The sequence below is a fragment of the Temnothorax americanus genome, unplaced genomic scaffold (genome assembly GCF_048541705.1).
Source record: "Temnothorax americanus isolate GAGA-0224 unplaced genomic scaffold, ASM4854170v1 Scaffold66, whole genome shotgun sequence".
NCBI lineage: Eukaryota > Metazoa > Arthropoda > Insecta > Hymenoptera > Formicidae > Temnothorax > Temnothorax americanus.
The window spans coordinates 568506-640594 of NW_027509788.1; the positions used below are offsets into that span (position 1 = coordinate 568506).

The window sequence follows — 72089 nt, forward strand, 5'->3', positions numbered from 1 at the left end:
TATATCGTTTATGTGGAATTAATACCAACATTTCGATTAGACCTCTTTGTAGAGTCTCAGAATCGTATCTTCCAATTTTCAACTCTTTACCTCCTTGCTAATATCCGTGCCCATCTCATCCTACTCTTCCTCCTTCCAAAAATGTTTTCTTACCCTCTCTCTTTCCTTCATTCTTTCTAACAGCATGCCTCCGCTGCTTTTTACACTTACTTTAAAACAATAGATCGACACACATGTCTGTCACCAATTTTCTTTAAGATTGATTTAACGTTTGATCAGGTAAAAATATCATTTTTCTTTACGGCTCTACTTGCTTCTTTTCTCATGTTACAATACGACCAGTACACAGAGAAAAAGATTTCTTTACATTTAGTATTCCTATTTATTTAATTAAAATTTGTTTGAGAAACCCATTTAGTTGACTGAATTAAAATTTGGTTGAATCAACTAAATCTCTTGTTTGTATATAGGCAAACAAGAATTGTGGTTGGTGCAACACAAAAATGTAGTTGGAAAATTTAGTAATACCAATACATAAATATAGTTCACTGAACAAAAATATGGTTTGTATGGAACAAAATTTGTGATTGACTTATTACTCAAATTTTGTCCTCTGAACCAAAAGTATGTGTTGATATTACTAAAATTTTCAACCGAATTTTTTTGTTGCGTCAATCGATTATTTTTGCACGGAAAAAACGATTTTGCTGAAGTATTTAAAAATTTTGACTAGCTAGATACAGATCTGAAAATAATTTTGTTGTATCATTAAAATAATTATAGTAGGTTACTGAAGTATGATGATAATGCTGTAAAAAATTTTGACATTTTAGCAATCAGTTCTACATATAATTATTTTAAATCACATTGCGTGAATCTATAATTATTTTAATTATGTAGAACTGATTGCTAAAATGTCAAAATTTTTTACAGCATTATCATCATACTTCAGCGACCTACTATAATTATTTTGATGGTGCAACAAAATTATTTTCAGATCTGTATTATATCTAGCTAAATTTTTAAATACTTCAACAAAACCGTTCTTTCCGTGTGTAGCCATCAATGTATAGCACATAAAAAAATGCATAAACAGTTAAAGTCGTTTAAGTATTTTTATTTATCACATTAACGAAAACATACAAAATTATCGTTAGTATTGCCGTAGCGCAAAATACCTGAAGTAGGAAAAACGTCTATCAAAGAACTAAAATCCATCTCAAAACTGTTGTGTGTCGCATTTTGTATGACTTGATAAGCATCAATATGTGAGTAATATCCAATAGTAAATAATTTTTGTAAATTAAATACAATCCTCTTGTCTCCATAAGAAAGTATAGACGAAATAAGACTAAATTCTGGCAAAGGTTCATCAACAGAGGTAAGTAAAACTGTACGATTAGCTAAATATTTTATTCCATTAATTTCTATCCATAAATAATGTGTAGGATCAGCAGTTTCGTCAAGATGTGGACCAAAAGTAATTTTATCCGATAAGCCTCTTTTACTAAGAAATCTTTCGCATAACTGCAACTGGTTCTTTTTTGCTAAAGTTAACGTGATGTTTACGCGAGAATTTACTACAGTTGCATTTTTCTTAAAGTCTAAATTATCACCTAAAATTAGAGCTAATGTGAAATATATTTTGTATCTTTTATTATTGGATACTATTTCAATACCGTTTGTTTCCAAAAGTTTTAATTCTTCAATTAAAATATTAAATGTAGCACGATTCCCATGAATTATTCTATCAGACGCATGACAAAAAATATATTATCTAATGTAGAATGATACTTTATCGGTGTACCAGCAAGTAATATATAAACAGCACCTAATTTATGAATACCGGCATGAGATCCTAATGGATTATTGATTTCAAAATCGTCATAGAAAAGAAAAATTGGTATCACAATGCTGTTGCCATAATTTTTCGAAATATCACGCCATAAGAGTGATCCAAGAAAATCAAAATGTACACTTCTGAAACATCTTTACTACACTGATCTGATGCTTTCGAATTAGGTGCTGTTTAAAACAACTAAAACTGTCAAATTTTCTACGACAAAACTTGTCTTGTTGACACTGAATTACGTCCCCTACTGTCAGGCAATGAGATACCTTAAAATGTAGTATAATAGTTTGTATAGACCTAAATTCTTTAGAGCATAGAAAACATATGATTGGAGCAGTCATTATTTATACTTAGTTTATGAATAGTGCAACCAAAATATATTAATTTAAAAGAGAAATAAAAATAACTTTATAAGTAACCTAAAAGTAGGACAACTCTTTAATATTATAATTTTATAATATTGATTCTCTTTTAACTACTTTCTTTAAAAACAAAAAGGAAAAATTACTGAAGAAGCAGCTCTATATCTATATTGATAGATCGTAATAAAATGATAAATGCGAAGAACCAGTATGACGACGCCAATATTTTTTAAAAATAACGCATATCAAAATTGCAGTCATAAATCGTTTTATAAATTTTACACGCAAACTTATAATAAAACTAAAAAATATTTTATGAATATGTAACTGAAGGTAACTGTAAGTACCATCAATAAAATCAACGTATTACGCAAAAAATAAATGAAAATTTTAATCAGGAACAATCTTCATAATATCAATCTTTTTCTATTGAAATTGAATACAAAATAAAGTATTTTATGAAAAATGTCAGTCAGAAAACTATTTATGTAATAACTTAATCAGAGATTTAAATCTCAATTTCAATTAAGAAAAAAACCTAATAATGTTAGTCTTTGTTGTGTGTGATGGTCTTTATACCATTTAAAATAGTCAAAACTGATGGATTTTTACAATCAAACTCAGTTTCAAATCCATATACGGCGCGTTGTAAAAAATACCATATTTTTTCGCATTCTACTGGATACTTTGCATTAAAAACCTGAAAACTCTTGAAGCATATATCCACTGCTTTACGCACGGTTGCAACTTCGTACTTTAAATCATCAATAATAACATATGAAGTAATGTCATTGTCATTTTCATCAGAAACCAGAAGTACAAATGGCTGAAGTTTAATTCCTTTATGTGTACAAAATTTTCTCCGTTCTTCAATGAGATTCTCAATTTCTCCGGGAATCTACAGAAAGATAAAGAAATAAGAAAATACACAAAACTAAAGAATAATAACATTAAAGGAGTTGTAGTATAAGTAAGTATTATATTTTACATTATATTTATTGTGATAGAATTACATCCTTATTGTATACTGTATAGTACAAATCAATTTTTTTTAAGTCCAAATAAGTAGTACGTAATGTAATTAAGCATGGAAAGAAAATGCTTGAATGAAAGATATACAAAGATAGTATGATATTAGAAAAGCTTACCTTCAAAAAGCGGAATTAAGCTCTCGCACCGCAATGCAACTAATGCGTCTCGTACAACATGATCCGCCATAGCATATATTTTACAATAACCGTAAGAGTACAAAGTGTTGAAAACAGAGGTCCTGTGTGTTAAAAAAAGTCCTTGTTAAAATTTTTGTGTAATATACAGACTTATACGAGGAATATTGAATGGGCAGTATCGAGCCCGTTAAGTAATAATGCGTGGTACTTATCGTAGCTGACCTTATCTCCGCTGTCGGAAATGGCTGGCGGACGAGTCTCGATGCTTCGCTGAGATCAGCAGAGATCCGTCTTTTGCCCGACGTGCGCAGACGTCGATGTATCCTGAGGGATTTCCGGATGTCGAGTCGATTTCCTTTTCTTCGCTTGCTAATTGCCAGCACGCACCTCTCGCACGTTATCACGAGCACGCGCATTCGCGGCCACGAGGCGTGGAACGCGAGGACGCCTCGCAAACACGTGTACAAGATTGTTGTTCGTTTCGAAACTATTGTCGTCGTCCGTTGTAAACCATTAATCACCCGCGAGGAGGTGCGGGCGGCGATGGAAGACGACGACGACGACGACGGCGACGTTCGTCGCGCATAGCAAGTACACACGCGGGGCAACCTCCCGGTAAACCTTCCGGTTTACATGCACCGGGAAACGCAGATCCGTTGGCGATTATCTCTCAGGCCGGCCCGTCGGCCCGTCGGCCGATCACCGCCGTCACGGTCAACTAAACCGGGTCCACTAAACTTCGCAACGAATTCCGAATTGACTTTCCGAAACTGTGGTATCAGTACCGCGGACCGTGATCGAATGACGAATGACACTGTGATGGTGTAGCGCTCTCTCTCTCTTTTTCGCATTGTCGCGACTCTAGCGCGGACCGGCAAACAGAAGACGATCGGCAGCGCGCCCTTTTCTTCCGTCGCCGCGGTCGCCGCGTCGTTGTCGATATTGCGCGCTTATTTTCAACCTATGATTTTCAAGTGAACGATTTTGTTCACGCAACAAACACAATTATTTAAGATACGATGAGATGGGCAAGTTTGTTACCGTAACAATCAAATTTTATTGTAACTAGTAAATCGATTCAAACATAAAATTTGGTTCGTGTAACATTTCACTTGCTTCCCGTAATATGGTTTTTTAAGTGCATATACAAAAATTACATATTTAGTTAACAAAATGGTTTAACCAAAGAATTTTGTTTTATTCAACCAAATGGGTTTCTCAGTTCATTGAGACATGTGCTTATACGAAATATTGTTTTTTAAATAAAATTTTTTGTTTTATTCAAGAAAACTCTTATTTAATGGAAAAACACATTATTATTTAAAGTAATAACCTTTTAATCAAATAATATATTATTTGGTTACAATAAATATGTAAAATAAAAAAAATAATTTCTTTATGTGAAAATGGCCAAATATGTTGAAAAGCGTTGTTTCATGCAAATATTTGCTTATTTATAACAACTATTGCCATTTTTGGCCAGAATTCTAGAATCATCGCGAGTGCGCTTTCACCACTAAACAGCCTATTTAAATGCGAAATTCAACCAGAGACCGGATATAAGGTGAAAGAGCTTATATCAGTCGCAATCGCAATTCAACACATCATTGGAATTTATAGAAAAAATGAATAGATAAATTGCTTATTACTTGGGTCACTCGCATGCATCGACCGAGCGCCATATATATAATTAAATAAATAAATAATTGTTTAAGTAAAATAAGCTAATTATTTGTGTGAAGCAAATACATTTTTTTCGGACATTTTCTATGAAGCATTGATATTGTTTAAATAAACATCAAAGTATTATTGAAGCCAAAGAGAATGTGTCTTTTGTTTCAAACAATTTTTTATTTAAGACAATAATATATATTCTTTGAAAAATCTAATAAACATACTTATATTTATCGAAACATTACCCAGGTAGCAAAGTGACGTCAAATGACGTCTTAATAACGTCTATGACGTCAATTTTGCTACCTGGGTAGTTTGTTTGGACCATTTCAATGATCAAATTTGTTTGAATGCAATAAAATTTATTAAATCCAAAGAAATCCTTTTCTCTGTGTGCCAGTATTTCAACTTTAATATTCTCTTTTTTTGTTCTTAACAAAATGCCCGATCTAATCCAGAACTTTGGTAACGCACTGAAGATGATCTTATTAGAGATCGAAACATTTGTCATATATTATTTATTTAAATTTGTAACATTCTTAGCCTGGCTTGGTTTGTTAGCCCCTTTTATCTCCTTCGTGCTTAAATTACATTTCAAGAATTTTATGACAGGCCAGCCATCGCGAAGATCGAAGTTTAATAAACAAAAAATGTAAACCGAAGGAAATCGTAACTGTTAGGTAATATTCTACAGTTCATTTACGCATGTTATTTCATCCTCAATCAGTTTTCCACTCGAGTTCAATCAAGTTCCTCAAGTTTCTCACTCTCGTCGTGGATGCATCGCGCGGGCGAGGAGAAAAATCAATGATCCACTATCGCAGCCGTATTCCATCACATCTCTCGATGTCATATTTTTATTACCGTTCCCATCAGGAGCAATGGCGGTGGTGGCGGTGGTTGTGGCGGCGAACGGGGAGAGGAAATCAGAAAGACGGAAGCGGCAAAGTTGCGTGGGCGAAGGATGCTGCGCGCGGCCACCTCTCAAATCGCATCTGTCTTCTCTCGCGGACCTCTCGATCATCCGTCGTATTTGCCTTCTCGAGAGCTCGCCCATGCGTTTTTCGAGACGGGAAATCTATAAGCTTCGAGAGTGACCCTAACGAGAAGAAGAATACCGGAAAGACGGACGCGGCACGGTGCTATAAAAAGCCGTGAAGATGTTAAGACAAACAAAACGGTAACGTCCGAAATTGGGGAGAGACCTCATCTCTCGATATGAGCGAATATTACGACGCTTCGCTATATTTACTTTTGTCATTCTATAGCTTTAATTAGCAATCACCAAAATAGCCTGAGTTGTACCCGCGTGCATCATAATACACTTAGCGTTGTTATAAAGAATAATCTTAAATAATGCCAATTTTTGTAAATTATTTTATAGCTATAATTCAATCGCTCGATTCTTATATTTTTCAATGAACTGAATCTCGCCGGAAACCAACCTGCCATGCCCAATGACCACGATGGAATTATGTAAAACGAGAATATTCAGGATCCACCATGCTCGCCATTGAACGAGGCAAGAATATTTCTGCCTCGCATAATACAAGCGGGGAACTCGAATGTGACGGATATACGGATGGGAAAGAGAGGCACGCATATGCCGCTTTACACGACGCGATATTCCGTAACGCTAAATCGCGTTGGGACAGCGAGACTCGCTTCGTTATTGCGATCTATTGATCTATAATTTGCAACTTTTATGTAAGCCAGAAATACGCGATGTTCCATTCATCAAAATGCTAAAAGGGTAAGTGATACGTTCCCGATACACGTAACGTTTATAAAAGCAATTGAGTTGCAGAGTCTGGACTGTTATCATCGCCCGACGTCGAAAATATCTCGCGATGCGCTCTCTCATCATCCTCTCGTCGGCGAAACGTATAATTATGCGAGTCCTTAATTTACTTGGGCGCGATCGCGAGACGCAGCTGCTCTCGGAGCGGGATAATAAATCCACGTGCCCCGGTAATTAATTTGGCATAGATACACGTGGAACATTTAATTAATTAAATTTTATAGCTCGTTTCGCATGCGCTTTACGTAATAACGCTCATCGCAAACCAGGCTGAGCTCGAATGGAACTTTATATCTTTCCAGTTATTACTTATATTAAAAACAGGTACAAAGTGATTTCAAGACTCCGTCGCAATTACAGAATTAATTACATGCAGGAACTTATGCAGACTTTCCTCACTGCAAAGGCGACTGTGTTGCAGCTTGCATATCATCGTAAACACTACAGTTGTTGGCCTCTACAATAATTAGCCAAATAAAAAATTAAAGATTATAAAAAAATATACTATTAATATATTTTTAATTATAAATATAAAAATATTTAAAAAAGTGTATTATAAATATTTATGTATTTATAATTAAAAACATTTTAATAGTATTTCTTTATAATCTTTAACTTTTTAAGACGTGGCCAATCAGCCACTGCGGAGGTAAAATATTACTTATCGCGCGTCTAAGAATAATGAGATCACGCAGGATCGTGAATTACGTGTGTAAAAAAAAAACCGTGTCCGCACGCGCCATTTCACGGCGCTGCGCTGTGCAACCGGGCAGGGAAACTGTAAAAGCGAGTATCACGATCGGAGGTAAAAGAGGATAAAAGAGACATGTGCCGCCTGTTGCTGTCAGCCATGTCGCGGTGTAAGTGCCGTGAAAAGGAAGAGACGATATCATCGGCGGCGAAGGCGGCAGGGGTGGAAAGATGTTTACGAGAGCGTTATAGCTTCGATCCTTGCCGGTAGTTTATCACGAGCAACTGACTCCGTACTGGATGCGTATCCGTGACGACATATAAAGCCACTCTCGTTCGTCTACCTCGATATACAAACAATTTCTCCTTCAATAACTTGTTCACACACGAACGAAGACTAACGCGACACACACAGTGTGAGTAAAACTGTACTTTAAAACAACCAGATCCATGCGCGCTTTTTACATCCTCAAATGAATTCTATTTAAATAGAAGTGGTTTTAAATTGAATGTCACTGAATTTCAGGGAATATAAGACTAATTATCGCAATACGCCATAAATAATTTTCCGAGTGACGTGAAATCGTTCTTAATGAACTTCAGAAGCATATTCCACTCTTTGGAGATCCGGCTGTCTTAGGAGTCTACCGCGTCCCGATAATAGGGCCTAGCGCACGCGTAAAACTATTAAAGACTTTTCCTTTCTGCTACCGAAAACTCTGAAGGCCCACCCATACGGCCGATGTATAAATCAAAACGGCCCCGCGGTATGATTTCCACGGTAGAAGGAAAGCATCTGTTCAAGGGGTTCATTCTTTTTAATAACTGTCACCGAATGAACCCAAATGTGGACTTTTACATAGTTAATTTGATTTATGCGCGCAGTGACATTTCCTTTGAATCCGGCAAAAGTTTTACAAGAGGTCTACCCTAAGATGAATATATCTTCCGACACTACACCGTCGTCCATGCATTATTATGAAAGAATGCATAAATTCACATTATCTCAAACACGATAAATATTAATATTATCGTAATATCGCAACACCGTATATATTAAAATGAGCGATTTTACTTTCTTATTTACAGAATTTTTATTCCGGCTGCAATTAAAACTTATCAAATCTCAATCATTAGCCGAAGATGGAACTCTTTGGAACGTGCCATAAAGTAAATTCTATTGGATGACAAAAAAAGATTCGTTGGAGATCCACCATCTGAATGACGATAAAAATGACCGTGGCGATGTTTTCAGCACGCGCGCGGAAAAACGGCTGCAGTTGCGCTGCGAGGTGGAAGCGTGATGACGTGAAAAAATTTGGTTGAATAATTTAAATCGTCTTAGCCGCGATTTCTTTTTTGTTGAAAGGGCGGAGGGATATCGGCAGATGCAACCTGGACCACGCTTCGACGATTATCTTGCTCCGCTCTATAGTGGACGCGTGCTGTTTCGGATTAATTTTTTTTCTCTCTCGTGATCTCTTCTTGCCTCGCTAAAGGTGACGTGGACACGTATTGAAAAATCAGAAAGATAGTAAAATCTCTCGTTCCAATATATGTTCTTACAACGTTTGCGTCTCATGACTTTTTTGCAGAGAAAATAAATCTCCCTCAAAGTTTCCGTCCTCCAATCAGGATGCAGAGTAATATAACCCTTCTCTCAATGCGCTGCGTAACCACACCCCGTAATGGAGGATGCGGACAATTAATCAATGGGATTAGCTGTGGAAATATTATCTTGCCTAGAGGTACTGTGTAATCGTGTAATCACACTTGCAAAAGTTTAATAAAAATAAACTTTATATTGTTACTCTACAATTAGAAAATTCTAATTAGCTCAAAACCAGACTTAATATTAATGATACATTTATAATTAATAAATAACCCATAATAAAGATAAGTTTATGAGGTACAAAATGGAATTTGTAATAGAAATTGTAACGCGGTAGTTGATAGCGAGTGAGCAAGAGAGAGAGTGAAAGTGAGAGAGAGAGAGAGAGAGAGAGAGAGAGAGAGAGAGAGAGAGAGAGAGAGAGAGAGAGAGAGAAGCCGGCAAAGTATGAAGTTGATCAAATTACACTCGGATGACATCGTCTCATCTCCGACCCTCTCGTAGCTTCCTACGGGAGTGGAGGCTAATGAAAGAATAAATACTTGATGCCGTGTGCCTAATTATGTCGCGGCTCTTGAGTTAAGGCGTAGGTAACTACGGGAGATGAATCAGAGGAGAGTCTACGGGAGAGGATTTTAGAAAGAAAGTTGCAACGAGGCGCGGCAGCGAAAGAGGGATCCAAGATTGGTGGCTTGATCTTGAATAATTGATAACGGCTCCTCGCGTGCGCTTAAAAGCCTTTGACTGCTTAATCTTTCACGTTCAAAAGTGCTGGCGCTGCTGCTGCTGCCTCGATTCTTGTAATTCGACAACTGAAAAAGCGCTTTTCAAATAAATTATTGCTCAAATAGATAAGAAAAATATGTCATATGTAATGATTTTTGTTGAAAAAAATCTTCAATTATAGCAATAGAATATTCTTTCAGTTTTTTTAGCCTGAGAAAATTGTGTTTAAGCTGATTTCTTTTCTACAGTTGATTTTCTTACAGAGCTCTTTGAGTCTCACGTTTTTGTAAGAGACCACCCCCCTCTCAATATATAAATTGTTAAGTGTTGCCAACAAAATTTCGACAAAACTGGAATGATAAACTTCAAACTAATTTTCCTGCAAACTAATTTACAGAACTCCCGATTCTTTTTTCGTATGATCAAAAGGAATATTAGCCTTTGACGGACAAAAGCAATGGCTGCCGAAGGCAGAACACGGCCGTTCGCGCCCTTCAACGTTCCACCATAATTTCCGAGAATGAGATAAGCTACATCTCTCCCCCGGATCGTCGGACGATGCCATGGGGTTTGCAACCCTCTCCTTGTCTCAACCCCTCTCGGTTCTTTGCGCGTTGGGGTTGTATCTGGGGAGCCTTCGTGCAACTGACCAATGCGCCATTGGCTAGCCGTACTAATCAATAAATCGTTCTGTGCAGCGGCCGAACCGACGTTCAGACGCCCTTCGTATCAAAGGGGCGACCTTCCGGTTCACCATCGTCGCGCGAAATGGACGCCACGATGCACTCTCTTCATTTTCATCGACCGGCTCTTGATGCCCGCTCGGTTGTTTGCTCGTAAGATGGAAATAGCGATCACGATGACTTGCGATAAAGTCTCATTCTTGCCTTCGAATCGCTTCATCTCGGTACTATGACAAATGTTCCCATACAGAATGTTCCTGTACGCAGATAAATTTCTTATAAAACGCTAAAACTTTTTTTTCGTGTTTCTTAAAATGTCTAAATATGAAATTATTTTATATTGAGCATTAATAAGTTCGCGAGTTAAATCTCAGAAGTATAGAATTAGTACAGAAAAGAGATAATATATAACGAGTGCATTATGTTTGAATTTAATTCTCTAATAAAGCTAAAATTGTGTATTAACAAGAATGTATCAAGAGACACGGTAGTGTCTCGCGCCAAGTACGCGCGAAGCGAGACGCACCGTGACTCTTTTACGCGAACGCATGAGTTGCGAGTATCCGAGATTTTGAGATCTCAATAACGAGTGAACGGATCAACTTCTAAGTAGGTTCGATCGATAGCTTGGGGTTTGATTTATAAATAAGAGTCTTTTTTTTTCGTTACGTGCCCTACGAGCAAAGATATTGCAATGCAAAGACCAAATGTGGAAAATTTTTTTTTAAGAAACGTTCACGTCGGACAAAAATGGCGGCTGGTGTGTCACTTTCCCATTTTTGACACGAGAGTGCACTCGTGCACTGTCGCAGTGCGTGACAGTTTTTTACAACCTAGAAAAGGATAAGTGTAAGTGTGTGATAGTCGTGACCGTTGCCGCGTCGTGACAGATAGTGAAATATATATAAGTATTGACCGTAAAGAGCTGATGCCGAGAGATCTTTAAGAAGGAAGGTGTATCTACATAATCGTACAAACACGTACGTATATGCTGCCTTGTAAAAGTTGTCAAACTGTATGTTTACGCGAGCGTTACTTCTGTAGTAACTTACGATAATTTATGCCGGGATTACGATGAATTTAACGTAACGGGACGCGACGGACGCGAAGTAACGTAACGTGAACTTAAGAAATTACGATCGCCGTAATTTAAAGATAACCTTAATCTTAACCTTCTATTCATACCAAGCTGTCAAATCATTTCTGAAATGCACGCTGCTTCACGTTACGGCGATCGTAATTTCTTAAGTTTACGTTACGTTACTTCGCGTCCGTCGCGTCCCGTTACGTTAAATTCATCGTATCCCGGCAATTACTCGTTTATGAGTGATGAAATATCATAAGATACTCCAGAATCTCCATTTAAGTGGAGGAATTATAGTATATGTTACTACGGAAGTAAAACGCTCGCTGAGTGAGAGTGTGTGTGTGTGTGTGTGTGTGTGTGTGTGTGTGTGTACCACGTTTACGCGAGTGTTAATTCTGTAGTAACTTACGATAATTCACTCGTTTACGCGGAGTAAATTATCGTAAGTTACTACAAAATTCCGTTTACGCGAAGGAATTATCGTAAGTACTACAGAAGTAACGTTCGCGTAAACGTAGTGTGTGTGTGTGTGGTGTGTGTGTGTGTGTGTGTGTGTGTGTGTGTGTAATTAAAATTATTTATATTTATATTCTACATGTATATATTTATTAGTATTTATAGGATGATCTCTCTCTCGGCAGCAGGACGAGAAAAAGCGGAAAAGCGACAACAATATTTCGACAGATTCGATAGATCGTATAGATGACATGCCCTCTTTAGAAGAGGATGCGTAACACTACAAAACGCATGATATCAGTACCAAAATTACCTTTTTCAAAAAAGGTAAAAAAGGGCGCCAAGTACACGCGTGGTTGTTATCTCGAAAAAAAACCCAAGTATAAGTAGTATCATTAATTTTATTCAAAAATAAATAAATCTATTCTAACCTAGGTGGTAGTAGCTTTATTAATTTTTAAACAAAATTATTAAATAATAAAATAAAAATATTTAATTAAAATAAAATAAATAAATTTTTCTTGTAAAAAACTTGGCGCTGCTTTTTTAGAACCTTAAAAAAGCAGCGCCAAGTTTTTTACAAAAAAAAATTTATTTATTTTATTTTAATTAAATATTTTTATTTTATAATTTAATAATTTTGTTTAAAAATTAATAAAGCTACTACCACCTAGGTTAGAATAGATTTTATTTATTTTTGAATAAAATTAATGATACTACCACTTGGGTTTTTTTTCGAGATAACAACCACGCGTGTACTTGGCGCCCTTTTTTTACCTTTTTTGAAAAAGGTAATTGTAATAAACGCAATTCTCAATACTGATTGTGCTGAAAATAATAACACGTTTATTGATAACGGGCGTTTGCGGAGGACTACTCGACTTTGATATTAAGGGACTTCATAGCATCCCCTTTTATTTCTTACGTCTTTACGCGAAAAGTCCGCGGTGGCCATTGATCGATGGAGACGGAGATGCGAATAAACAAAAGTTCGCGCCGGAGAGAGGGTGCCTCGCGTCATCAGTCATCGGTTTTGTCATGTGTGTGTGCTTCTGATGCAGACGGTAGAAACGCTACATCCTACAGATCGTAGCTCCGCGGAAGCCACGAGGAAGAAAAGACGAGGATGGGCCATAACGTATACGATCTGGGCGGAACTTTTCTTTTTATTTCCTTGCTTTCGTCGGGAACAGTAGGATCGCCAGTGTGTTAAGATTACGGCAAAATTTACGTCGCTGTAAATGTAGAGTTTGAATAAGCGGTCGAAATACATCATATTATGTATAAAAAAGGTAATTTTGCTTTGTTAAAAATAATTGCAAAAATTAAAAAATGTGAAAAGGAGCGTATAAGAGATATTAATGCAGTCACACCTGTTGGACTTAATCAAAAATCGAGGCGAAAATTTATCGTAACGATAACATGAGCGTGCGACCGCGCGTTTGCAGTTTTCCGAATATTTCTGAATTTAATATTCTCGCGGGATCGCGCGCGCGCGGTAAGAGGGAGGGTCGCGGCGAGAGAGGTAGATCCATCAACATCCGCTTTACGGTTACACACGTGAGCCGGGCTTGCACAATCGGCTGCGTTTTGGAGGAAAGCGAAGGGTCAACAATAGCCGGGGCTCCTGGCTACACCCTACCCTGGCAGGACCATTTTGAATACGCATAACGATCGTTCATTGTGATCTTCGCTACGGTCCTACGGTGCTCCTTTGAAGTTTCTGGAAAATTGCGGGAACATTACGCGATTCGGATTTTAGGCTCGATCGAGAGAAAAGAACGAAGAGTGAGGGTGAACCTAAAGAAATATCCCATAGCGATAGCAATCGATCTGTATATCGGAGCTGATAAATAATATCTGTTGGCTGTTAACACGTATAAAACGTATAGCTTTAAATATATGTAAATATAGCTTTTTGCATAGCCAGGCATAAGAAAGAGATTTTAAAGACGCTTTAATTTATGTTTTCGCCCAGTTTACACTCACTCCAGCCGATCCTTTAATTAAATCTTTTCATTTCGCGTTAACGCCGAGAGAGACGTGCTACAGGAATTTAATTTGCCGAGAAATTAAATCGCGCGTTCTCTGTATTAATTAACAGAAACAAAAGGATCGTCGGCGCCTTTCGACGCGCAAGAGGTGAGTTAAATTACTCGTTGCACAGAGGCACGGAAGATGACCCGGGGCGAAACAGTAATCCCGTGCTGTAAGTAAATTTCTTCTTTGCCTGTTTTTCCTTTCGACAGCGCTCCCGCTTCCCTCTGGGCATTACACGTTGTTCTACCAAGTCGAAGTTTGTTCCGGCAACTTAAGAAGACATCTAGAAACGCTCTCAGGACCGCGGAGGATGAGATAGGGTCCGGTTGCCCTGGATACGGGCTCTCGCGTCTTCTTCCCGCGTTTACTTATCCGTTTACCATCCTGTCGAATATGAAAGTATCACGTTATCATGCGGTTATAATGAACGCCTGCTCACTCAAATATAAGTATAATAGTCTTGTACTCTGAATTGACGTTTTCTTAACTTTGTAAACAGAATGTTAACGCTTTTGCACCCCAAAAATTTCCCGCTTTAACTAATGCTCTTCTTATTTTACATATTAAATTGACAAACGTAAAATAATCTCATTCACAAAAATAACGTAACGTGTTTTTTTTTTTTAAGAATTATTGTATATAAGTGGCGAGATTAAATATGTACGCATGCGAGCGAATGGTAATAGCGAGAAATTGTTATGGATAACTGGCTTGACAGGATATTACTTACGCAAATTAAATTAGAAGAAGCCAGAAGCCCGTGACCTACATATGCGCGTCGAATATCACACGCTGTGTTAATTCCGATAACGATCAAAACGTTACACTTTTACGATTTCCGGACGTACGCGAACGTGGTCCCTTCGAGAATGATCTATTAATATTAGAGGAGCATGCGTCATCAAGAAGATTTGATATAAAAGTTTCAAGAGGAACATCCCGAAAACTGCGTATATTATATATATATATATATTACGATGCGTTTATTTCAATGAAGCAATTGGGATTTTTCGTAGAGAGACAGCATTATGCATATTAAAAACAAACTATAATAACATCGTAGTGGAAATATGAATTTTTCGTGAAGAGAGTTGTCGTATAAAATTAATGTAATAATTTGGAAACTCCCTGTATGTACAGACCGTTGATTACAAAATTGTTTTTGTCAACCGAGCACTCAGGTCGAGCTTGATAGGAATTTAATGAAAAAATAACAAAAGTAATTACAGTGGTTGACTTACGCGAATACGCAATCGCACCCCAGCGAGATCTGCTTACCCGCGAGATCGCTTATCTCACTTGATGTCTCTTCCTCCCCCCCTGACGCATATTGAATTTACGCCGCGGTATCACGCGCTGTATACGTCGTACTTAACGCTGTTGAACTTCATCGAAGATTTAAGTGGTTACATTCGAACTCGGACGTAATGGTACTTTCGCTTGACAGACCGGCCTTACACTTGTACGAGAGCCCGACTAGAAACTACGCCCCAGAAAATATCGTTAAACTCAAATTAAAACTTTGCCGGACGATCAGGCAATCGCAGATTGCGGACGACGATCTTCACTATGCCCGAGAATTTTCCCCCTGATGCACTTTGCGATAGGAACGACCGCGCTGTACTTATATCCTAATTACACTCGGACTTCTCGAGAAGAAATTTTCACGAGAAGGATTTAAGTAAACTTTTATAATTTGCGTATTATTAAATGTTAATATAAATTCTTTTTACAAGCGCTACGTACATTCTCCGTAAATATAAGTAGATTCAGGAAAAAAATTATTTTTTCTTAACGTTTTTTTGGTCAAAATTCTCCAAATTATTTCTTTACTGTTATATCCAACGTCAAACTGTTTGAAAGCTCGATTTTCCGATTATTATCCAAACGAATTCACGTCGTGTGTAGTTCGAAGGCATTCTATACATCTGCCCGATCTTTTACTCCGAATACGTGCGATTATAAAGGGCACGCAACTAATCGGTCACTCCGCTAATTCTGGTCCAGTCGGTCAGTGAGCAACGTACTTTTCTCTTTTTTTTTTATATACATCCGGCGACTATATCGAGATCTATAGATCGGACTACCGTGAGCATTGTGAGCTTCGGGAGCGCGCAACTGCGGAGGTCACCGGTTTAACAGCTGCAGCAGGAGGAAAAAGCTTTTATCCGGCGCTGACCGGTCAAGACTCGTTTGGGGTTCTCTCGGCAAGGGGAGAGAGAGAGGGGTCATAGAGAGAGAGAGTCGCAACCCCTACTTGAACGCATCAGGGGGTTGAGCGCTACATGAAGGGTAACGCGACCGGAATTATCGCACGTGCAATGGCTGACTGACGCCATTGCGGTTGTGTCCTGACGTGTCAATCCTACACTATCTGATCTCAGTTGGACACACGGGCGAGACTAGAATCGAATAAGATGGGACCGAATGCCTCATGATACAGTTTGATCGATCGAGGGGGATGATATAAGCCGATACAAATATTTCGCGGTCAGGCCGTTCCTGTATAAAATAATTCATTATATAATAAACGTGTGTTTTGAATACAGTGCTATTTAATACAAAGGACATTTTCCTCTCAACGACATTTCGAGACTCAAAATAAGATAGGTGACAAGAATGAAATCTCCCACTGTTAAAAGGTATCTGAAAATATAAATCAATCTGAAACGGAACAAGACTATTTTCTCTTTTTCCATTTGTTTCGTATATTATAAGTACTCGCTGTGACCGATTGCGACCCTCCTAACACGCATTCAACAAAAAAAATGAAGACGTTTCCCCGTCGTCGCTACTACCCTAGTATTCCCGCTTCTTTCCTGTATCTTTAATCGACTTTTTCAACGCTATATTGTATGGATTACTCGTGCGGAGATAATATTTATGGCGATTGCGACGACCCCTAGAGAAGAGATAGTAGAGATACTGTCCCGAAGAAAGACGTACACATTTTCTATATATGTGGAATAGACATGATATGTTTGTGTAACGATACGTTTTCCCCATGGATGTCACGCGAATGATACGCCGCGTGTAATTATCACTATTTTAGTCATAAAAATTATATATGTGCAAGGCTATACGTATACTATCGATTACCACTCGATCGCCCATTCATCCCGATTGTCGTTTCTCACGCAAATGTGCAATGTGAATCATTCCGAGATGCGTATAGCGCTCTCACGCGTCTCTCACGCGATACATTTTTAATGGTCAATCGCACAATTTAGATACGTCCGACTACGCCAGCATGCGATGCACAATAAGGCACAGATGCGAGCTCGAGTGCAGTGCGGCACGATAACGCTAACGTTGTTTTCAGGTACCATTACTGGCGATCGAACGTTGCAGATATGAAATCGCAAGCGGCATTTTCTTGACGAGCTGATACACGTGCGGGAAAATCGTAACAAACTTTCACAAGCGGGAGTGTGGGAAAGACGCTGCCCGCCCCACGATCGTGCGGTATTTTTCCGATGTGTTGTTCTTGGGGCCCCCTTGGCATTGACCACTCGATCCCTCGGCCACCGGACTTCCGCCTACAAATGCCATCGTAATTCGGAAGGACGAGCTATTTAGTTTAACGAGAGAACGCTGGAGTCAGATTACGTGGAGAGTTTCGTGATATACGGGCAATCGCTTCTTATTTACATGGATAAAATTAAGTTATGTGAATAAAAGAACGTCTTCGTTGTCTTATCTCTATGTAATGAAATTTCTGCATTTCGTCTCTTTTTCTCTTTATTATATGTGTATAAATTGTCTGTTTTATATTCTTTAAGGAAATATTTACGAAATTGGCTCAGAAATGAGATTTCAAAGCGACATCTCATGTTCGAAAATCATGTGTATACGCTTAAATTAATTAACTTTCGCAGTCTCGACGGGCTGCGTCTCAGATCTTGAGAAAAAAAAAAAATCCAATTACATATTATAATGAACGTATAATTGATGTTCCGTCGTGTAGAACAGATTCTAAGCTCGCGCCCTCCCTGCTATCGTTCTCTCAGGAAGTTCACCGCGATCGCCGGGTGATTGACGATCGAAGGGTTACTCCTCCCGACACTTGCGGCACAGAAGACGAGCTCAACATGTGATTCCGCTCGTCCGTGGAACCACCTGCGGTCTGAAAATAGATCGTAGAAGTCGGTTACGTGCAGACACGGGCGAAAACTAGCAATATATGTTATAGTCTACATAATGTTGCATTCAGTTTTTAAGTGCATTCTTGACGACTATTGCTATTCGCAAGAGGAAGACTAATCACCGATGGTTGACTAATCCATTTTAATCCGCTTGAGCATGATGAATTTGTATCTCCAGATTCTCCAGAGATCATGTTGCCTCTGACAAAGGGTTAAAGACTAAACAGAGGAGTTTAGATAATAATTTACAACTTAAATAGTTAAAGAAGAAATAAAAATTTCAAAAATTGGACAGCGTAAGTATTGATCTTCGTTATTCTTGCGCTTATTTTTTATATATATTCATCGTGCGCGCAAACAGATCAAAGTCGGTAATTAATCAATCATGTTCTTTTCTTGTCAGACAGTTAAGATGATTAATAATCGATATGGTTAACATAACAAAAAGTTAAGGCATTTTCACGCGTATTTTTACAGCGAATGCTATTAACATACGAGCCGAGCTTGTTAGAGGAAATTTCATGTTCCCAAGAAATCCTAATGGACTTCATTGAGCGCGCAGCGTACGCGGAACCTGCTGCGTCCAAAGTAGAACGAAACTTGTCACGAAATCCCATTTTACACTCCAATGTCGGCGTGACAAAGAGATTGGTACATCCCGACCGCAAAATTACGCGCCGTAGATGAATGCCGGCTCCCGCATTCAAGGACGGCATTGTCCTTGTGTCATCAGAAGCGCATTACGATGACAGTAAGAAGCATTAAGGAACGCGACACAAGCATAAGCACACGCGCGCATACCCGATCCCTTCCTATTTGGCTGTGCGTGTTCCTGATTGCCGCCGCATTTGCAGCGAGTGCGAGACCGGCCGTGAATGACCAAGGTGGACGGCGTAATCCGTGATGACGCCACCTTTCTTCCTTGGCAAATCCTTGTTTGGGGAAACACCGGTATTCTTAGGAGGCACTGGGGCTGCTTCGCTACCGGGCGTTGCGATTGTTCTTCCATTATTGTCGGCCGCCAAGGCATATACTCTTCTTACACCTAATCCTTTAATCCTTGGGAAATGGAGCTGTTTGCAGACAAACGGATTGTGCGCGGCTGTCATTGTCCGCCTACGTGTAACAGATGCAAAATCTTGAATACTTGAATGTCGGCTAAAACTAGCACGGTCGTTATAGTTTTAGCTACCGGTTGTAGTTTTAGCTACCGTCTTACCCTTAGAGAAAGAACAACGTGAGAGAAGTGAGATATAAGTTGCCAAAGAATGAAGATTGTATATATCAAACTATTTTATTTAATGTAACAAATTATAACAAGTAATAAAGGCTCACAAAATTAAAAATCAATCAAAAAATATGGAGCGAGCCGTAACTGAGTGTTGGTGTTAAAATATTCTATATTTAACTACAAACGTTTCTCGGACCTTTATAGAACTGCCTTAGTGTCGCATTACAAATAAGTCAATTGGGGTTAAAAAGTTAATATATATTACATAAAAATTAAATTAACGCAACAGAGAGTAATGATTTTGTCTATTTACAACAATTCTGTGGGGTTTTAAAGAAAGTAAAAAATAATAAGTATCAAAATTTGTTTTACTCTGTAAATTATGTTGTATAGGGTCGAAATTTCTGTTACAATGTGTTCTGTTAACAATAAACTAACAAAATACAAATTACGTTGACTACAAGTGAACTCGTAGTTGACGATCTATAAATGAACGTCAACTATTTGTCAATCCAATATTTTGAACGACGAAATAAAAATTTTATTGTAAGCTTTGATAAAGACAAAAAATATAATTAAATAGCATAAAAATAGCACATTATTTTGATATAAACATAATGTTAGAGACAAAATTATCTGATTGTACAGTGAAAGTTAATGTACTACAATAAAATTATTTATACTTTTATTTATTTATTTATTTTATGTTTTAAAATGGTATAAAATTGTACCATAAAATTTCAAACAATCACGATACAAAAGATATTTCAATTGCAATATTCTGCAGAAATTTTTACTGCTGTTTAAAATTGTAAATCTCTGATGTTCACCATTCTTTTGCTACTGTATTTACATCGAGAATGAAGTTAACTTGTTTAAAACTGTTGTATTGATTTAATCATTTAATGGAAATAAGAGCAAGCAGAAAACACACATAATGTTCACTAAAAGTCCGTGCAAGTCGCTTCATCTCTCGTTCTCATCCGAATAGTCTGTCCGATCGTTGCCCGATCGGCCAGTGAGCCGTTCGAAGACCGAAAAAATAGAATTTGATCCCGGCTTAGGTCAGTGTCGAGCATCCTGGATCTGTCAATGCGTTTTTACGTAACGCGCGGAGGTAGGCGAGTGAGAAAGAGAAAAGGAGGAAAGGGAAGACTCTAGATGGCCGCTCGAGATATAGGTCTCAGATACATTGTAGGCGGAAGGAGTTTCCTCTATTCACCAAAAGGAGCAGTCACCATTGTTACGTCACGGTCTTGTATTTCTGCGAGGCTGGTTGACGCCGATTGGCTATCGCGCTATATGCCGATTCCGAAAGTAAGACGAGAAGGGTCCGCGGTTTCCCAGGTACGCCCTGGTCCGGTTATGAAAAATCCGGTAACCACCTGGAAGGCAACGGTGCACGATATGCATCTCCCGGTAGGAATATTGCCGATTTCAATGCCGCCGCATTTTGCCCTGAGAAATTACATAAATCGAGCAAGTTCTTAAAATTAATTTAACATTTTTTTAAAAGAGACCTAATCGCGCGGAAACAATCGAGATTCATGCAAAACAATTAAAGATAAAAATTGATCATGCATATAATTGGTAAATCTAATTTTAATTAATTTTAAAAAGTTTTGAAAATCGGTTATTGTTTAAACTCTCAGATATCGCTTTGTGCCATGCGATCTTATTTAGCGAAATCAAACTTTTATTTAATAATAAGGGAAAACACGATCGCGCGGGTTATATGATATACAATTAATTAAAATTAAACAAGCTAAATACAGTCCGAGCTTGGATGTTAGCAGGCTAGTAATATTTTTTTGTGTACACGTATATTTCTGCAACCTTAATAAATTGCGCGCCGACTAACTTTTCAGACTTACAACACAGCTCCCGTTGGAGTGATAAAAACCCCGTTCTTCCCCTAATTAAATCGATTTGATTTAACTTATGACGCTAAGCATCTAAATAACTGTAAAAAATTTAGAAACTTTTATTGTAACTAATTATCCAATAAAAAGTGTTCTTGAAGAATTCTACGAGTTTCATCGACGTTGCGTTCGGAAATACACATATATACATATATATAAAAAGTGTTTCTTATATATAATTGTACTTACAATTCCGATGTAACCCGATACGGAGACCGGCGTAACGTTACCGCGTGCGAACCACAATGAGAAAGGAAAAGCAGAAACGCGCGGCGAAATCAATTTGAATCGAACCGGCACGTAAGGGCCCTTAATTTTTTTGCGTTTCCCTGAAAATTCGTTTTACACGAGGGCAAAGAAAGAATCCACTTCGGAGCTTGGTGGAAACTCATCGCAGACGTTGATTGCGTTTGACAGCTTCCGCGTTTCTCGGCCTCTCGTTGTTCTCTCGTACCCCGAAGTGGTGGTCAAGGGATCCGGATGAGTTCTCGAATCGGCACGGTGTAAGATGTGAGTTTTCACAGAGTACCTCACCTTTTCGGGAACCTTACGTTTTGGATGACTTGACTGGTGGGATCGATCGTCGACGTTCGGAGCCGCTACCAGAGCACGCGGCAGAGGATTCATTACCGGGGATAGTTTCGCAAATTATCGTGACCGTGGTGGAATCACCGGCTGGCATATGGCGCGCGCGTTCCAGAAGCGTGTCGGTGATTGCCTGCGTGTGCGGAAGGCCGAAGGAGCTACACAATGTTCTGCGAAGCGTGAACGATAGGCACACCGACGACGGAGCCAATTGCTCCGCGATTTTCGTGAAGAAATTCGTACTGCTTTCGCGTGGAGTACATCAGAAATGAATTCTATCAGTTTCCAATAATCCCCCTGACAATCAATCGCGTGTTCCGTTAAAAGGCGGATGATCGGCGGCGTGCAGGTGCTTTGTGTATTGGCTTATGCATCTCTACTGAGGCGCCTTGTGTATTGGATCAGCTCGATCGAGCGATCCGGACCGCGAAGATCGTTTGTTATATCGCAAAAACGACGAAGGAATGAGAAACTCCAACGGACGGTCGACCAATCGCATTGGTTGTCGAATGAGACAGAGGACTGTTTGCTCGCGCCGAAGAAAGGGAAGTGCAAGCCTTTCGCTCGCCGTGTGTCCAAACATTGGTATTGTACGACGAAAGATTCGGCGAGGCGTGCACTGATTTGAAGAATCAACGGCACCGTCCATCTTTCCAAGAGATCACTCGTACCATCGCGCAAATCCTAGCGACTCCTGCGACTCTTCGTGACCATTCTTTCGCGTCCTTTCGTAAGCACAATCCCGAAGAGCTTCGGCGTTCTAAATGAAATTACCAAGTAATCCGGGGGCCGGTGACATCAACAGGATTTAAGGGCAGATATTTGGATGTGCGTTTACTTCCTGCTCAGTTTGCTTTCAATTGAAGAATTCTCAAAGAAAATGTTCAATTTCTCTCTTGTAAACATAGTTAGAAGTTGATAAATTAAAAAGTAATATATATGTGAATTATTAATTTTCAGATAAGTAACTGCCTACTACTACTTTAGATCATTTTTAGATCATTTACACTATTCCATTAATGTAGAGTATGTTAGCGATAAAAAAGATCTTAACATGAGTATCAGAAAAATTATTCGGACGTAATGTAGCTTCTGTGCGGTTTCTTTATTTCTTAAATCATAAAAGCATCATAAATTTCATGAAATTTCAAGCTTAAAAAGGTGTATCCTCGTTAAATTATGATGAGGATGGTCTATATATGACCAGCTTTAAAAATGTAAGAGGTCAATGACTAGCTGACGAAAAGGTAATAAAAGCATAAAAGCGAGGTAAAAAAGTGTCACAGAAGAGGAAAAAGCTTTCTTATGTAATATATATATATATACAGGGTGTCTCAAAATTCGACCGATAATATAATCTTTGGGTAGTTATAAAAAATGATATAATAAGCATTTTCAATACAAAAAGTAGTGTCTAGTAGTAGCGCGCTTTGCGCGCGCCATTTATTCTTGACTATTATATTTACTTATTCACGCATCAAGATAACCAAAATAAATATGTAATAATCTATTATTTATAAGTTGTCAAAACATGACTCTTTCAGTACGAAATGAGCCACAAGCGAGATAACTAATCAGCATCGCGGAAAAGAAGTTTCAATTCTTCGATAAAAAATAAATTAACTCCGTAACATGCCTTTTTTGAGAGTGAAAACCCATGTCCGCAAATGACCTATTTTGGCATTATGAATCAAGTGAATCAAAGACTAGTTGTTTATGTTTATAACTAGTTGAAATACAACATTATTTTCAAGATCCGTGAATTCTTAAATCGACGTTGCAATCTTTATGAAAGTAAATGGTCATCATTTCGAATAACTTAAAATACTTCAATTAAAAAACCACTCTAGTGTCAAAACGGTTTATTTGCGGACATGAGTTTATAGACAATAAAGACTTGTTATGGTGTCCTTTATAACTACACGAGTAGTTATAAACGTCCAAGTTTGGGACACCCTGTATATAAAATATATATAAGAAAGCATTTTCCTTATTATTTTATTCCTTATTTTTTATTAATTTATATACTAGTTAATTTATATATATATATATATAGAAAAATCCTGTATCGTTTTGCGATTATGACAATAAATAATAAGTTATTAATTAATAAAGATTTTCATGCGTTCACGTGATTCGGAGAGAAAAGACAATCCAGCGTTTACGTTGCTACTACGTGCGGGGTGAGGTATTGGAAGAAGAGCTGTGTAAATAATTATTTATACGCGGGTGTTATACTTATTATCCGATGTGTGTATATATACAAGGTGTTCATCATAATGGTTTATAAAACCTTTGTGACAGTTCAAAAAAAGTCTATTTCATGCAAATTATAACTTGCGGTCTGAAAAAATAAAAAAATCTTATTTTTTTCATAAAAAATTCAAGGTTACTTTGACTTTTTTAAATAAAATCATACGATTTTTTTATAATATTATAAAGAGTATTTTATTCTAGCATATTTTGTTATAAAATATAAATTATTTCGTATTTAAATTAATGTTTTAATGATCATATCTTAACACTTTTATACATAGAATGATGAGATGAATTAATTGGTGTAAAGAAAACGCATAATTGCTTTTCAAAAAAAATTACATAATATATAATTTTTTTATTAATTTTATTATTAATTTTACTCTATTATTTGTTCCTCTTCAAATTATACAATTTTTCTTTAAACATATTTTTTATTTGACCTTATCCTGCAAAGATAAAAAAAGTAATAGATTAAAATGGAACATTTTCTGTATACGTTTCCAACAGAATCATGAATACAATAATCTCACACTTTAATATTTTACAATAAATTCTGCTTTGTAAAGTTACTAGCTATAATATTACAACTGATAACTTGATTAGAATCCAAGGATTAAAGGGACAAAACGTTAAAAAGAAGTAATGGAGCACAGTTCGTTTCACTAAGATAGAAAATTAGAGATCAAATTTTCTTTCTTTTTTTATGTCTAATTATTTCTCTATCTGAAACATTTTTTGTGCCTGTTTTTGTTACACGTACGTTTTTTCATGCACCGTGGTCATTCTTTGTCTAAAGAATGCACGACTGCGTTCGTATAGAAAGAAAGGGAAAAAATTATACGGCAACAAAAGGCTCGTAGGCAGAAAAGGAAAATTTATGTACGTGTCATGGCGCAACGTCGCATCTGCGTGGAATTTTGTCCGGTCCGTCAGTTCGCCGTTTTCCCAAGATTTAGGTCAACCGGACAGTTGCGGGAAAGCAGTTCGCCGTCCGGGGTTGAACCCGGGCCGTTTGTCTAATGATCCCCGATTTCTCGGTGAGTTATAAGGTGGAAGCCTTTAACATTCGCCGAAGCGTCGTAAACGCGATCCGATCCCCATCGGTTGCGGCAGATCGTTGTTGATACCGGTATTGTTAAATGCTTGATCTACTGCAGAAGTAAAAGAATCGCCATGTAAGTAAAAGAAGGAAAGAGAAATTATCACATCGCGCATTCCTTTAGCTTGTAGGAGAATATCTGCAATTATCGAAAACATCGTCGACGATTATCGTTGGAGAACGCGGGTAAAGGGAATCGAGTAGACGATGCATGTGCGAAATAGCATGTGGAAAGACGAGGGTCTCGGCGAGTCTCTTGGAGATTCTCTTGGTGTGTAACACCGGCAGGACATTTATCTCGAGTGTCACTTCACTCAACTTTCACTGACACAATGTCACTCCGTTCGGTCCTCCGGCCCGTTCTCCACTCCCTCTTCTACGGGCCTTCCCTACGCGCAATCGAGAGGGTTTCCTCGAAGATGCTCGTAATGGGCTTTCATTCAGGGACACAAACTCTCCATCTCATCATTTGCATCGCTCACGATTAATCTTCCTGCTGGATCGTTCATTCGCAGTCCGCGCGCAGTGGTATCCCGGCATCCATTATCCGTTGTGTCGACACAACAGAAATCAGTTAGAATTCGTAAGAATTCGTGAAAATCGTACGACACGCAGAATAACACCATGTCGAGCTTGACAATTGCCAAAGATCATCGTTAATATACGTCAGAATTCTCTTCTGTCAGAGTGCTTCTTGCAATACTACTTTCGCTTATTTTATTGATACTATTTGTCAAAAAAAAGAATAAAAATATGAATTATCAAGAAGAGATTACTATTTTGTAATAAAGGAGCGTCGATTATGATCGCAGCAGAGCAAAATAATAATTAAACTTTATACTTGTCATTTTGTTCTTAAAAGATAGAACATATAATATTATCGGAATTCTTAGTTTTTGCAAAAATATATAAATAGGAGAATGTTTATTTTCTTCCTTCGAACTGTATGGTCCTTCATTGATTATGCCGACGTTTTAACTTTTCACACAAGTAATCGACAACTTTAAAAACTTTCAAACCCCGTTTAGTACCTAAGCATCCTTTTCAAGAAGTGCTGAAAGATTCAGCTTTCATGCATCTTTTAAAAATCTTACATTACAAAGAAATTGTCATAATAGATCGCTCTTCGGACATAATGGCAACTTTTAACGTCTTAATCGAGAATTGGAACTTAGTACCTTTCTTTACTGGTGGTCAAAAAAGGGTTCTGACGAAAAAGTAAGAAGTATCCACGGAACGAATTATCTAACGCGTGTCGAACCGTGCTGCCGGTCATGTTCTCGCAAAAGTAGCACAATGCCCGGACTTCAGCTACCTCTTCATAAGACGAACGATATATCATTACAAAGTGCCCGCGACTAAACGACGCGTTTGACAATCTGAAGAACATCATTGTGCCTGCCTCTGCTAACCATGGTTTCCTAAAAGAGATATCGCGACCGCGAGAAAGAAATTTCACATTCGAGAGAGTCTTTTCGGTCGTTATCGTAGCGAATCTCTGCTTTAAATTTCCCGGTGCACAATCGGACCGCGCTACGGCGTCGGATTCTCTGCAGGAATTACACTTCGCATCAAGTTCCAGAAGTGCTTTATACTAGAACCCTTATACTAACAATAAGATAAAGAGAAAAGATTTGCAGCTGTTGCGCACGCAATTCGAGACGCAATTAATTAATAAGACATCTTGCCGCATCGAAATCTTGTATACTTACAAAATGTCAATGTCCGCGATCACAAATCTGATTCTCTGTGAATTTTCGATCCAAGCACACACGCATGCACACACGCGTATACATTATATTGTAGTAGTTTACATAATTTCCCCGCGCGAAAAGGAAAGCTGGGCTAGGATCAATGGGAACGAGGGAGGGATCGAAGTCGCGGTGTGGGCGCAAAGGGACCCTCGTCCTGCAAAATATCAAAGGCTCAGTAGGGAAATTGAAAGGCTTTGTATGGAAATAAGAATGTATCGACTGCCCCCGAACAACCACTCATCCGGGAACAAGATTTTCGAATCTTATACATTTAAACGCTTCGTCGCGAGAGATCGTAAAGAGAAAAAGAGAAAGAGAGGAAGACGGGATTTCTTATTTATTCTACCCGGTATATAATGTATATAATAAAGCGTACAAAAAAGAACCAGATTGAGAAAGTCTTTTTTATTATCTTTCTTTATTATATTCTATTAAACTCTCTGAAACTAAAATATTTTCTTGATAAATTTAGGTATTGTCATAAACATTAAAAATTATTGATTTATACGTACATATATATATAAATTATAATAATATAGTTTTTAATATTTATGGAAATGTTTTTGTGATATTAATGTAAACGTTGCAAAATAAAAAATAAAAAAACAAGTATTTTATTTATATCTCATAAGTAATAAAGTCACTAAATTTATACAATAAAACGTACCTTATATACATATTTGTTAACTTGGCACACACTTGGCAACATTCTTTAATAATTGAAGCTTGCAGATATTTATTATTTAATTAATAGTGTCATTAGTGCAGAGGAGAAAGTTGTGCGATTTATACAGTAATTTTGCAATTATTTTATATTGTAAGACTATAAGAATTCATATATTCTAATAATTTATAAATAGCAACTATTTTTAAACAATTAATTCGCAGTGTATGGCGTATTGTCAATTTCAGATGGTTTTTTCTTTTTACCTGATAACGCCAACTAGGAGCAACCTTCCAATCTGGAGAGCATAACGTGTTAGCAGGACTCAGGCGTCTCGATAGTCGATATAAAATATATAGCGTGTTCATGTAAATGGTAACTTACCGACCTTACTGGATGCAGTTAGAGGAGAAACTTGTGCGATTTATACGGTAATTTTGCAATTATTTTATATTGTAAGACTATATAAGAATTCATATATTCTAATAATTTATAAATAGCAATTTAAAACTATATATACTTTTATAAACACTTATTTTAGGTACGTGTTATTATCAAACTGATTTGAGTTAAACATAAGCCTATATTACGTTATGTCTTATTAATTCTAATTTATACTTTCTATTTATATAATCCTAATCTTATCAATAATAATCGTACGATTATAATACTTTATGAAAGTTCTTTATCTCTTCCTAATTTATTATTTAAAATTCTAAATAAAAAATAATCATTAGAGGTGTGATGTGTAATGACGTATAAGAGCTATCAGCATACGAAGGTGAACAATTGAACATACATAGTGCTATGCGGACTGCGTGACGGTTTACAAGTGCGTTCGATCGCAGCAACGCATATTTTTCTCGAGCGGTGTATTCGGACGCTTGAAAACATAATTTAATATTTTCTCCATGAGTATCAAATACATTCGCCGAAAATATTCGCAAGAAATAAGAGTTTTCTCCAAAAACGTACGCGCATTAAAGGAACGCGTGTTAAAACTATGCGTACAGAGTGCTGATAAAACTTGCGCGGAATGCATAAAGCCATTTTTATTACTGTTCAAATTGTGCGGATTGTTTGCCAATAAAGTCACGGTGGGTCAAGTGAAGCGTTGCTCCTGGTCCACTTACGGCATTTGCGTTTTTTGGATAGGCCTCTTCGTCACGTGTATATATTATTTGTTCCTGTATCTTGTGAAATTAAAGCGCATTTATTTAGAGATAACAGTACATTTCGCGAAACATTTCTTAGGATGCATAAGTCTCAGTGCCGATGTCATCACTGCTTACTCTTCGCAAAATCACTTCAGCAAGGTGAGGAAGATGGGATAAAGATATTATACTCTTTAAAAGTCGAAGAGTGAAATATCACTCCAAACGAGTGAAAAGAAGAAAGAGAGATGCAAGTGTAACGAAAAGTGCAAGTGTAATGAAAATTGAGCCTGTGCACTTTGAGCGATTCGTCACCTCTAACTAAGAAACAGTAAAATTGCGCTCTAAAAATTGGAATAAAATCGCATTCAATTTAAGTGAAAGGGCACTCTTTTTGAGTGCAGCAGATCAGTGTCTATAGGAGTGAATTATCAATATACTACAATTTTAAATGAAAAATTTCTCTCTATTAAAGTTATTTATCTGTCAATCTTTAATGAATCGTGATTCACTATAGCTAATGAGATCGTATCACTTCAGGAGAGCAGTTATTCTAAAAATTTAAGTGAAAAATTCACTTCTACCTTATGAGTGCCCGCATTTATTCAAATTAGAATGACAACCCTCTCTTTTGGAGTGACTATCGCAATCACTCTAATATATTACTGGTGAAACCACTCTATAAGAATTAGAGAGCAAGATGAGTTTCCATAGTGAATCACAAATTATTCTCTCTTTCTACTTTTCTCTCATTTTGCTTTTAATATTTATTTTTTCCACAGTTTTTCGACCGATTGGATGGTTATGACTACAAAGTTGCACAAATAAAAAACAAAAGAAGAGACAATTTATGGATACCCTGGATCGTTGCACTTTTATTAATCTTTGTTAGTCTGTTGCTTGTAAGCGTGATGAGACTTACGGAGTTGGTGGGCGACATATTCCTGTCGTTACTGTTAGATCTTTGTATGATGATCATACAAATGCATAGTTTTCTGGAAAAGTTTCTCTTGTTGTACCTCGTACTGGTACGCTTCAGACATCTGAATAAGAATATCGCGCCGAATGTGTCGTGGGACGAAGAGCGACGTGAACCAAACACAATAGAAATATCGGATGTACAAATTATGTATTTGATGCTTTACGACGCTCACAAAGCTTTCAATGATATTTACAGATATCCTCTATTTTTATCGTTTTCATTTCTCATGATGTGCGTTGTTGCAAACCTGAGTATCTTTCGGAAGGGAAGCGCATCGACAGCCTGCTCGTTGGTCTGTCCTCCGATGATGCTAATACTAATTATATGCATAATTTGTCATTGTACAACGAAAGAGGTGCGAAGTTTTCAATTCCTTTTATCTACAAAATTTGTTTTGTTTTTGAAGAATTTTAGATTATTTACTTACATTTAGTTAAAAAAAATCATTGTTATACAAACGGTATATTTCAGGCAAATAACATCACGTGTGTCTTGAACAAAAGTATGACCATGCTTGTTCATTCAGGAAAAACGACGGTGATTATCTAAGAAATGTGATTATCTAAAGAAATGTTTTGTATAACATTAACTTGTTTTCACGTTTTAGACTAAAATTAGTGCTTTAACGTATTTTTTACACAATTGCGTGTCTTTCGACGCGGCAGGATTTTTCACGATTGACTTGCCTTTATTTCACTCCGTAAGTAATATTTTCCTTGAAATTAATTTAATTAATTTATTATCATTATTATACTGACTTTTGTTTAAACTAAAATAATTAAAATTGAAATTGAAATTAATATTAGTTTATTTTAAATAAAAAATTAATAAATTAATATTATATATAGAAAGAATAATTTTATAAAATAAATACTTGTTACATTTTTACTACTAATTTTTTTTATACTAAATTATTTTCAGATTGTTGCGTCATTAGCAACTTATTTCATAATACTGGTATAATCTTCTTTATTAAAATATTTATTATATGGATATCTATTATATATTTTAATAAAACAAATATAAATAAATATAATAAAAAAATTCATCGCGACATATATTATATGACAAATATGTGCAAATGTGTGTACCATGCTTAATCATTAGTCCGCAATATAATAACCGACGAGTTGATAGTATCTCGTTGACATAGATTCCGAACAAGCTTAATGCATGTGTAACAAAATCATGATTCTTTATCGACTCTATATCGACGCCGACACGAGCGTCGCGTGATTTGATGTGGAACAGAAACCGTAACACGCGAGACGTATCTTTAAGTAGACAAATGCCATTGCCATTTTTTATTATTAGTTGACGTGTCGTAAATGGATACGCAACGTTAGGGTACCACGCGCGATTTGACGATCGTTAATACGATTGTGTCGGTGCTTTGTCACAATCTTAATCTCCGTTTTTTATCAGACTGATTGCATCGGAAAGTATGGACATGAGTAACGGCAAAACGTGTGATTCGACGAAGATATAAAAAGGAATAAAAATCGAAGTCGATAATGTCTACGTAAAATTCAGTTGCATGGCGTGACGGCAATTGTTCGGTCGTTATACAAATCGGCTAGCTTAGCTCTTAATAAATTTATTTAATAATATTTTTACATTATATATAAAGATATTTCTTCTATTAAAAATAACTCTCTCAAAAGCAATTATCGTGTCAAAAATCAATATCAACAAAATCAACGCAAAAAATGCCTTTTCGAAATCTAAAACTCTTAATAATGCTCGGGAAAGCATTAGGTTTATTTTCGTGCAATTTGGTGAACGGCCGATTAAAATCGAGCAGTACCTGGAGCTGTTGTTTTTGTATAATATGGATCTTATTTCATTGTTTATACATGGGCATATATTATTATGAGAGGTACATCGATACGCCTATTGAAAGAACTAAAAAGGACAAGGTACTTGACATCTTGCAGTCTATTATAGATTTTGTTTCCTTTGCCCCTTACTATGTCGTGGCAGCCTTTTGGAGCGAGAATTTCGTTAAGGTAAATGAGTCTTTGATCTCGTATACTTCTCGTATACAAAACGTGTATTGCCATAAATTTGATAAAGATAAACGTTTTTTAAAGGTAACTAACATAGTTAGGATGTGTGAAACAAATGATATGCAAATTCAAATCAGAAATAAGTAAATTATTACATCACATTTTGCGCGTAATTGTTGTAGTTGTCTGACAAACTTCTGACATATGACGAACAGGCGATAGCATTAGAATATCCAAGGAAGGACAAACATATATTCACGTATCTGTTTTTCGTGTACACGTTCATCATATTAAGTTGGGAGTCTTATTACGACGTCGGTAATGCTATATTGGAAGGAAGATCGGAAGGAATATTGGAAGGAATATCATTCATGTTGAGAAATATAGTTCCTAACGCTAGTGGCACTTATCGCATCTTAATAATGTGCATGTTTCTGGATCTGATACGCCAACGTTTTCGTCACCTGAACGAGACGATAGTCCCTCACGTTTCGGAGTTACCGGTAACCGGATCACTAGGCGAAATCACGGTTTACGACGTGCGCTATTTGCACGGTGTACTTCTGGATAGTGCCGAACTGATAAACGCATTATACGGGATAGGCGCTTTGTTCACCCTCATGTCCACATTAGTGGGACTTATTTTATTTACATACACAATCATAAAAAATTTGCAGCAGCACAAAAATATACAAGAACTCTTTATAAATGTACTGGATTTCTTGATTCAAAATATTTATTTGCTCACAATGTATCACTTTACGACCTATGAGGTAAGACTGAGAGCTTTATTGTAATATTCTTTATTTTTCGTGTTTATTAAAATGTTCGACTATTTGATATTTTCTTTAAAATAGACGAATAAACGAAACCAAACTGTCGACTTTCGTATAGCATGTTATTACTATATATCGTTTCAGGCAAATCGCGTAGAAGAGCGCGTGATAAAATATGGCTTACCCTTTTCAAACAAGAAATGCCGCATGGTAAGTTTTACATTTTCCTCAGCCGGATTGTAGGTAACAATTTAAAAAAAGCAATTGGTTTCAGGACAAAATCGAAATGATGTTATACTTTTATCATAGAAGATATTCTTTCACTGCCGCGGAATTCTTTGAACTGGATATGACAATATTCCTTCCAGTAAGATAAGATTATGGCTGCAGTCCATTTGATGTTACACAAATAATCTGAAGCGTTCATCTTCTTCTTCTTCTTCTTCTTTCTTCATTAAAAAAAAGAGGAGAAGAAGAATGCTTCAAATCATTTTTATAGTGTTAAGTGGACCGCAGCCTATAATTCTTTATATCATTATTAACAACAAGAAATAAATTCTCATTGTATTTCAGATCGCTACTGTGGTAATGACGTATTTAACTTTAATAGTATAAATGTCACGGACTCTCTTTGTTTAATATAGTTGTCACGACGTTTTGACCATTCGACCATTGGTCTTTTTCAAGTGTAAATCTATAAATGTATAAATCACAGTTCGATAATTAAAAAACATGTAAAATTATAACTGATCACAAAACCAAAACTGACGGAGAAACATTATAATACAATCCCAGATAACAAGTTGCCCGCAGGTTGCTTTCAATTTGCTTAAAACTGCTCTGCTAAGTTGCCGTCAATATTGAGGAAAGCCGGGCTTCCGATTTTGCCTATTGGATTGCCGACTTTTATTGCCACCAAAACGGTTGCCAACAGATTGTGGCAACTTTTATGGCAATAATAAAGTATGCTACGAGCTTTCCGCTTGTTTGCGTAAGGTAATCGTTGTCTGCATAATCCTTTTAAGTTGCTCTAAACGAAATTACTGTTGTCCGGTGACAGCAATATATGATGACAACTAAAGGAAAACTTATATTTCCTTTTTATGCCAAGGAATGCTTGGATATCTGGTAATACATTGTGAATATAATAAGAATATTAAAAAAAAAGGTTTCCATAATACCGAATGTCATGAATAAATCAATAAAAAGTATCACAAATATATATCTCTGGTCATGACATTGTGCTAAAGCAAGTAGCATAATGAATTTGAAAGCTGAATTTAAGCTGATTAGACCAAAATAATTAAGGACGTTTACCGGCAAAATCGTTTTTTTTAGAAATTTTCTTAAACTTTCAGTATATGTTTAATTAAACGCATTTTATACGTAGGTGTTTTATTCAATGCTCCTTGCGGTACTAAAATTTGAGATATTCAGCTTCAAAGTTCCGATTTTTAACACGGGATCCCTATGTTGAGCTCTCTCGACACGGACATTTTAATGAATAATAAGTACAGTTTTCTTAGAATTTTTTTGAAAAAATAGTATAAGATGCCTCATATCATTAGTAACGTGTGATAATAAAGTTCGATATAGCAAGCGGTATTTATTTTTGAGAAATAGTCGTCTAAAGAATACTATCGGACATAATTTTCGTCTGCTCGGAGGCAGGAAGAGGGAGCAGAAATCACTGCGAGACTTGGCAACGTTGCTACCGCTGCGACATATAGGTTAAGTAGAGAACGTCAAGATCTTATGGGCAACGTTATTTAAATCAAGTTATTTAATATTTTTTCTTTATGAGAGAGAGAGAGATTCATTATTATTTACTTTTAGAATGCTCAATAAACAAGTAGAACGTACTCATTTATGATTGGTATTGGAGAAATGGAAACGTAACAAAAATTTGCCAGATCGAGTAAAAGCTGCGCGGCTAGACGAGTTTCAGACTTTTACGCACGAAAGTAGTTGTCAACCATATCATTACTCCGTGAGTCTGAGTTGAGCACAACTGCCACCGGAGAACGTCCTTAAGAAATGTAAAAAAAAATCGTGCAACAGCACTGCAAAACTGGGTTAAAAAGGAAAAATGATTTATAAATTAAACAATAAGGAAAATATATGTAAAATAAAAAAGTAAGTTCTGGAAGGATATGTTCCTTTATTTAAAATTGTTTTGTAAATTACACGTTTCTACAACTTAGAACTGTATTCATAATCTAATCTTATATTTCAGACTATAGAAAGGCTTGACTCATCTGAAGACATAATTGCAAGGGCTGTTTCATCACTACAACATCTTGTAACTTAAAGACGATTTTAAATATAACGGAACTAATGTTGCACTTAAGCTGGATTAGCTGTTTTATTCGGTATTCTTCGGACGCCAAAGAAAATGAACATGCATATTGTGCGTTGCAACTGTGAGCTAGACAATATACTACTCGTATAGAGGTCAGCATAATAAATAACAATATTTCTATATATATTAGTATCATGTATTTTTTATGTGTCACTAACGTTACTTATGTACAGTTAATAAATATATCAAAGTTAAAATGCAATTAATCTAAATTTAGTTTAAAACTACTTTTTATTTTTGCGGGAATGCAAAAATACAGTTCAAAATGATCAATCAATATCATTCAATTTATAATAATTTACATTGATTACGTTATCTATCTTGAAATTGACACAAATCTAAAATAAAATACGAAAGCGAATCGTCCCCTCGCCGCAGAGCCGACGGCGACGGCGGCGACGGCGGAGAAAGCAGAGTAGGAGCTGCGTTGTGGGATAAAGAAACCCGCAAGATTTAATTTGAATTTGCGACATGGTCGTAGTTCTTGTATCTCTGATAAAATAAATCTCAAATTTTGTTAACTTTTTATGATTAGTCAAATTATTTTCTGAATTATAGGCATTTGAAAGTCTCCTTTACAAGACCGTTCGTACTTTTCTTCGAGATCTTTATTTCAGCTGAATTTCTTGCACGGTTCACCTTTTCTCTTTTTCTTTTTACGTTGGAGAAAAAAAACTGGTGTAGCATTTTCAAAAATACGTAGTCGTTTTTTCCTTTGACCAATCAGAAATTTTTCCAAGAAACAAGAAGTAACATGTGGCTCCTCGCATAATGTGTCAGGACAGTTTGTGATAGCCGTTGCACGTGTTTCTTAGCTGGTCGTAACAGGTTGGAAAAAATATCTCTCGCGATCGTAAAACATTATAAAACGAATAAGCTTATGCCAAATATATCAAATTTATTAGATTTTTATTAAATATTACATACTGTATTTTGTTCGCGAAGAAAAGCCATGCCAACGTCGTGCAGTATTAAAAATTTCAAGAGTAATACGCATTATACTACGTCGAAAAACATTAAACTTCATAGGTTTCCAAGAGAAATAGCTGTTCGTCAGAAATGGCTTAATGCCTACCAAAGGAAAGAAAGTGATGATGCGGGTAAGTTAACATTAAGAAAATGATGGTAGGTTGGTGTTTTAACTTCCAACTCAACCCAATGTCATTGTTACTTACATGTGTTTACATACATCACAATCATGATTTAATATATTTATAGCAAGAATATGCAGAGTATCCATTTCGAGGAAAATTGTTACGCGCTTGTGAAGACCACGATTAATAAGTGACCCAGTCAAAGAAATTTTAAGATTATATAAAAGAGCGATCTCTATTCCAACAAAATTTTTAAATCAAGAAAAGAAACGAAGATGTCAAATTACGAAAGAGAAAAAAAAGTTACAAAAAATATAGATAAAGTAGCTACACAAAATATGAAAGAGCAAAGTAAAGCGATAAAACAACAGGTGTATATGCAGCTAAATATTTCTTTAAAATTATTATTTAATAGATTCCAATCACAATCATATTTAAGTTGTGAGTATATATTATTATGAAAAGTATTTTACAGAATGCAAGGAATTGACGACAATTTAATGCAATTAAAAATGACAAAGCAACTGAACCTAAAACTTTTAGACAAAAATGAAAACCTCTTCAAAAGGATTCGAGATTTAAGTACACAAATTGCACAGTTGCAAGCAAAAATTAAAAAAACATGACGAAAAATATAAATAAAGTAGCTACACAAAATATAGAAGAGCAAAGTAAAGCGATAATACAACAGATGTATGTAGCTATATATATATATATATATATATATATATATATATATAAATGTTTCTTTAAAATTATTATTTAATATATTTTAGTCACAATTATATTTAAGTTGTTAGTATATATTGTTATAAAAAATATTTTACAGAAAGCAAGAACTTAACGATAATTTAATAAGTACACAAGTTTCACGGTTGCAAGCAGAAATTAAAAACATGACGAAAATAAAACATAAAGAAACGAAAACAATAGCCATCGCCGCTCTACGTAAGGTATTTACACCTAACCAGATTACAATAATGTTCATGTCGCCAACAAAGAATCGTGTAAAATAGTCATTTAAAGATATTATATCATTTCGTTACGATCATTAAGATTTAGAAACTTATAGGTATTTAAGAAATGTAAAAAAAATTCCATTACCGTGTGCAACAACACTGCAGAACTAGGTTAAAAAGAAAAATCCATTTATAAGTTAAGCAATAAGGAAAATATGTGTAAAATGTTCTGGAAGAGTATGTTCCTTTATTTAAAATTATTTTAATATAAAATATCACTCCTATATACTATTTTTTGTATTGTAAATTACACGTTTTTACAACTTAGAACTGTATTCATAGTACAATCTTATATTTCAGGCTATAGAAAGGCTCTCATCTGAAGACATAATTGCAAGGGCTGTTTCATCACTACAACATCTTGAAACTTAAAGACGATTTTAAATATGACGGAACTAATGCTGCACTTAAGGTCATGGCGCTACATTCTGGACAAACATTTGACTAGCTGTTTTATTCGGTGTTCTTCGGCCGCCAAAAAAAATAAACATTACTTATATATATATATTGTGTGTTGCAACTGTAAGCTAGACAATATACTGCTCGTATAGAGATCAGCATAAATAACAATATTTCTATATTAATATCATGCATTTTTTATGTGTCACTAATGTTACTATGTACAGTTAATAAATATATTAAAATTAAAATGTAATTAATCTAAATTTAGTTTAAAACTACTTTTTATTTTTGTAGGAATGCAAAAATACAGCAGTTCAAAGTGATCAATCAATATCATTTAATTTATAATAATTTACATTAATTACATTGTCTATCTCGAAATTGACATAAATCTGAAATAAAATACGAAAGCGAATCGTCCCCGCAGCCGCCGGCGGCGGCGGTGATGGCGGAGGCGGAGAAAGCGGAGTAGGAGCAGTGCGCTGTGCGATAAAGAAACCCGCGAGATTTAATTTGAATTTGCAACATAGTCGTAGTTCTTATATCTCTGATAAATAAATAAGTTTCAAATTTTGTTAACTTTTTATAATTAGTCATATTAATTTCTGAATTATAGGCATTTGAAAGTCTCCTTTACAAGACCGTTCGTACCTTAAATTGAGGCCTTTTTAGCTGAATATCTTGCACGGTCCACTTTTTCTCTTTTTCTTTTCACGTTGGAGAAAAAAACTGGTGTAGCATTTTTAAAAATACGCAGTCATCTTTTCCTTTGACTAATCAGAAATTTGTCCAAGATACAAGAAGCAACACGTGTCTCTTCGCATAATGTGTCAGGACAGTTTGTGATAGCCGTTGCACGTGTTTCTTAGCTGGTCGTAACAGGTTGGAAAAAATATCTCTCGCGATCGTAAAACATTATAAAACGAATAAGCTTATGCCAAATATATCAAATTTATTAGATATTACCGTGGATATTACATATTGTATTTTGTTCGTGAAAAAGCCATATGCCAACGTGCTATATTAAAAATTGCGGAAATCGTACGTTCTGGAATTTTACTGCGTCGAAAGGCACTAAATTTTTTACGTTTCCAAGAGAAATAGCTATTTGTCAGCAATGGCTTAATGCCTGCCAAATTAAAAAAAGTGATAGAAATGTTGAATGGGGTAAGTTAAAATTAAGAAAATGATGATAAGTTAGTGTTTTAACTTCCAACTCAACCCAATGTCATTGTTACTTACATGTGTTTACATACGTCACAATCATGATTTAATGTATTTATAGCAAGAATATGCAGTATCCATTTTGAGGAAAATTGTTTCGCTTGTGAAAACAAAACCAAAATTAAAAAATCAACCAGTCAAAGAAATTTTAAGATTAAAAAAGGGATCTATTCCAACAAAATTCTTAAATCTAGAAAAACGAAAATGTTGAGCAAGAGCAGAGCAAGAAAGATTATAAAAAAGTTAAAGTACCGTAATATTTTCAAGATTGTTATGTATATAGCTGTATATATTATACTGTGTCTGAATTTAAGTATCAGAGATCACTCGTGTACAGGTAAATTAGGTCAAATTGAACAAAAGTTCTCTACTATTTTGCAAAAAACCATGTAAAATATACATACAAATGTACAAATGAAACTAATACTTTTTACAATATTCTTTCAGAGGAAAGTCATTTGTATCTACAGAACTTGTACAATATGCATGCACAACAAAAGCAGCGTTTATTACCAAAAGAAACTGTAACAAAAATGGAAATAGATGTTGCACAAAATATGGAAGAAGCTGTAAGGAATATGGAAAGAGATACACTTTTACAAGATACGAAAGAGAAAGTTACAAAAAAATATGGAAGAGCAAAGTAAAGCGATAAAACAACAGGTGTATATATGTAGCTAAATGTTTCTTTAAAATTATTATTTAATATATTCCAATCACAATCATATTTAAGTTGTTAGTATATATTGTTATGAAAAGTATTTTACAGAAAGCAAGAATTGACGATAATTTAATGCAATTAAAAATGTCAAAGCAACTGAACCTAAAACTTTTAAGACAAAAATAAAAATCTTGAAGAAATGATTCGAGATTTACGTTCACAAGTTTCACAGTTGCAAGCAAAAATTATAAGAACATGACGAAAAATAAACATAAAAAAGCGAAAAATAGCCATCGCTGCTCTACGTAAGGTATGTATATCAAATACTCAATAAAATAATCCGTATAACCGTTATCTCAAACTGAAGCAGATGAAATTAGCATTGTGCATCATCATAGTTGAATGTCAAGAAAGTTAAAAAACAAAAAGTTATACAGAAATAAAGAAGAAAAGTACAGAAATAAAACAAATCAGAGAGAAGAATAAAAACGGCCATGCCGCGCGCCGGTGATCTAGCGAGTTCTGAAATTGTGCTAATTCGCAGCGCCTCTATATCCATTTTATCATGAACGTAGAACTACGTAGCCAAATTCGTCAAATCCACTTTTCGAGATGATAAAACGCTATTTGGTTCATATCCGTGCTACTCAAGCCCGTATCAGACTACCGACTGCGAAGGCAAGACCCGACTGCCGATCGCGACTGCCGACTCACATCTAGCCAATAGACATCTGCAGTGCGATGTGGTGCGATGTCAGGACTGCAGCATCGCACACGAGCACCAATGATCACATCCATGATATATACTTAATACATATACGGGCCACTATTTCTAGCATCTGTTAATTTTTAATCGACCGTTAATAACTTTTCAGAATAGTCAATAAAAGTTGGCTATTTCTATAATTAACGGTCGGTTAACAGACGTTAGAAATAGTGATCCTACAGGACTCTAGTGGCGTTCCAATTGAGGGCTCCACGTCACTCACACATCTCACGTCACTCACACATCACACATCTCACATCCCACAAAATTGCAGCATAGTATATCAGTGTATATATTGATGTATATCTGTGATTCGGTGTTCGGTCTGCCGTCTGGCATCACTGTGCACTGGTTAAAAATTGGATGTTAGAGTCGGTCAGTTTAAGAAGTCGAGTTCCTATAATAAAAAGGGACGTACGTTCTGTGACGTGCAACGTTAAGGTATGTACTTAATCTCAATAAAAAAAACTTCTGATGGAGAACTCATGTTTCGCTATGATCTGATAAGGATTCGTTAAATATCGATATATTTACTTGATCTATTTACTTGATATAACATCAGATTGAGTAATTCAGTATAATGATCCGGCTTTCAGTCGATTATATCAAGAAACGCGCTTTCCGGCGGATTTCCCAACCTTCTCAAGTTCTCACGTGGCGAGAAGCGTGTTTACTCAACGCTGCTCTAAAAACAATGTCGAAAAAATCGACCGTGAGGATCGGCACGCAGGACGGATCTTTTTATTGCTCTGGGGTTTTTGCCTGTGCACTATTAAAGCTGCTACCACAGTACAAGGATGCGTCTATAGTGAGGTAATCATCCTCAACTGAAAATCAACTCTAATAGAAACAGATTTATGTATAAAATTGTATGACAAAATCTGGATAATATTTGGAATGTTGTAATTATTGGTCTGTTTTCTATTGCTGAACTAGTTTAGAGTTTATCTTTTTTACTCCACATTGGAAGGAAAGTGCAGCCAGTTCAGCAATAGAAAATAGACCCTATATGTTTCAATATTTGCAACAATACTTGTAAATATTTACATTATTGTGCAAATATTTATCAATATTTATCAATATTTATCAATAGAAATTTACATCATTGTGTAAATATTTATCAATATTTATCGATATTTGCACAATGATGTAAATTTCTACAAGTATTGTTGCAAATATTGAAACATATAGGGTCTATTTTCTATTGCTGCACTTTTCTTACCAATATTTGCACAATTTATTTCTAAATAATATTTCAGCAAAACAGTGTTATGGTGAATTATCTTAGCAGAATATTTGCAAAATTAAATTTGAAAAGAAGTTGTGAAAAAAAAATTGTGAAGTAATTGAGAAATATATTTGCGTTTTATTACGTATTGCTCCTGAGGCTCGATTCTTGAATTTATTCGAAAGAGAAACGTATGCGCGAATTTTGCTCTTACAAAAAAGTTGCAAGTTTCTTGCTAAAAGCCACAAGTAAGAGCAGAATGTGTGCATACGTTTCTCTTCCGAATAAATTCAAGAATCGAGCCCCAGTATTACGTAATTAGTATTCTGTATTTGCTGAGTCACCGTTAGATGGCATCCTTTTTCGTATGTAAAATATGATGAACGATGATATACCATATAGAAGAGTAAAAGTTATAGTGATGTAAGTCAAATTTTTAAAAATATTGCCAATTTATATATCGTATAGATTGGATCTATGCACACAAACCAATATCTTAAAAAATTTGACTTCCACCACTATGGCTTTTACCCTTCCATATGTAACTGTTATGTATCGTTTATATTTGCTCCCTAAAAGTCAAAATAATTGTGCAAAATTTAAATCTAAAATTGAATTTATCAATTTTTGTACAAATATTATTCAGGAATTTTATGACAAAACCGCTGAGTTATTGCTCTTAATTGAATGATACAATTATTGTATATGTACAATATTTGCGCAATTTTTCTATCGAGTAAAAGTTTTAATGCATTAAAATCTAGAAAGGGATTTGGCATAAATTATAATATCCAAACGAAATGAATAGGAAATATTAAGTTGCAGAATTTATAGATATGCAATTAAATTTTTAGATCTCGAAATCCGAGTGTCTTAGATGCCTGTGATATAGTGGTGAATGTTGGCGGCGAGTATGATTCTTCCAGACATCGATACGATTCTCGCACGAAGTAAAATAACATATTTTTTAATGATATACTATTAAAGATAATCTCTCTGTTTTTGTCATATTATTATTTATTTTTTTCTTGCATCAGAGGATTCCAGGAATCGCTGAGTACCATTATGAAGAACCCAGGGTACAATTGGACAGAAAAACTAAGCAGTGCGGGACTAATCTACTGCCATTTTGGTCATGAGATATTGAGGAGTGTACTTCCGGACATAACAGAAGACAGAGTCATTGATGAAATCTTTAAGATTACTTATGATACGCTAATCAAGGAAATTGATGCTATAGCTAACGGTGTGCCGATGTACGATGCAGAGTCATTGCAAGTGGACCCTTGTGATGTTATATGCTACGCAGTACGCTTCTCCAGAATTATTGCATATCCATTTGTTTTAGGTATCGATCAGTTACCGATTTAAGCTCGCGCGTAAGCAGACTTAGTCCTCAGTGGTACTACAGCCATTTACATCATGGGGACAATCAGGATGTGAATATCGAGAGAAAATTTGAGAAAGCCATGGCTTTGGTTCGGGAGGAATTTTAGAAATTGTGCGCGGCACGAAAAACATTTTGTTACCGACGAGAAAAATCATGCGACGCGCCGTGGAGAGTCGATTCGAAGTAAGGAAGACCCTCTATTTGTCTTTTCATTTTGGATATATTTTCGATTATCATTTAATGTAAAACATTCTTGTAAGATTGATTCGAGCGGAGAGATAATAACGATGTCGCAACCTTTATCGTGTAAGGAGTATTTGTTTCATTTGGAAAAGGAGATGAACGTGTCGCCATCAATAAAGTACGTCATTTTTGAAGTTAGATCCTATTATTGGATTGAGTGCATGCCGGTAAAGTTGAACAGTTCCGAGTACAAAATGTTATTGCCGGAAGCATGGGGCGGTTTGAGCAATGATACTCTTGTGGAAGCTTGTGGAATTGAAGGCGCCATACATGTAGTTTCTGGTCGGTCCGTCGGCGGTCACAAAAATAAGGAAGGTGCAATGGCCATGGCGCGGAAAGCGCTCAAGATTGGGAAAACCATGCAAGATGAAAACCGTGCAACCACGAAAATCATCATAAAAAATGACGATGTCTCGGATGTCTAGACTTCTAGACCATTGATTTTTTTTAATTTTTATGATGGTTATTGAACATTTTTCAAGAACATTCTTTTTTCTAATTAAACGCAACTTGCTTGGTACATTTTGTTCTATTTAAAGACTCCGATCGTTTAACATTCACTGAGTCTCATTATAAGAAAATAATTTTATTTTTTGAATTGTATGTTAAATACTTTTGAATATATTTGTATATTCAATAAGACTGAATCAAATTACATACTTATTCCAGAAATTAAAAAAAATGTATATGACTCATTTATTGCCAAAGTGTCCTCACATCAGATCCTCACATAAATGTGGTACAAGCTTCTCCGCATGTTCTGCGATCGGGAAGAGACAGTTTGATTTTATCGATATCGCGATTTTCGATGGTTGCTTAAATTCGTCAATCAGCGTTCTAAGCGGCTGCTTGAGCGTGCGCAGCCAAATGTGCGTCCTTAGCCTGAGCCACTTCGGGAGTGTCGATTACTGTCGATTATTCGGCCGTCAGGTCTAACTTGGAGCGTAACTGCAGTAAAGTGCAGGCGAAGATGTATATGCCAGAGCACCTTATGGAACCAGCCCGATCGTCTTGGCTACCTCCTACGTAAACAAACATTTAATTAAATTATTCATCGGTATATTGTGACGCAAAGGAATAACAAAAAACTATTACCGAAAGACACAACGTTATATTGACGGTTCTCGACTCTTAATAATAAAGGGCAGTATTATGTTGAATATCGGTCACGAATAGCTATTGCCCTGTGCGTAATTATATTTAAACCAAGAGTGTCCTTACTTGGACGTGAGTGGTGAAATGGGTAGTTTTAGCCTGGGCAGCGCATGATGTGCAGTCTACCACCCAATTGTCCGCGTTTGGGCGCCATACGTAATCTCAGATGCATGAACAGCAAGCATGTTTCCGTAACTATGCGTTTCTGGCCTTGTAAACTTGAGTGACGACATGCGCTTTTGCCTGCATTACTTCCGGCGTGTCCAGGACTTTCTGGTCCAGTCTGTCCGAGCGGTACACCGACGTGGTATGTTGAATAGGCCGATTTTACTGCTGCGATAGGGCAGAATGCGAATAAAACGATCTGCAAAAAAGAACTACATGCGTAGTTAAACTTTTTGCGTAGTTCTTGTGCTTGTGTTAGGCTGCGTTCCGATATTTATTGCCAGTACTGAAAATCTACATTAGTTCACATTACGTACACTACAGATTTTCAGTACTGGCGGTGAATATCAGAACGCAGCCTTAATATCTTGTCCTAAAACGTTTGTGAAGTATTTTCTCAACAAATAATCTGACTCCAAAATTGAAGAAACTTAACTACGGAAAAAATTAATGACAAATAAAAGAATATCAGCTTTAATTTAACTTTACAACTAATAAATCGGTTTGGCTATAATCTAGTAAATCTAATTGATCACGGAATAGACAATTGAATGCAATTAAATTTTTGTCCGAAAGATTAACTTCGAGGATTCCTTGTCAATCGATGATACTCAGAGTGCGTTCCTTTTGGGCGCTCACGCGCTGTAAGCATCGCTCTATCTTCGTTTGATATTCGATGTGCAACGAAGATAGAATGATGCTTACAGCAGCTTACAGCGCGTGAGCGCCCAAAAGGAACGCAGCCTCAGCCTTCATGGGGGTTTTTTCAGTTACATTCCTCGGATGAGGAAATAAGGTGCCTTGTACCCTAAGGTAATTAGCACAAGCAATGTAGACCTAGTCATTCATTCATTCACACTACCACCGTGATACACACGTTCATAATCTTTTTGATCCTTTTTACGAATCTTAAACCTTGCAGATTGTGAATCCTTTCCGATTCCCAATCGTGCAGATTATTAATCCATAAGAATCTTAATTGGAAAAAACTTTTCAACAAAGCATATATGGGACGAAGGCCGGGTCGGATTCGAACCACGGACCTTGGTGTTACTAATCATTCGCGTAGGCACTGAGCCACGCGTCATCCCTCAGCCTTCATGTCTTGTTAGTGAGGTTAAGCGCTGCTGGATGATTACCAATACTTATCCTAAAGTATGGACTGCTATGTGGCATTGTGTGCGTGCGTGCGTGCGTGCGTGCGTGCGTGCGTGCGTGCGTGCGTGCGTGCGTGCGTGCGTGCGTGCGTGCGTGCGTGCGTGCGTGCGTGCGTGCGTGCGTGCGTGCGTGCGTGCGTGCGTGCGTGCGTGCGTGCGTGCGTGCGTGCGTGCGTGCGTGCGTGCGTGCGTGCGTGCGTGCGTGCGTGCGTGCGTGCGTGCGTGCGTGCGTGCGTGCGTGCGTGCGTGCGTGCGTGCGTGCGTGCGTGCGTGCGTGCGTGCGTGCGTGCGTGCGTGCGTGCGTGCGTGCGTGCGTGCGTGCGTGCGTGCGTGCGTGCGTGCGTGCGTGCGTGCGTGTGTGTCTCAAACATCGGATTCTCTTTTATACATGTATGAATGTATGTACAACCATTCTTTTTTTAATACAGGCTGCTCCGTTTTTATCGAATCGTAATTGCGATCAGAGAAAGTTGAAAATTTTCTACACAAACGGTATATTTTTAATAGAGTTTGACTGAAATACATAGATACTTATTTAGCAACGATAAGTTTTTTTGGATAAAATATTCTGTTATTTTAATATCTAGATATAATAAAATAAAGGAATTAAATATCATGATAAACATAATGTTTTATGCTCATTAACAAGTTCTTTTGCATTAAATATTTTATCATTCTGTCCAGTACAATAGAAGAATTAAATTTGTGTATATTAAGGTGTTTGTGGTGAGTAGTGGGGGTAGTGAAATATATGGTGTGGATGGAAGTCAATAAGGGTGTGAAGGGTGCTTGGGGGGATGTGTGAGGATGTATGCGAGTATTGAAATGTCGATTATAGACATCGAGACGACGACGACGTTAATGGCGTTTTTTAATCCAAATTACTCGATTTTAACATATATATTAAAAAATCTTCCTTAATATTTGATGTAAAAAAAAAGTAATGACACTTTTATAATATAAATAGGACCCCAAGCAATCGATTAAACCTATTAAAAATTTTATCCGCTTAGCCGTTTTTTAGATATGACCATCGTGTCTCCGTTCAACTCAATGCTTGGGGTATACTTACACTTGGCGCGAGACACTATATACCGTGTCTCTTGATAAACAATGAGATTTAAGATCCATATGACGGTATTGGTGTAATTTTATCATAATACATATACTTATATCAATTTAATACAAATAAAATAGCTGTTTAGAAGTAAAATATACGCATCTTAGATACTATTGTATTTTGCTATGAATACACAAACTAATAAATAAAAAATTATAACGAAGCTCACTTTATTGATAAATGTGGAAATTATAGATCGAAATTAGACGAACCCTCTCTAAAATAATCTGTATTTACTAAATATTCTATTAAATACCCCTAAAATTTTCGAAATGTAAATTTTTATTTTTCTTATTAAAATTATCATATTCTTTTTTAGTGAATTATGTAGCTCATATGGAGGAAAATTTTCCCTCTAGTTTCCTTTGAATTCAAGGAAGGAGGCCAAAAATGGTCCTCTTTCGCCATTTTTATTCCTCAAACAGGAGACAAATAATCTGCCATTTTTTAACATATTTAGATTTATAATCTATTTTATAATGCATTTTATTAATAATTTAAAGCATTTAAATAACATTTGTTGTTAAAGTTTTGGCGGCAAATCTATTTCAAATATAATTTTGATTAAAAAAAATTTATTTTGAAAATTTTAGGTATTTAATAGAATATTTAGTAATTTTTTTAGAGGGGGTTCGTCTAATTTTGACCTGTAATTTCCACATTTATTAATAAAGTGGCTTTGTTATAACTTTTTATTTATTAGTTTGTGTGTATTCATAGCAAAATACAATAGTATCTAAGATGCGTATTATATTTTACTTCTAAACAGCCATTTTATTTGTACTAAATTGATATAAGTATGTATTATGATAAAATTATTACACCTGTTGCGGCCCCAATCAAAATGTAATAATAAAATAATTATATTATAGTATAAAATAATAATACTAAGAAAGACCAAGAATAACAATAAGGAACGCGACCGCGAAAGCCCGAGAGAATTACGCAACGCCGAATCAGCAAAAGATGAGTTGCGCGATCGGCCCAGATACGATCGAGCAACTCAGCGATATCGAAGGACAAGACGAGAATTGAAAAGGAAGCGACAACAGGAGACGAAAGGGCAATTGGAGTCGGGCAGCGACGAACGGATCTTGTACGAAATGAGTTGTAAAGACAAAGTAATCAGTAAAGTTGAGTTTATTGCACCCAAGAGCGTTAATTCATTGTCTCCCGCCTCCTCCTTGGAAAGATCGCATCCCAGTGTCCCAAAAGGGGCACAACAAAATGGTGGCAGCGTGAGGGATCCAGTGGCAGGAAGACGGGAACGGCAGCTGAAACAGAAAAATAAGTGAATCAGTGAGGCAGTGCAACATCCTCAACGGAGACACGGCAGCCAGATTCAAAAGCAGCGGACAACACGGTAGCGGCCGACGAGGGACAAGCGAGCAGCGTAACCCGAGAAGGCACCGACCTACCTCAACGGAGGCTCACCGACAGATAAGGCGGCACAAGCACCGACCAGCAACATGCGACTAGCGACCGTAATGTAAGTCGACTAAGCAAATTATGTAAAGCGCAATTACCGTAGATGTCGGGAAACGAAAATTCACCTGCGGAATTAAACCAATCGTGGCTCCATAGCGAGACGTCACGACGAGCGCGTAGAAATAGACCGTTAAGCCCCGTGCAAACGAACGAAGAAGTCGTAAGCGACAAACGCGAAACTGTGCGTAGAAATTTAGACGCGTACTACTCAAGTGAAGGCGAATCAGAATCGGAATTACACCAGAACAGCGTAATCGAACGCGAACAATTCGACGATTCCGTTGTAATTTTAGACGCGAGAGTAATAGGGCAAAATAACCGCCCCGACGAAAATAGACTCCACTCCTCACACGCGCACACACAATCCGAAGACGCGAACAGTACGACCAGTAGGCGAACACACAGACGAGAGTTCTCATTGACCTCGTATGATAGCAGCGTATTTGACCCGCAAAAATATTATTCTGCCCCGAGACACGTGAACGTAATCGAGATGGCGGAAGCAACAAATAGCAACCACGACGCGAATAACGTAAATGACAACGCGCCGATAACCCCAGAGGAAATAGACGAAGAAATAAACCGTCTTAATCGAGTGCTATCACAAAGAGGCACTCCGGCGAATCACCGTAACCGGATATCCGCACGGGCCGGACCGCCGCGGGACGATAGAGATTCCATTCTCGACGAGATATTAAACGGAATCCGCAACTTACAAGATCGCGTAAATCAACTAGAAACGGCGAATCCTGAACATCGCGAATTTCACGCGAGACGCGAGCCAAGTAACCTCCCGTTCGAAGTAACGTACGGAAGAACGTCATACGATATTCGGAACCAAGCGGAACGCGCAATCGGATATCTACGTTTAAAAGAGGCACGAGACATGATACCCGAGTTCGACGGAGCCTCGAGTAAATTACAAGAATTCTTAAGCGCCGCGTCATATGCAATAAAAAACATAAATCCTACGGAAGAAGGAACGTTATTAGAAGCAATGCTATGCACAAAGCTAAAAGGAAGAGCGATGATAGACTTTCAGACGCGAGAGATAAGAGATTTCGCACAACTAAAGAAGGAATTAGAAGTTTGCTATTTAAGCCGCAAAAGCACAACACACTTACAACTAGAGTTTAATACACTCAAGCAAAAACCCGGAGAAAATGCAAGAGCATTCGGATTAAGAGCTGATAAGCTAGCGATGGAGCTATACGACTCCATGATAGAGGAAAGAAATCACACCATAGAAAGCAAGCGAACTATATTAGAAACGATTCAACAACAGGCATTACAGAATTTTCAATTAGGATTGAGAGACGAGATCAAGTTACTTGTCCGAGCTCAGCATTTCGCAACATTGCAAGAAGCGATTGCCGGAGCGAGCGCCGAAGAAAAAGTAAACGGGCCGAGTGGAATTCCGCCGCGTCCCAAAAATAATTATGCGTACTCGCCGCAACCGCGCGATAACCGATCGATAGTACAATGCCAAAAATGCGGAAAATACGGACACCTCGGAAGGGAATGTCGTACCAATAGGTATGCGAACCGTTTCTCCTTACCGAAACCCGATAGGACACCCCGCGTAAACGCGATAGATAAAGTCTGCAATTACTGCAAGAAGGTAGGACACATGCGCGAAGAATGTTGGTTGTTCAATGGTCGACCAAATAAAGAAAGGACGAATCACAACAAACCTAATAATCCACGAGGACAAAATAAAAATTTTTGCCCGAAAACAAATGGCCCGAGAAAAAACGACAGTAATTCAGCCGCGAATAGCGATGAGGAAGATAAAGAGGACACAAAGCAGCGCCGACCGGCGTTAGAGTATCAGATGTCACACCTGACGAACAAGCCGCGAAAGCATGCAGGGCTGGACTTAATCACTCTGCCCATGCGAGAAGCGAAGCGCGAAAAAATAAATTTACTGTTCGATACCGGAGCGGCCGTATCAATAATAAAAGTAAAACATTTGAAAGGCAAAACAATGATAGAAGAGGATAAAATGGCCCTTACAGGAGTAACAGGTCATAAAGCTCATACGATTGGAAAATTTACAGCAACTATTGACTTGAAAGATAGAAATATCAAGCACACGATATATGTCGTCAAGGATGACTTTCCGATAGAATACGACGGAATACTAGGCGTAGATTTTATAAAGAAACATCGAGCGTCATATAGTTACGAGTCGAGCGCAATACGCATAGGGAATAGCACATTAAAATTATACCCGTATAAGAAAATAGTTTTGAAACCGCGAAGCGAGACAATAGTACAATTCGCGACCGATAAAAATTCACTAGGAATAATACAGGCAGAAGAGACAATGCCAGGAGTGTTCATAGGAAACTGCCTAGTGATGCCAGAAAACTTTCTATGTTCGGCAAGCATACTAAATACGACGGAGAAGACAGTCGAAATGCTAATGCCGCAAGTAACATTAAAAGAGTTAGAGCAAGAAGAAGCAAAAGAGATAGAAATAAACCAAGTAAACAAAGCAGATGAAACAATGACGCGTAGCGAAAAAGTCGAAAAATGGATACGCACCCAACACTTAAACGAAGAAGAAAAGAAAACCATTATGGAAATTTGCAGAGATTAAAGCGATGTATTGCATGTGGAAGGAGAACCACTGACATGCACTGATATCGTCGCGCATAAAATTACCACGAAGGCGGGCAGCGTACCGGTCAACGTCCGACCGTACCGTTTGCCAGAAAAGCACAAGGAAGAAGTGAATAGACAAGTGAAAGAGATGTTAAAAAACGTAATTATTAGACCTAGCACGAGCCCGTGGAATGCGCCGTTGCTAGTAGTACCGAAGAAAAGAGACGCATCAGGAAATTTAAAACTGAGAGTGGTAATAGATTTTCGGTTTGTAAACGACCTAACGGAGGGAGATTCCTTCCCATTGCCAAACATAACCGATATCCTAGACCAACTGGGAAAAGCAAAATACTTTACCACGCTAGACCTCGCCTTGGGATATCATCAAATCCCGATGGAAGAAGAAGATAAAGAAAAAACAGCGTTCTCGACACAATACGGACATTACGAGTATAATCGAATGCCTTTTGGACTGAAAAATGCCCCAGCGACATTTCAACGAAAATAATAGCCGTTTTAGCAGGACTAGTAGGATTACAATGCTTAATTTATCTAGACGATATAATAGTATACGGAGCAAGTTTGCAAGAGCACAATAAGAGATTAATTGAAGTGCTAAAAAGACTGAGAAAATATAATTTGAAATTACAGCCCGATAAATGCGAATTCCTTCGGAAAGAAGTGACGTATCTCGGACATGTAATAACAGAAAACGGAATCTTGCCAGACCCTTCAAAATTAGAAGCAGTAAAAAGCTTCCCGAGACCAACAAAGGTAAAGGACATCCAGGCTTTCGTAGGATTAGCCGGATATTATCGAAGATTTATTAAAGATTTTTCAGCAATCACACCAAACCACTCACAAAAATGACCAGAAAAGATATCAAATTCGAGTGGAACGCAGAACAACAAAACGCATTTGAAATACTTAAGGAAAAACTAACTACAGCACCGGTATTAAAATACCCAGACTTCTCCCAAAAATTTGTAGTAACGACCGACGCGTCAGATTACGCAATAGGAGCCATACTGTCACAGGGAAAGATAGGTCAAGATCAACCCGTGGCGTATGCGAGCAGAGTACTATCTAAAGCCGAGCAAAATTATAATACTACCGAAAAAGAATTACTAGCGATAGTATGGGCGGTGAAACACTTCCGACCATACGTTTATGGAACAAAATTTACCATAGTGACAGACCATAAATCATTGGTTTGGCTATTTAACGTAAAGGACCCCGGATCACGATTAATCCGATGGAGATTGAAATTAGAAGAATACGACTACACTATCGTACACAAGGCCGGTCAAGAGAATAGAAACGCGGACGCGCTGAGTCGACATGTGCCGACAGACATCAACAAGATAGAGAAGGAAGAGCATAACGAAGAAGAGAGCGAAAGAAAATATACAGAAGAAGAGAAGCAACGTATATTATACGAATACCATGATGCACCTGTAGGAGGACATCAGGGTGTGGAACGCACCATAAACCGAATAAGGTTGATGCACAACTGGAGAGGATTAACTCAAGACGTCGAAGATTACATTAATAGATGCGAACTATGTCAGAAGAACAAGTTATCGCGAAAAAATAAAGCACCCTTAGTAATAACAGACACCGCGGACAAACCGTTCGAAAAATGTGCTCTAGATATAGTAGGACCACTGACGGTGACCAAAAACGGAAATAAATATATCCTCACGTTTCAGGATAATTTATCAAAATTCAGTAAGGCGATACCCGTACCTAATCAAGAAGCGAAGACAATCGCGAAAGAATTTGTCACAAAGATTATCTTTGAATACGGTATCCCCGACAAAGTACTGACGGATAGAGGAACGAACTTCCTTAGCGAAATATTTAAAAGCACGTGTAAATTACTGAAGATAGAAAAAATTCAAACAACGGCCTACCATCCCGAGAGTAATGGAGCATTGGAACGCTCTCATAGAACATTAGCCGAATATTTGCGACATTATATTAACGCGGACCAGACAGACTGGGACGAATGGACGCCATACGCAATGTTCGCGTATAACACGACGCCACACACAGCGACCGGGTTTACACCCTTTGAATTAGTATACGGGCACCGAGCGACACTACCGACGGCACTGTCGCAACCACCGAAACCAACGTATACTTATGACAATTACGCGCAAGAGCTAAAAGAAAAATTAAGAGCGACACAACGAGTTGCAAAAGAACATTTGCGAAACGAAAAATCTAAGGCCAAGGAGACGTATGATAAGAAGACAAAAGAAATCAATTTCCGAGTGGGAGACAAAGTTCTCTTGCACGACGAAACGGTGCGCAGAGGGAGATCGAAAAAATTAGAATCCCCGTGGATAGGACCGTACGAAGTAATTGAAAAACACTCAGACGTAAATTATACGATCAAAAAGGGACGGAAAACCACGCGAGTACACGTAAACCGATTAAAGCCCTTTATAGAACAGTAAAAGCAGCGTAAAAGAACAAAGACAAGCAATAGAAAGCAGGCAATAGAAAATAGGCGATAGTAAAACGGGACGGACCTAGTGTACACGACCATAGGGTCGGCGACATGAACATTGTAATCTGGTTAGGTGTAAATACCTTATGTAGAGCGATGTCTATTGTTTTTGCTTCTTTATGTATATTTTTCATGTTTTTAATTTCTGCTTGCAACCGTGAAACTCGTGTACTTAAATCTCGAATCCTTTCTTCAGGATTTTTATTTTTGTTTAAAAGTTTTCGATTCAATTCCTTTGACATTTTTAATTGTATTAAATTATCGTTAATTTCTTGCTTTCTGTAAAATATATACTAACATATGGGGCATTCCATGCCAATTCAACCAATGATTGCCCGACCATTTTTGATTTGGCCAAAATTTTTTTGTGTTTTTGTACTGAATGAAAGTAGCTTCCATGATTTTTTCTAGATTTTTATCTCTACTCATACTTAAGTTATGGATTAAAAAAAAAATGCAGTTTAAAATTTAGAAAATTTCAAATGCCTCAGTATTTGCGTAAGTATTATATATGGTAAAAAAGCTGTGAAACGATACCGAAACTGTCGTTAAGGAATTAGAGAATCCCCGTGCTGGTATTAAAAAAGTAATACCTACATTCTACTGATAAAACATTTTTCGAAATTCAAACGGGGTTTCTAGGCTAAAAGTTTGAAAAATAAAGTTACCAGCTTTAGTAATAATTCTTCATTTTTCAAGTCAAGTGTTAAACCTATTGTGTATTGGGCGTTCAAACGCGGGTCTAACTGCTGCGAGATCGAAACCGGCTAAGAACATTCGCGAGCCATCTCGCGACTATCGGCAGGAACCAATTAGCGATCCGGAGCAGGGGGATTGCGGGGCCGTGATATCGCGTGCGCGTGCGGAACGACACTCGTTCGGAAACGGCTAGTAATAGGACCATGAAGTAGTATAAGAAGACATGACTCCGTAGTCACGAAGTGGTCACAAAAAATGTTCCGTATGGAGGAATGTTCGCTAAATGGAATAGCTTGCAACATTTCGTCGCCATCTTGAAATTGTGACAGCTGTTGAGACACAAAAAAGTTAGAAACACATGATCACACGTGTATACGGTAATAAATGTAAAATATATCAGAAATGTGTTTCATAAGTAAATATAATATTTTATAAACGTATAAAAACGTTTTTTATTGGGCCTATACTAAAATAAATAATAATACGCGTAAGTATATATTACATAATTATAAATAAGCAAAAATAAATGTTAAAATTAAAATGAAATATATAATTTAAATACGTTTACCTTAATTAAAATTAATATAATTAAATATATTTCAGAAAGACGAATCCCGGATACAAGTAGAGAAACATAAGGAACTTAAAAATAAAACACAATGGAACATAAGAATAGACATATATCTTTTAAATATTTGCAAGATAATTTGGAGTTGATAACTCTTCCGTCTACAGAGTGGAGTTATTCAAGAGGAAATGAAAAGTTTTTTGGTTTCCAAAAAGTAGAAAGTGATTATAGTGTAAAAAAAAGAATTGCTTTTTTATCAAATGGACAGGTTAATATTTATATAAATGATGAAATTCATTTTCTTTCAAAATTTATTGTAATTGTAAATATTGAAGAATTAAATGAATTGTTACAAGTTGTTGATAAATTATAAGAAAAAAGAAACAATCGTGAAATTAAGATAGCTTAAATGTAAATTTAATTGTAATATGTAATATTTATTTCGATAATTCAATTCATATTAGATACTGAAATTGTTATATTTGTACAATCATGAAAGATCAAAGAGTATCATATCAGGTATTATGTTATTTTAATGTAAATTATGTATATACATATTTACGTGTATGTATATAATTATGTATATATATACATATATATATATATATATACATATGTGATTTTTATAAAGAAATTGGAAATTAAATAAATGTTAAACAAATTATATTATAAAATAATTGTATTATAAAATAAAATGTGTGTTTTAGTTTCTAAAATAAACATTTTGTTTAACTTGGTATTAAACTTACAAAAAAATATAGGTATAAAATATATGTATATTATAATTATAAACAATTAATGTTTTTAAAAAACAAGTTTTTATTATTTTTTTAGTTTTATATTCTTTTTGTAAAAATGCATCTTCCTTAATAATATCTTCGGACTTGAAGTGCAACTCACAAATTCTACTACTTTTTTTTATTTGTACATTTTTTGTACACATAATATTGTACCATGAGATAAACATATTATTCTATAAAAAAAATTAAATTTTTGTTTTGAAATAAAATAAATAACATAAAAGGCATGTTTGTTTATTACTGACAGTTCATTGCCAGTACTGTAAATCTATAGTTTATGTCATGCACATTATAGATTTTCAGTACTGACAGTGAACTGTCAGTAATAAACGAATATGCTTAAAGTAAATATACTCTTAAGCTTACAGCACACAATGCTATTTTGTGTGCTTTATTACTTGCCGGCTCCTGTGCTAGCAAATCAATAGACAGAGTTGATAATCATTTTGTCTGCCAATTCGCTAGCACAAGAGCTTGCAAGCAATTTAGCAGGCAAAAAAGCATCGTGTGTGCTATAGACTTCACTGTTTTTTATTCTAACTGTAGAAAAAATTTGAAACAAAGTACTTCTTTGAATATAAATACTTACTGTACGAGGTGTAAACAAACTTTTCTTTTCGTCTCCTTTTCTGCCTCCTCTGCTGCTGCATCCTTTAACGTAACAGGCCATTTTTTTCAGAATTTACTTTATCTATAATGCAATCAAAATTAAGAGCATTAAACTTGAGACATCTAAAGTAAAACATCTATTATGAGTAAAAAGTTGAAAATATTAATACAGCAAAAATATACTATTTATATTAATGTGTGTTTGGACTTAAAAAATATACAAAATCTAATTATTAATAACAAAAAAAATATTGCTCAAAATTAAATATTAATAATTACTTAATTTAATTTACATGGAAATAATTTTAGGTTATAAAAGCTTCTTCTTCCTTACCTCTTAACGAAGCTGGCACTTGATTTCTGTCACACAAGATGACACAATACGGCCTGATACGACCACAATTTTTAAGTCCTTTTGGGACGAATTGACCAAATGCGATTGCATCAGTAACCTTTACAAATCAACAGATTCACACATTGCACATTGCACATATAAAACCTGTTCGTTTTCGTTACACTTTTGAACTAGTGCAAGCAAGTGCAAGTGCAATAGGTTAGAATGAAACAAATATATTTTTCTCTCGTTCTAACTTATTGGTGGAAAGATGGCGACGAAATGTTGCAAGTTATTCCGTTCAGCGAACCTCCCCTCTACACGGAACATTTTTCGTGACCATCTTTTGCTTCTCGACACTATCTAGTCATGTCTCCTTATACTACTTCATGAATAGGACGTATCTCGATACGAGCGCGGGAACTTACGGTCTCTCTCTGCAATCCATTATTGCCTTAAATACAGTACGTAATTATACTAAAGTAATAACCTGACGAGTAGCCTTGTTTCTATCCCTGCGTAATTCTCCGACAAAAATATAACAGTGGCGACGAGGATGGGATAATTTAGAGAGTTTCGGAGGCACTTGGCAAACCGGAAGTCAAGGAAGTCTGGAAGGTTCGAGAAGACCACGCGGCAGGAAGAGAGACGAAGAAGAAGACGCTAGGTTGGAGGAAAAGCGGATGTATAGAGAGATAGAGAGAGAGAGAGAGAGAGAGAGAGAGAGAGAGAGAGAGAGCTGGATAAATTAATTACAAGTAAGTAATTAATGCAAACAAAAACCGAGAGAATGTCGAGAGACGGTACGGAGACGATTAGCGCCGGCGTAACGTTCGCGAATCCAATTCAAGTGGAATTCTTTGAGCCTAACCGACAACCACTAGTCCGATGGTTATAACGCCTGGAAGGCGCGTTTCGTGTGATAAAGCGGCGTATTTTTTACATTTTGTGGGCGTAAAAGCTTTCGGGATTTTATGCGACCGTTTGGATCCCGTAGACCCGTACGCGCAGTCCTATGGGTTACTAGTCGGCAAATTAAAAGAATTTTACGCGCCCGAGCCGCTAGAGATAGCCGAAATATACATTTTTCGGAAGCGAATGCAACGACCGGACGAGAGCACGCAGGAATATATGGCCGCCCTGCAAAAACTATCCTTTCATTGTAAATTCGGGGACTATCTGCAAACGGAACTACGGAATCAATTCGTTTTTGGCTTGAGAAACCAAAGAATCCAATCCAGGCTGTTGGAAACGGCGAATTTGACGAGAGACTCAGCCCTAAAAATCCGCTTGCGGGATGGAGCTGGCGGAGAAGGGGGTGAACAAGTTGAAGGAGGAAGTTGCGGAAGCGGCCGTGGACTTTGTCGGAGCAGGATCGAAGAACCAAAGAAAAACAAAGGACCGAGGAAACGACCGAGGAGAACAACGGAGGGCGAAGTCCAATAACCCGGGAAACAAAAAGGAGTTAACATTGGCGAAAAATAATGCGGGTTATAAACCGAAGCGACAAAATTCTAAAAATAACAGTATTTCTTGTTTTAGGTGTGGACAGGCTCATTATGCGCATAGTTGTACCCTTCCTTGAAGTGTCAAGTGTAGAGAATGCGGAGGTTTTGGGCATCTCCAAAAAGTGTGTAAAAAGAAAGACCAAACGAACATGTTAGAAGAAGTGTGCCGCGTGGACGGGGTAGAACGGAGCACAGAGGGAAATTCACGGCTTTCTTGCATGTCGAAAATCGAAAAGTGAGTTTTGACGTAGATTGCAGCAGAAAATGGCTTAGACATAATTTCCCGAATGTGGCGTGGCACGAAACGCGTTTAAAATTGCGCTCTTACTGTAAACAAAATTTTGTGCCTTTAGGGTACGTGAAGGTTAAAGTTCGCGATGTGGACGAAGTTAAAGATTTAAACATGTATGTTGTACAATATGATAGAGACCCGTTGTTAGGCCGGGAGTGGATAAACCAGTTAAATGTATTAAAGAAACTTAAAAGTAGCTTAAAAGAAATTGAAAACATTAAATTGTTGGAAGAATTGAATAAAAAAAGGATAGACTTTTGGGAAAATACAGTAAGGTCGTAAGTGACGAATTTGCTTGCATTAAAAATTATAAAGCGCACTTGAAATTGAAACCGGACGCTAAGCCGATATTCATGAAAAGCCGTACGGTACCGTTCAAAATTTTAGAAAAAGTAGAGAGAGAGAGTTAGAACGCATGGTTGACGCGGGTATTCTTGAGAAAGTAGAATCGTCCAGATGGGCCACGCCAATTGTACCGATATTAAAGAAAGACGGTGGCATTAGGATTTGTGGAGATTTCAGTGTGACACTAAATCTGGCTTTGGTAGTGGATGAGCATCCCTTGCCCACTACTGAAGAATTATTTGCTTCAATGGCTGGCGGAAAGGTATTTTCAAAAATCGATTTAAAACAGGCATACTTGCAATTGCCAGTCGAGGAGTCGGATAAAGAATTACTCACACTGAATACACACAAAGGCTTATTTAAAAGTACCCGACTAATGTACGGAACAGCATCGGCACCCGCGATTTGGTAACGGACGATAAAGAGCATTTTGAAAGGCTTAGACGGGGTAGTAACTTTTCTCGACGATATTCAAATTGCCGGAAAAGATTTAAAGCAACATTTAGAGCGTTTAGAATTAGTATTAAAACGGTTAGCCGAGCATAATACGTATCAATTTAGAGAAGTGTGTTTTCCTTAAGGATCAAATCGAATATTGCGGTTATATTATTGGTAAAAACATGGATTTCAAAGGATCCAAAGAAAATTGAAGCAGTAAATAAAATGCCTAGACCGACTAACCTCACGGAACTGAGAGCTTTTATCGGTTTAATTAACTATTGGTCGATTTATTAAAAACCTAAGTGAAATATACCCACTAAATAGATTATTAAAGAAGGGTAGCAAATTTATCTGGTCGAGAAATTGAGAAGCCTCATTTAATAAGGTTAAGCAAGAATTCGGAGATAAAAAAATTTTAGTTCCGTTTGACCCGAAACGGCCTCTTGTATACTTGCCACAGATGCTAGCCCGTACGGAGTCGGAGTCGTTCTCTCTCATATTTATCCGGACGGCACAGAGCGCGTGATACAATATGCGTCTAACTCTTTTACAGAAACTCAAAAGAAATACGCGCAGATTGATAAAGAGGCGTTTGCGATTATATTCGGCGTTAAAAAGTTTCATCAATACTTATATGGAAATAGATTTACACTGCTAACCAATCATAAGCCGTTGGCACAAATTTTTAATCCCCAAAAGGCCGGCATACAGTGCGTTGCGTATGCAACACTACGCGGTTTTCTTACAAGCTTTCAATTTTAATATTAAATATCGAAGATCGGAAGATCACGGCAATGCAAATATCAAAAACGCGTAGTGGTGAATACGATATGGTAGATATTTTGCAAATCGAGAATGTAAACACATTACCGGTAACGGCTAGAGATATACGAAACGAAACAAATAAGGACACGTTATTAGTTAAGATTTGAGCGGCGTTGGAAAAAAGAAAAAGTTTAAAAGCGTTAGGGTATACGGATCAGGAATTTGCGCTACAAGAAGGTATAATTTTCTGAAAGGATAGAGTGGTAATCCCAAAAGTGTTAAGAAATAAAGTATTACAAGAATTGCATACCGGACATTTTGGTACAGTGCAAATGAAACAATTAGGATGAAATTTTAGTTGGTGGCCGAACATGGATAAAAAAGTCGAGGGTATAACAAAAAACTGTAAGGCGTGTAGCACATTCAGTAATAATCCGAGTTGTAAAATTAGCATCATTGGGAAGCGACAACGCAACCATTTGAAAGAGTACACATAGACTTTGCGGGTCCATTTTTGGGACACAACTTTTTAGTTTTAGTCGACGCATATACGAAATGGCCGGAAGTGCATCTCATGAAGAATATAACCGCGGAGACAACGATAGATGAATGTAGAGAAATTTTTACGACTTTTGGATTACCCCGAAGCATAGTCACAGATAATGGCAGAACATTTATTTCGAAAGAATTCCAAGAATTCGTTAAAAGCAACGGCATTAATTGTCATAAGCGCACTGCTCCCTATCACCCCGCAACCAACGGTTTAGCAGAACGATTTGTACAGACACTCAAACAGGCTTTACGCAAATTAAACGTAACAGACGGAAACATTAGAACCAATGTGCAGAAATTTTTATTTCATTATAGATTAACTCCCCACGCAGAGCTTGGGAAATCTCCCGCGGAAGCAATGTTGGGGAGAAAGTTAAGAAGCAGATTGGACCTAATGTTCCCGGAAACCGATAAAAATCGCCGATAAAATTTGGAAACGCCACATAAATCAAATTTCGAGGTTTAGGAAAAGACATTACCAAATATGAAAGCGACAGCGATAGCGACTATGATAAGCGATGGCATACAAGCTACGACGTTGTAAATTCCGAAACGAATAGCGAATGGGAACAGGAGCCGCAGAATTTCACCTCTGATGCTTCGGATGACTCGCAAGAAAAAGAGTCAACAGACTTCGAGGAAGGAGAAACTGTGGAAGCCAGTGTCCCACTTGTAAACACATCATCAAACGGACATATGTCCGAAGGTAACCAAAACATCGTAAATTCCGAAAATGAAGGCAGACCTCAGCGGATTAGGAAGCCTCCAGAAAGATACGGAACTTATTTGAACAGCTTCTGAGATAAATATTTTCAAGTTTCAGTCTTTTGTGTCGAACAGCTTTACCCCTAGACATGTTTATTGACATTCGATTTACAGGAGGAAGAGATGTTGTGTATTGGGCGTTCAAACGCGAGTCTAACTGCTGCGGGATCGAAACCGGCTAAGGACATTTGCGAGCCATCTCGCGACTATCGGCAGGAACCAATTAGCGATCCAGAGCAGGGGGATTGAAGGATCGTGATATATCGCGTGCGCGTGCGGAACGACACTCTCGTTCGGAACCGGCTAGTAATAGGACGTATCTTGATACGAGCGCAGGAACTTACGGTCTCTCTCTGTAATCCATTATTGTCTTAAATACAGTCCGTAATTATACTAAAGTAATAACTTGACGAGTAGCCTTGTTTCTATCCCTGCGTAATCCTCCGACAAAAATATAACAAAACCTATACCGGATACATAAAAAAATCATTGCGTTATACCTGATAACAATGGAAATTTAAATGTGAAATTATTCTCTTGATGTAATGATGTAAAAAATCACATAAAATAATAAAAAAAATAAAAATAAATAAATAGTAAAAACGTTATATAATATGGCATAATTTTTTGATATATTTATCATTTATTTTATGTTTCTCTTTAATTTTTATTTTTATTTATTTATTTTATTTTCAAATAAATCTGGATTGCTATTTTTACAGATAATATACGTGTTTTTTTCATTAACTATATGATTCAATTGATACATGCTAATCGTTAAAGTTCTCCAATTTATAATATTCCATTAAAAAAAAGTAATTTAATAATAAAAAGAAGTAAAAATGCAATTAAAAAATATAAAATATTCGAATTTCTTGTTTACCTATAGATCGAAATTTCAGGATTGCTGTCTATAAAATGATAGTTGTTGGTAAAGTCTATCTTATTTTAAAAAAATTATTTTTGAAAAAAATAAAAAAATCCCTTAAAAAATCGAAGTTAATGGAATCCCATTTTCTTATACGTCTTAAAAATTTCGAAATTAAGTTTAGAATTTGAGATTTTTTTTTAAATAAAAACGGTTGCACTGAGAAAAACAAACATTTTTTACTTAAATCGTAAAAAAAACAGTCATATTGCCCATTAAACATATTTTCGATATTTTCTTCGAAAAGTACAGTGAAAAACGAAAAAAAGGCCACCTTATTTTTTACAATATCTTTTTTCTTCTTAAAGTTACAGGCATTTGAAATTTTCCAAATTTTAAACATTTTTTTTTTTAAATTCATAACTTAAGTATGAGTAAAAAAAGTGTGCAAGTAGAAACTTGCACATTGCTTCCTCATAGTTATTAAGTGTGCAAGTTGAAACTTGCACATTGCTTCCTCATAGTTATTAAGTGTGCAAGTTGAAACTTGCACATTGCTTCCTCATAGTTATTAAGTGTGCAAGTTGAAACTTGCACATTGCTTCCTTAGAGTTCTTAAGTGTGCAAGTAGAAACTTGCACATTGCTTTCTTAGAGTTGTTAAGTGTGCAAGTTGAAACTTGGACATTGCTTACTTAGAGTTATTAAGTGTGCAAGTTGAAACTTGAACATTGCTTCCTTAGAGTTCTTAAGTGTGGGTACATAATTATGTATACAGGCTCCTAAAGAGTTAAGTGTGCGAGTAGAAACCTGCACATTGCTTCATTAGAGTTTTTAAGTGTTTAAGTAGAAACCTTCGCACACAAAGCTTCCTCTATGAGGAAGCATTTATTTTTTTCAATGTATAATTTTCAGTATTTATTTGTTTTGGCTTCCTCATAGAGGAAGCTTTGTGTGCGAAGGTTTCTACTTAAACACTTAAAAACTCTAATGAAGCAATGTGCAGGTTTCTACTCGCACACTTAACTCTTTAGGAGCCTGTATACATAATTATGTACCCACACTTAAGAACTCTAAGGAAGCAATGTCCAAGTTTCAACTTGCACACTTAATAACTCTAAGTAAGCAATGTTCAAGTTTCAACTTGCACACTTAAAAACTCTAAGAAAGCAATGTGCAAGTTTCTACTTGCACACTTAAGAACTCTAAGGAAGCAATGTGCAAGTTTCAACTTGCACACTTAATAACTATGAGGAAGCAATGTGCAAGTTTCAACTTGCACACTTAATAACTATGAGGAAGCAATGTGCAAGTTTCAACTTGCACACTTAATAACTATGAAGAAGCAATGTGCAAGTTTTTACTTGCACACTTTTTTTATTCCCATAAATATTTATGACGTCGAGAAAGTAGAGACGATCTAATATATACATTTGTTTCTTCATTCTTTTCTACCTCTATTTCATATATAATTCATTAAAATTTGGTTGATCAGATCTAGTTTTATTATAAAGCTTCTATATATGTACGAATTCTCAGAAATGAAAGCTGAATTGTTTATTATATTTTTGGCAATTCACGATTGTACTTTAGGTTTAATATAAAGAAGATGTGAAAATGCAATGAGTGTGTATCATTCTGTATGTATTATATTCTTTAAATTTAAGTTTTTATTCCTCTGGAAAAGGCAGTAATTTTTTTTCTTTAATAATCTTTAGACAATGCCTACGCATCTTTAGCATATCTGTTGAATATTTTATAATAGATGGATTTTCTCCCCTTGCTATCGATATAGCAAATGCTGCTGCAAATATACCACACGATGCTAGGTCCGGTTGCTTTGTAACTTTTTCAAATATTACATTATTCTGAGTTAAATTAGGATATTGTTTTTTAATGTATCTTTGTTCAACTAATGTTAGATTGTCATAAGAGTGCGTTTCAAAATACAAACTGTCATATATATGAAGTTTTACACCGTCATAATAAATACAATGCCAGTGGTTGCCAGCTTGACAACCTCCAACAATCTGAACATCCGGGGTAAAGATTGGATTAACCCAATGTAAATTAGTAATAAATAATACATCAACACGATTAAATTGAGTATTATTTTCTATTATTTTCATAATTTCATTTAAAGGTCTATCACCTAGCCACGAATATTTGTTTAGCACATTTTCTTCTAAAGTTTGTGGAGGTGGATTAATTTCTACTGTATCTGCTACTGTTATACTTTCTTTGTTATCTTTCCTAAATGTCTCATTAGTTTGTTCAGATATTACGTTGAATAAATGTTCTTCTGAATTTTTGTTCTTGTTATAAGAATTTTCTTCTTTCAATTTTTCCACCATTTTTACACTTGATATTAGTTTCTCGGTCTGCTCGTTTAATCCGATAAAAATAGGTTTATGATCTGAGAAATAAGTTTCGTATACCCCCGCATTATAATTTAATATTTCCTCCGATATAAATATTACATCTATCTGCGTATTAAAGTTTGTAGTTGACACTTGAGTACTAATTGCACGTTTAAATTGTAATTTATTTAAATGTTTTTCTAAAAATCCTCCTTTTTTATACGAGTCGTAATTAAAATCACCTATTATAATTTTTTTTTTACTAATATATTTGCTTAAAATATTATCTAGTTCGTGTATAAACATAGTTCGAGGTACGGATGGTGATTTATAACCGGTAATGATCTCCACCTCATTTATGTTCATGCGTATCAAGTCAATATGACGCTGTTGTCCATTTATAGTTTCATCTTTTTGTATATGTTTTTCAATAAATCCGTTAAGTTCCTTTCTAATAAAACATATTATTTTTTTTGGTAAACGTTTATCATAGTTGTCTATTCGGAAAATAATATTAAATCCTTCAAATGTCAAATTGTCTGTTGTGATTGTTTGTGTTTCTGCAAAAATTAATAAATCTGCTTGCTGATACCATTTATCGCAAGATATATTATTCAAATTTTTATTCAGTGACCGTACGTTCTGGTAAATAATTTTTATTTGGTTTCCTTTTATAATTTTGGAATACGACAATTTAAGACACTTCTCTTCTTTTAGACGTTTTATTTCTAATTCTAATAAATTATTTGTTGATGGTTTTTTGGGTGATGTAAAACTTCTAAGAATATATAAATCAGATAATTTTGTTACTCTACTCAGTGCTACGTACAACATTGGCCTCGTCATACGGCAATTGTTCCTAAAATCAACACATACTTTTTCGTACGTTTGACCTTGGCTTTTATGGATTGTCATAGCTTCAGCAGGTGTAATTGGAAATTGTTCCCTTACGATTTGATATCCCATTCTTTCATTGACGTTCAATACGACAGAGAGCGGTGATAGCGGAACTAAACACATTTCCATATAATTTTCAGTCATATACTTTATATATGGTCTTCGTTGTTCCACGCCAATTTTATCATTATTGAAATCAAGCCATATTTTAATTGGTTCATTTGTATCTGGTTTAAATGTTATATTTTTCAATATACCACAAGCTCCGTTAACTAGGCCTTCTTCTACAGCTATATTAGTAATTATCATGTATTTGATACCTATTTTTAATATAACTTTGAAAGCCAAGCCACCACATTCTGTTCTCTTTTTGTTTTTTAAGGACGTTAGTAATTTATTTCTTAATTTACTACTGACCTTTCCTAAAATTGTGTCTTTTGCTATAGATTCATAAGCTGTACCATCTTGTAAATCGATTTTTAATTTATTAAAACTATCAACAAAGTGTGATTATCAGCATATAATCTAATTGCATCTTTTGGAATGTATTCGTCTGTCGTTTCTCTTGACCTAATTAGAGCAATATCATTTTCACACATTGTTCCTTTTGCAAGGTTGTTAAGAGCCTCAACAAACGTTTTATCCTCTTTTTGTCTCATTATTTCTGTTAACTGAAAGAATTCAAAATCATTCCATAAAGCATTTTCTGAAAATACGCTTAACATGCAAGATTTCGGACAAAGATATATTGAAGTATCCATAACCGGCGGTAATTGATAAAGATCCCCGACCACCAGTACAGAAACTCCACCAAAGCTTTTATCACGTCCCATAATTTGTCTTAATCTTGTATCCACTCGACTAAACATTGTACTACCTACCATAGATATTTCGTCTATAATTAATAATTTTAATTCTATTAAATTCTCACGAATAGTATTTGCCACAGCTGCTGACAATTCTGGCATTTGCCCTCCGTACTGTGTTATTGGTAAAGCAAAAGCAGTGTGTAACGTTACACCACCTATTAGAAATGCTGCTTTTCCTGAAGGAGCACAATAATATTTTGACCGAATTGTTTTTTTCTCCAGGCATTTCGTAGAAATAATCCACTAATAACTGATAAATCGCGTTAATGACTGTGCTTTTTCCAACTCCTGCAGATCCGCTGATAAACGGTTTAATTGGTAAATTACCAGTTTTGAAACAATGTAAAACGTGTATTGTGATTTCCCTCTGTTTGTCGTTTAATTTTTGAAGAATACTCATCATTTCCTCTTTGGTTGATTTAGGTGGATCTTACTTATTTTTCGTTTATTGTTCTTCGAACAATCTGCTACACCTGTTTGACCGAATATATCTATCTCTTGCTCTTTCGGAATTTTTGTATTCATGAAAGATTCTACCTCTTCATCTTCTACATTTTGTTGATCTCGCTGTGCGTCAGCCAACGCATTATCAAGTTCTGCATCTCCTATTACTGCAAACTTTATTCTGTTTTTTTCAATTAAATGAATATTTTTTTTATAAAGTGTTTCACAATTTTGTCTCTCCACATCATCTGTTTCATTTTTCCAAGGTAGAAACAACAAAACCTGTTCTCTGAAATAATTATATCGGTCTTTTTGTAATTTGTAACGACGAAATCTAATAATTTTCTGTTTTTGTCGTTCTCTAATTTCAATATTCTCATTATATTCATTCTCACTATCACTTTGGTATTTATTCCTTTTTTCATCATAGTTCGCTGCGAATTCGGCAAGACAAATATCAGCCATTTTTTTGTAATTCCGAATCTCGTATTTTTCAATTATATTTTTATAGTATATATCTGTTGATTCATCACTCATTTTCTTCAAATGTTTTTCATTTTTTAACATACGAACACGTTCTTTTCGCGGGGCAGTGTTAATATAAACAACAGCTCTACTGCACAATGAAAGTGGTAGACCAAGGACATGATAAACAGCTTCTTGTGCAGACATAGTATTACCGTTTATGAAAACGTTTGCGATTTTTCTAAACTTTTGTCTAATATTTAAATTACCATTTTCTAAATCTTTGGCTGCTTCCTTTAGTAATCGTGATAGTCCGGCGTCAATTTTTGTGACGTAATTAATCAAAGGTAAAAAAGGGCGCCAAGTACACGTATAGTAGTGTATATGTTGTTACCTAAAAAAAAATGAAAGTGGTAGTATTATACCTCGAAAAAACCTAAGTAACAAGTGGTAGATTTTTATATCTCGAAAAATCTCGAAAAAATCTAAGCAGTAGTATCTTTATTTCCGAAAAATTATAACCCAAGTGATACACGTCACAAAATTATGTTACCTTATCAAAAAGAAGAGTCGCGCTTCAAGTGATCTATTACAATTACAAAAAAGAAATGATATTTCTTTAAATTAGAGCGCCAATTACAGAGAGAACATGTATATTGCCTCAAAAAATAATTGTTGCACTACTTTGAAAAACCAATTAGAAAAGAATGTATGATAACAATTTTATAAGATTAAAAAATTTTATTTAAATTTAACAAAGGAATACAAGATATTTAAATACAAAGTTTACATGTGTATTTTTTAATGGTCACAAAGAATTACAGAGGTAACAGTACAAAATACAAATATTTTATTAAAATATTTAATCCAACGAGGGAATACAATTTGTATTTAAATATAAAATTTATATATGTATTTTTCAATAGAATAAAATATTTAATCACAAAGAATTACAAAGGTAACAGTACAAAAAAAAAATATTTTATTAAAATACATAAATTTTTCTTGTAAAAAAACTTGGCGCTGTTAGACCTCGAAATTTTAAATAAATAAATAAATTTATTCTATACTTAATTATAAGCCGCATTATCCGCCGTCCGCGTCGTCACGCACACCCATATCATTCACTCCCACATCCACGCTGATAATCATTTAATATTTCTCCCATCGCATTTTTCTCTGAATTATTTTTATTTCGAGGGCTGACGGCGCCAAGTTTTTTTACAAGAAAAATTTATGTATTTTAATAAAATATTTTTATTTTGTACTGTTACCTTTGTAATTCTTTGTGATTAAATATTTTATTCTATTGAAAAATACATATATAAATTTTATATTTAAATACAAATTGTATTCCCTCGTTGGATTAAATATTTTAATAAAATATTTGTATTTTGTACTGTTACCTGTGTAATTCTTTGTGACCATTAAAAAATACACATGTAAACTTTGTATTTAAATATCTTGTATTCCTTTGTTAAATTTAAATAAAATTTTTTAATCTTATAAAATTGTTATCATACATTCTTTTCTAATTGACACAATGTAAAGGTTTTTCAAAGTAGTGCAACAATTATTTTTTGAGGCAATATACATGTTCTCTCTGTAATTGGCGCTGTAATTTAAAGAGATATTATTTCTTTTTTGTAATTGTAATAGATCACTTGAATCGCGACTCTTCTTTTTGATAAGGTAACATAATTTTGTGACGTGTATCACTTGGGTTATAATTTTTCGGAAATAAAGATACTACTGCTTAGATTTTTTCGAGATTTTTCGAGATATAAAAATCTACCACTTGTTACTTAGGTTTTTTCGAGGTATAATACTACCACTTTCATTTTTTTTAGGTAACAACATATACACTACTATACGTGTACTTGGCGCCCTTTTTTACCTTTTTTTAAAAAAGGTAATTTTGTGCGGATATCACGCTTTTTCGTAGTATATTACGCATTTTATAAACAGTATGTACAGGATAAAGCTATTTGGAGGTATAATACTACCACTTTGTTTTTTTCAAGGTAACAACATAACAGGGTAACAACATAATACATATACACTACTATGCGTGTACTTGGCGCTCTTTTTTACCTTTTTTTTTAAAAGGTAATTTTGTACGGATATCACGCCTTTTTGTAGTGTTACGCATCTTAATTTTATAAACAATATATCTTATAATCTTATAAACAGTATATAATACAATACGGACTATTATTTCTAAAGAAAACAACAATTTAATATTTTGCTCAGTTTTTTAAAAATAATAATCTGTAACCCTTTTAGTTGTACACCTTGTATATATTTTCCAATTTTAACATAAAACATAATCGCAATAAAGCATGATTAATGTTAATAAGTCGTTAACTGTAAAATTCTTTACTTATTTTTATTTGCGTGTCTTACTGAATGTTGTTCGCAACTGTATATGTACCGATATCTTCTGGTATCGATATTTTTGATAATTATTTTTACGTCAGACATAATTTTAATTCATCCAATTTTTATTATGCCTAGACATAATTTTTGTCCAATTTTTATTATGTCTAGACATAATTTTAATTTAGCGATATTTATTATGTCATGACATAATTCTAATTCTGCCGCTAGGGAAATTTTAAGTCGATTCTTATGAATCAAGCTTGAATTCAATGTCTAGGTGTCCCAGGATGCCGATGACGAGGTCCACATAGTGCGCTCTATAGTGTATTAATACCTTGAATTCGATGGCCACGTGTTCCAAGTTGCCGATGACGAGGTCCACATAGTGCGCTTCGTAGTTTTCAGTGTTTACATGTATTAATACCTCGAATTCGATATCTACGTGTCCTACATTGGGTGCGTTCAGCCAATACTCCGCTAGCCTAGCAATCGTGAGCAGACGCTCGTTTTCGCTCGTTTCCTCTCTTTTGACCTAATGGATTAAAAGGAGAGGAAACGAGCGAAAATGAGCGACTGCTCACAATTTCTAGGCTAGCAGAGTATCGGCTGAACGCACCCATTTAGATTTAAAGTTATTAATACACCTAGACACCAAAAACTATGAAGCGCATTATGTGGACCTCGTCATCGGCAACCTGGAACACGTAGACATCAAATTCGAGGTATTATTACACCTAGACACCAAAAACTACCGAGCGCGCTATCTGGACCTCGTCATCAGCAACCTGGGACACCTAAACATCGAATTCAAAATATTAATACACGTAGACACCAAAAACTACGGAGCTCACTATCTAGACATTGTCATCGGCAACCTGGAACACTTAGACATCGCATTCAACGTATTATTACACCTGGACACCGAAAACTATGAAGCGCACTATGTGGACTTCGTCATCGGCAACCTGGAACACTTAGACATCGCATTCAACGTATTATTACACCTGGACACCGAAAACTACGAAGCGCACTATGTGGACCTCGTCATCGGCAACCTGGGACACCTATACATCGAATTCAACGTACGATTACACCTGGACACCGAAAACTATAAAGCGCACTATCTGGATCCCGTCATCGGCAACCTGGGACACGTGGACATCGAATCCAAGGTATTAATACACGTAGACACCGAAAACTACGGAGCGCACTATGTGAACCTTGTCATCGGCAACCTGGGACACCTATACATCGAATTCAACGTACGATTACACCTGGACCCCGAAAACTATGAAGCGCACTATCTGGATCTCGTCATCGGCAACCTGGGACACGTAAACATCGAATTCGAAGTATTATTACACCTAGACACCGAAAACTACGGAACGCGATATCTGGACCTCGTCATCAGCAACCTGGGACACCTAAACATAGAATTCAAGGTATAAATACACGTAGACACCTAAAACTACGGAACTCACTATCTAAACTTCATCATCGGCAACCTGGAACACCTAAACATCGCATTCAACGTATTATTACACCTGGACACCGAAAACTACGAAGCGCATTATGTGGACCTCGTCATCGGCAACCTGGGACACCTATACATCGAATTCAACGTACGATTACACCTGGACACCGAAAACTATGAAGCGCACTATCTGGATCCCGTCATCGGCAACCTGGGACACGTGGACATCGAATCCAAGGTATTAATACACGTAGACACCGAAAACTACGGAGCGCACTATGTGGACCTTGTCATCGGCAACCTGGGACACCTATACATCGAATTCAACGTACGATTACACCTGGACCCCGAAAATTATGAAGCGCACTATCTGGATCTCGTCATCGGCAACCTGGGACACGTAAACATCGAATTCGAAGTATTTTTACACCTAGACACCGAAAACTACGGAGCGCGATATCTGGACCTCGTCATCAGCAACCTGGGACACCTAAGCATAGAATTCAAGGTATAAATACACGTAGACACCTAAAACTACGGAACTCACTATCTAAACTTCATCATCGGCAACCTGGAACACCTAAACATCGCATTCAACGTATTATTACACCTGGACACCGAAAACTACGAAGCGCACTATGTGGACCTCGTCATCGGCAACCTGGGACACCTAGACATCGAATTCAACGTACGATTACACCTGGACACCGAAAACTATGAAGCGCACTATCTGGGTCCCGTCATCGGCAACCTGGGACACGTGGACATCGAATTCAAGCTTAATTCATAAGAATCGACTTAAAAATTCCCTAGCGGCATTTTCTGCCAAGCGTAGAGAATCTTCTTTTCCGTTAACTCAATATATATTATTTATATATATACCTAATTTTTACCTAAATAGAAATCTTCCTTCTGACCGATAAGTCTATCGACCTAATTTCGAAATACGCGCGCGATATCGAAACTGGCGATACCTGCGCCGCCAGCGTCGAAAAAGTGAAAGTGACGTTTCTGATTATGACGTCATCATATATCGGCGTTAAGAGGAAGTATCTTAATAAAAATAAAAAATTTTCACATTTGGACTTTGCGTCGCAATATCTCCGTTCGTAGGGCACGTAGCGGAATATTATGAGAGAAACCCCCCCCTAATTGGACCCCAAGCTATCGATCAAGCCTACTTAGAACTTGATCCGTTCACTCGTTATCGAGATCTCAACATCTCGGGTACTCGCAACTCGTCGCGTCGCGTAAAAGAGTCACGGTCGGTCTCGCTCCGCGTGTACTTGGCGCGAGACACTACCGTGTCTCTTGATGTA

At 36.2% G+C, this 72089-nt stretch overlaps 3 protein-coding genes, 2 long non-coding RNA genes and 1 pseudogene across 6 annotated transcripts; 4 read left to right on the forward strand and 2 right to left on the reverse strand.

Moving 5' to 3' along the window:
* Positions 1-881: 881 nt before the first annotated feature.
* On the reverse strand, positions 882-4600 carry LOC143905744 (uncharacterized). The gene is made up of 3 exons (XR_013259310.1): positions 3606-4600; positions 3363-3484; positions 882-3112 (listed from the first exon to the last, which is right to left on the reverse strand). It is a non-coding gene; the product is annotated as an uncharacterized LOC143905744 (long non-coding RNA).
* A 24035-nt stretch (positions 4601-28635) lies between these two features.
* LOC143905759 (uncharacterized) lies at positions 28636-30996 on the forward strand. The gene is made up of 5 exons (XM_077421351.1): positions 28636-29127; positions 29748-30302; positions 30419-30484; positions 30555-30647; positions 30869-30996. The coding sequence occupies exons 1-5, from the start codon at positions 28723-28725 to the stop codon at positions 30908-30910; spliced, it is 1161 nt and encodes a 386-aa protein (XP_077277477.1). The 5' UTR covers positions 28636-28722; the 3' UTR covers positions 30911-30996.
* Positions 30997-31303: 307 nt separating this feature from the next.
* On the forward strand, positions 31304-37825 carry LOC143905763 (uncharacterized). The gene is made up of 11 exons (XM_077421353.1): positions 31304-31956; positions 32139-32729; positions 32877-32942; positions 33007-33099; positions 33306-34462; positions 34569-34868; positions 34969-36194; positions 36313-36559; positions 36664-36881; positions 37018-37141; positions 37508-37825. Exons 1-5 carry the CDS (start codon positions 31657-31659, stop codon positions 33345-33347), a joined length of 1092 nt encoding a protein of 363 aa, XP_077277479.1. The 5' UTR covers positions 31304-31656; the 3' UTR covers positions 33348-34462; positions 34569-34868; positions 34969-36194; positions 36313-36559; positions 36664-36881; positions 37018-37141; positions 37508-37825.
* Positions 37826-40250: 2425 nt separating this feature from the next.
* LOC143905718 (MYG1 exonuclease-like) lies at positions 40251-43782 on the forward strand (annotated as a pseudogene). Its single transcript, XR_013259298.1, has 6 exons — positions 40251-40701; positions 40857-41073; positions 42343-42438; positions 42526-42744; positions 42837-43061; positions 43139-43782. The product of XR_013259298.1 is annotated as an MYG1 exonuclease-like (transcript).
* A 4831-nt stretch (positions 43783-48613) lies between these two features.
* Positions 48614-50811, forward strand: LOC143905725 (uncharacterized). The gene has a single exon (XM_077421304.1). The coding sequence runs from the start codon at positions 48700-48702 to the stop codon at positions 50809-50811; it is 2112 nt and encodes a 703-aa protein (XP_077277430.1). The 5' UTR covers positions 48614-48699.
* Positions 50812-54239: 3428 nt separating this feature from the next.
* Positions 54240-56541, reverse strand: LOC143905760 (uncharacterized). The gene is made up of 3 exons (XR_013259314.1): positions 56345-56541; positions 55991-56092; positions 54240-54362 (listed from the first exon to the last, which is right to left on the reverse strand). It is a non-coding gene; the product is annotated as an uncharacterized LOC143905760 (long non-coding RNA).
* Between the last annotated feature and the right edge of the window lie 15548 nt (positions 56542-72089).

Coding starts and splice junctions, on each gene's coding strand:
- LOC143905759 (XM_077421351.1), top strand. CDS start 28,723: ATGAGTATCAAATACATTCGCCGAAAATATTCGCAAGAAATAAGAGTT. Junction 29,128..29,747: donor CGCAAAATCACTTCAGCAAG/GTGAGGAAGATG, acceptor TTTTTTCCACAG/TTTTTCGACCGATTGGATGG. Junction 30,648..30,868: donor ACTTGCCTTTATTTCACTCC/GTAAGTAATATT, acceptor AATTATTTTCAG/ATTGTTGCGTCATTAGCAAC.
- LOC143905763 (XM_077421353.1), top strand. CDS start 31,657: ATGCCTTTTCGAAATCTAAAACTCTTAATAATGCTCGGGAAAGCATTA. Junction 32,943..33,006: donor CAAACAAGAAATGCCGCATG/GTAAGTTTTACA, acceptor AATTGGTTTCAG/GACAAAATCGAAATGATGTT. Junction 33,100..33,305: donor ATATGACAATATTCCTTCCA/GTAAGATAAGAT, acceptor ATTGTATTTCAG/ATCGCTACTGTGGTAATGAC.
- LOC143905725 (XM_077421304.1), top strand. CDS start 48,700: ATGGCGGAAGCAACAAATAGCAACCACGACGCGAATAACGTAAATGAC.